Genomic DNA, 72,089 nt, shown 5'->3' on the forward strand with positions numbered 1-72,089 from the left:
GATTTGTGTCTCTTTGTTTTAACAAACAATATTAAATCCCGTGAGTTCCAACTTTAAAAAGAAATGGTGTTTTTTAAAAGAACGAATGGAAATAATAACCACTTAAAAAAGATTTCAAAACAATACCGGTTTAAAAAAGGAAAAAGAGAATCTTATCCACCTCAACGTCTGTAGAATGCAAGTGGTCTCATTTGAACCTCCAGCTCTATCTGCATAGAGAGGACGTCGTACAGGGACTCTGCTTAATCCATGCTGTATCTTCCTTTTTTTGTAGACATAGCAGGAAACCGAAGGAAACCACTACCCAAATTAACAGACATCAATTTATAGTTGGATAAAATTTTCAAATGGTTATGCAAATGTTCAAACTTATCTATCTCTAACGTGCCCTGCCGGCCGGCCGTAGCAGTATAAATAGTTTTTTTTTTGCGGGGTAGCAGTATAAATAGTTGGGCAAACACACGAATGCCATCCACCCATCCACGCATCATCCTCCCCAACCCGTCCCTTCCCATCACGTAGAAGATGGCGCTCTCCAAGTCCATCATGACCGTGCTCTTCGCCCTGCTGGCCATCGCGGCGACGCTGCAGCCGTCCATGGCGAGGGTCCAGCCCACCGTCTCGAACCAAGAAGAAGCCACAGCCACCACCACGGCCGATGGGGGCTCCCCATCTCTTCCCGGCCTGCCGTTGCCTCAGATCCCCGGTATGCCTAGCCTACCACCGATATTCCGCTCCCTTTTCCCGCCACTTCCTCAGATCCCCGGCTTGCCGCCGCTGTTCGGGCCGCTCCCTGGTGGTGCACCGGGCGCCCCTCCATCCCCTGCACTGCCTAGCCTCCCACACCTCCCACTTCCCACCGGCTCGCCAAGCCCGCCGCCGCCAAAGGAGTGCCTCACACCATTGACGAGCATGATACCGTGCATGGACTACCTCACCAACATCACGGTGTTCTCGCCACCGGACGCGTGCTGCGACGGCCTCAAGTCGGTCGTCAACACTGCGCCGATCTGCCTCTGCCACGGCATGAACAACAACGGCGGCATGAGCAAGCTCTTCCCCGAGCCCATAGATCCGATCCGCATGATCATCCTCCCGGTTAGGTGTGGCGCCATGATACCCATCCAGACGATTTTCTCCTGCGGCAGTAAGTTACTAACCTTGTTCTTTGTGCTTTCCTTTATATGTGCTGCTTGCTTTAAGTAGATTGATTAACTTGCATTGGTGATGATTTGACAGCCCAACCCTTGCCGCCATTGACGCCTCCTGCCATGACTCCGGCGCCTCCCGCTGCTTCTCCCGCGCCATCACCATAGGACCAAAATGATGCACAGATCGCCCATGCTTTCTGCAGGATTATATAGCGTTTAAGTTGGTTTTATTTAGGTAGTACTATATCAGAGAAAGATATCAGCTAGCGTTTAGGAGTTTAGGACGTCTCTCATATGTAGGAGTAGCTCCTAGTGTTACTTAGTTACCATATAAGTATACAGTCATGTAAGATCTCCGTCACGTGATGTAATCGTTGTCAATGAATAATAAGTATTATGCTAGATCAATGCATGCTTGGTGATTCATGTCGTTGTTTCTGTATTGTTTGCTTGTGTGATGGCCTAGAATTAACTCTGGGTCGATCTGATCTTATGCCTGCGTGCTTGCTGGCTCCGTTGGAAGTTGTTACATGAAAGCCTACATGTATGACTCAGTTTGCTACCTCTGTTATCCCGGCAGCTCGTAAATCTGTCGCCGTTAGGTTCTCTATAAATGCTACTCCCTCCATCCCAAAATAAGTGTCTCAACTTCAATTTTAGTACAACTTTGTACTAACACTTATTTTGAGACGGAGGGAGTACTATATGATAATCATGCATGCCACCAGCTAGACACAGAACCCATTTTTCGTAAGAGTTATTGGAGATCAGACGCACCATTCCTACCATGTGTTACAGATACGCAGAATTGATCAGCTACGCAGCCAAGAATTGCTACAGAACATAGCTGAACTCCTTTGCCAGACAGATTTGGCACGAAGTCCTCTCAGCATGGGGCAAGGAGGATTGGGCACCTACGGCTATGGATAGTGTGCAGGAATGGTCCACATCGCTATCACCAACGGCTCATTCCAGGAAGGACTTCAACTCCATGATCATCCTCGTGATGTGGGAATTTTGGATGCAAATGAATGCCGTCGTATTTGACAATGCGTCTTCATCTGTGCGGTTTGTTCTTAGGTGGATCCTTGAGAAAGGAAAGCTCTTCTGAGATGATGTGCTGCCGTTCTTCTCGGTGTGGTTTAGGCGCGTCTCTGGTGAGTAGTCTCCTTTTGTATCTTGGGTGGCTGGCGATTCTGCCAGAGTTGTAAACATGTGGATAGGTATCTCGCCTCTTCTATCAATACAAAATACGCATGCTTGCGTATTCTAGAAAAAAAAAACATAGCTGAACTCCATTGGTTCTACGTGCTTGATCATGAGAGCAGAGGGACCCAAAGCAGAGCAAGAGAGGGAAAGAGTAGAGGGACCAAAAGCAGAGTAGGACAGGGAAAGGAAAAACCTAGAGGGGTAAAGAGAGTAAGGCAGACAACCACCCTCCCTAACCTAGCAACGCCCTTCTTAGTCAACACCAAGTGCCTCTTTGTCATCGTCGATTGACCCCAAAGGATGAAGTTTACTTAATTTTCTTTGAGTCGGAAAATGTGAAAGAAGAGCACATCCAAATTGAGGATATGTATGTAATGATTTGTGCTACTACTGTGCTTCCTAGCAGTTGTTGCACAATCAGTGCCAGTTATGGACTCATGGTATGGGGATTCAGGTGCTAGGAACATGCATAAAAGAGCCCAATTCAAAACAATAACGACATGCTGAATATCATTGCATATAAGCAACAGTTGAATAACTTAACTGGTGATTTGATGAAAAAGAAACTTGGACTATTACAACATCCAAATAACTTTTTTCTAAATAACCACTCACTTCTTTAAGATAACAAACAGGACGAACCAAAAACGAGCAACAATCTGAACACAACATTACTACTTTCATGCTTTTGAATGTGCTAGCATTGGTAAGACGACTAAATTTCTTTAAAATGAACACTTTTCGTTGGACAAATGCCGAGAAAACTGCGAAACAAGTCTCGCTAACAAAGGAAAAAGACAGTTTCAAAGATTTAGCCACTAAAAAGTGGCATAAAAGTCCCTCCCATCACAACATCATCCCAAATTGCCGGGTTCCAGACTCATGACATCGTGGTTGAAGAAAACCAGTGACCAATTCCAAGAATAAAAGTAAATGTATGTCTCCAAGCCTCCCAATCCAAATGCATCCAAGTGAAAAACATCATAGACTTTCCATATACCGCAATCATTCATTCTTTTGATTCCTCGCCATTGCCACCACTGTAGCTCCGCCATCGTCCCCAACCCACAACGGCGCCAACCATGCCACCACTGGACGCCGCCTCGGTACATGCAACTCCTCCGAACATACACGTCACGTTTTATGTGTTCAATGAAATGCCCGAGTAATTTTTTTTATTCTTTAACTCCTTTGTAGGCAAACGATCGATTCGTTGTCGGATGATTAATATGAAAACAAGGACCTTAACAAATCCATATAGAGAGTTCATCAATTTGTCATATTCAGACGATAAGATGTTGAAATGATGATAATGATGAGCATCGAGGAAGAATTTAGAGAAGCAAGAGAAGCATGTGTTGAACTTCAATGGTAGGAGAGTTGTTCCTCGGGATAGGATCACGGTGCAAAGCTTCTCTACAAGGGTTACTTCAAACCGGACCCAACATACCATGAAAGGTTTTTTCGACGTTGCTTCCAAATGAGCAAAGATTTGCTGATGTGTATAGTGGATGTCGTGGAGGAGGCTGGTGACTATTTCAAGTTGAGGAAGGATTGTTGCGGGAAACTTTCCTTCTCTCCTTTGTAGAAATGCACGGCTGCCCTCAGGATGCTTGCTTATGATAGGCCGCAGATGCCATTGATGCTAAAATCCGGGTTAGAGAGACCACATGCCTAAATACCATGGTGCAATCCCTAAAAGAATACCATGGTGCAATTTGCATGCAACTTGGTGAAGGTGTTTGGAGCGGATTATCTGAGAGAACAAACTGTTGAGGACGCAAAAAGGTTGATAGCAAAAACTGGAGCGGCAAGATGTTTTCCAGGTATGCTTGATTCAGTTGATTGCATGCATTTTCAATGTAATAACTACCCCCAAAGGTTTGTGCGGCCAGTACCAAGGTCACACCAAAGATGCCACCATCATGCTTGAAGTGGAATCGAAGAACTTGTGGATTTGGCATGCTTTTTTGGCATGCCTGGTTCTAACAATGACATCAATCCGCTACAACGATCTCCTTTGTCAAGATACTTTATGATGGGGAGACTCCGTCGTGCAACAACACTATCAACAGGCACAACTACACCATGGGGGACTACCTTGCCGGTGGTATCTATCCTCAATGGCGGCGTTTGTGAAGACCATATCCGAATCTCAATGGTAGGAAACAATTTTTCTTTGCATAAATTCAAAAATGTGCTATGAAGGATGTGGAGAGGGAATTCAGAGTGCTCCAAGCCCGTTGGGGTACTCTTCGTGGACCTGCAATGATGTGGGAACCGAAGACACTTTGGCAGCTCATGACACGTTGTGTAATCTTGCACGACATGATTGTGGAGGATGAGGACGAAGGAGCAGCCCGCACACATGATTTTGAGAAGCCCGGAGCTCGGGTCCGCTTCTCGGAACAAGTGGCAGAGCATGTTTTCAACTTTCTTGAGATGCATCAACAACTTGGAGATCAACAGATGCACATGCAAGTTCACAATGATCTTGTGGAGCATACGTGGATCCACGTTCAAAACCAATGAACAATGTATTTTATGTTTCAATTATGGATGGTAAACAAATTTTATGTTTGAACTATGTATTTTTATGTATGAATAATTTTTATTTGCGTGAGCTATTCATTTTTTATGTGTAATGATCGACGTGCATGTGTTTGCATGGATTTGAGATTTCAAAAGTGTTGGTTGTGGTTACAAATGAGGACAAAGTGGGGGCGGATTGGTGCTATTCTCAGACACACTAATGATCGACATGCATGACTTTGCATGGTTTTGAGGTTTCAGAAGTGGTGGTTGTGGTTACAAAGGAGGACAAAGTGGGGGCGGGCCGGTGCTGTGCGGACGCGCCCAGACGTATAGGGGCCTGGATTTTCCCGGTCCGATTGTAGATGCTCTCTGTAGGAGATGGCGAATAGCGGCATCCAAATCTTCATTGTCTTTCTCCCCGTACAAGTCTGCTTGCTCGTGATGATGGCAACACCACCAGCACACGCAGCTGACATGCTTACTGGATACAATCAAGTTTGCTGCCCTAGAAACATCTATTGTTGTGAGTTTGGTGTTGCAGTGGTCGGTGGATCCGCAATCTCTGCTGAACTTTGATTTATAGTTTCATTCTCCTCCAAGTAATAAGCTAGGTCATATAAAACATGCTTCTGACATGGTTTTTGTCATGGAATTATCATGGCAGATGTCCTAGTGTGAGGATTTAGTCGTGGAGCCATCGCAACCAAGTTAGCTTAAAGGGGTTAAAACGGGACAAAGGACACGGGGAGTTTATACTGATTCGGCCCCTTGCGGTGAAGGTAAACGCCTAATCTAGTTTGAGGTGGTATTGCTTATGTCTCGATTACCAGGGAGCGAATGCACTTGACCTAGCTTTCGATCTCTTCTTTCTTGCCCTAAACCGCCGCCGGGTTGTCCCTTTATATATACAGGTTGACGCCCAGCGGCTCACGGAGTCCCGGCCAACTCATAGACAACATGTCCGGCTCGGTGACTAATTACACTTGCCTTACAGTACAATTCATACATATATGTCGGTTTACACCTATGGGCCTTAAGTCGCCTTTGGGCTTTGGGCCCTTAGCAAGTCTGCTCCATGAACCGCCAGCTTCAACATCTTCATGGGCCTTGTGTTAATGAATCGCCATTGGTATAACCCGGCCCCTTCTGGGCGGGTCATACCCAATAGTTATATCCCCAACATTAGGCCCCAGGTTGATTTGAACTTGTTCATGTCAATCTTCAACACTTAGAAAAATCCTTCTTCATTTATTCTTGTGAAATCGTGTAACCCGCCATGACGTCATCTGCTGGGATTGTGGTAATCCGCCATGACATCACCTGTCATTAATATTACATAAGGCCCAAATCTTAATATATCTTCTTCTTTAATGATCGTCCAAAAATCGAGGCGTCTGCGCTGTCACATATCCATTTTTTGGTCTCCTTGATTCCTGTGCATGTCACTTATCCTTCCAGCCTTATAAATAGGGCCAGGGGTTCCTTTTCACTCTTCCCCCTTTGCCTTCTTGTCTTCAACCTCTCTCCCTCTCGCAACGCATCTGCGCATCTGAACACCGCCGCCGACGACCTCGTCAACTTCCTCGACCGCGGTCGCTGCATCGACCTGAACGAGACCAGAGAACTGCGGTGCTTCTCCGTTGCTCAGCGGTCCTAGTAAGCACTTTATCTTCCCCACCATAGATCTCCATTAGGGTTTCTGAAGTTCTTAAGAGTTCGTCATTGTTCTTCATCACACCTTTATTTAATCCTTATTTTGATCCAAAGATGGCCTTTAAAATATGCGGAATCTGTTTCTATACCTTCCCTTAATCACTGAAGATGCTTCCCAGATGTAGAAATCTTGCCAATATATTAGCTCTTCCGCTGCTGCAATACTAGGTTTTGATTTTATTTTATTTTCCGAATAGTGCCAGATTCAAAATTGACTGCACCAATCTGTAAAACCTGTTTATCCAACACTTAACAGAATTTTTGCCCTTGATAGATCTTAAATATCAGTATTGTCATGGCGGCTTACATCACCCGTCGTAACTAGCCATATGTCATTAGGCCCCATTTAAGCCGCCAATGTGAATATTTACTGCAACGCTCATCTCTGGCTTAATAAATCAATTTAAACCAGCAATATTTGTTTCTGTTAGGCTTCTTCCCTTACGATGCCGAAGACAGTTACCTCATGTAATTGGGTTCCTTCGATTGTCACCGATAAAACGCTCGAGGACTTTGTAAAAGTCGGCTTTTTACCAGCAAAAAACATCATGCATTGGCGCGCTCCCAAACCAGACAAAGAAAGACCTCAGCCGCAGGATGGTGAGGTCATTGTTTTCACTAATCACATGAATCGGGGCTTCTCTCCACCCAGATCCAAGTTTTTCCGAGATGTTCTGCACTTATTTCAACTTCATCCTCAAGACATCGGACCCAACTCCGTGTCAAATATCTGTAATTTTCAAGTTTTCTGTGAAGTATACCTTCAAGAGGAACCCAGTGTTGAACTCTTTAGGGAATATTTTTATCTGAACCGGCAAAACGAGTTCACTAATGGACCCAGCTTAGAACTTGGCGGGGTCTCAATTCAACGAAGAAGAGATGCTATCTTCCCCTATGCTCGCGTGCCAAGTCACCCCAAAGATTGGAACTAGACATGGTTTTATTGTAAAGACGCTCCTCCGGCTGATGAGAATCATCTGCCAGGTTATCGTGTTCAGCGGCTCGATCCAAAACATCATCTTCCCGAACGGCTTACCACTGCTGAACGCGCAAAGCTTGCACCCACTATTTCAAAGGTCAAGGGCCTGCTGGGAAATGGTTTAACTCGTATTGACTTGGTTCGGTGTTGGGTTTCTTGGAGAATCATACCCTTGAGCCACCGAACCGGCTTAATGTGCACTTATACGTGTGATGCAAAAGATCCATTACGCCACAGCTCCACGCATTTAACTGATAACGCAATCAATGAGATGAAAAAACCCCTTCTTAATGAGAGCCTGGAAGACTGCAGTAAAGTGGGACTGAACCCTTTCTGCAAACTTAACCCGCCACCAGTTGTGAGTCTTCAAATCATTTATTTTTCCTTATCATTCACATGTTATATCGACTCAGTTTTAATAATCTTCACAGGCTGGATCCGCTTTTTGGAATAAGGAGGACGACCACAAAGCTGCTAAGAAAGCCAGGGCCAAAGCAAGAGCCACCAAAAAAGCCGCCAAGAAGAACAAAAAGAAATTAAGCGCTTCCGATATGGTTGAGTTGGACGACAGTATTGAGTCGGAGGTAGCCCTTGACTCCCTTGGCTCCTTTTTCAATTATCTTATTGACATTCATTATTATCAGGATGACACGGGGGCCAGTCAAGCGGGCGATGAAGAGGTAACTGTTATTTCCTCCAACTCGGAGCCTTTGCCAAGACAGAAAATTCGACGAGTAACCCGGAAAGTAAGCTTTTCTCACCCATTAGCTCATCAGGATCCTCACTTTCTTTTGAAGCAACAGCAGCATGAGAATCGGCGCCAGACCCGGACCAGTGGAGGTGGAGAATTGGTTTACCAGATACTCCAGCTCCGCGGAAACGTCGAAACGAGGTCCCTTCAAATTTAAACTCTTTTTATCCTCTGGCGGGTCTTATTCATCAGCCGCTTAATTCTTCTGATTCAAACTATCGGGGGACTTCTCACTCCTCGTCTGGCGACTCATCACAGACCCAACTGCCAGCTTTCAAAACTGCCCCTGGGTAACAATTTTTATTTCCTACCACTTTGTATCCTTATACTTGTACTAACCTCCCACAACTCTTTGTAGTGGAAAGGCAAAACCTAGCAAGAAGGCAAAGGTGATCAAACCGGCTGAAGACCCCAAAGTCCATGAGCCGGAGCAGCAAATTCCGGCGTCTGAAGCTTCCGTGCAACAACCAGAAGAAACTGTTAATGATCTGTCACCAGAAATTCCTGACCCCAGATATCACACAAATGTCAATCCTTTGAACACTGAATCATCAAGCCCAATTAAACCGTCAGAAACGCATGCTGAAGATGTTCTTATTACTGGATCCTCCTTCCAAGAACCGAGAAAACCTACTGTCTTGGCCAAACATTCTGCCAAAGAGGAACTTACTGAGAGGCGGAAAGTGAGATTTGACATCGCCAAGTACTCTCAATTAAGTATCAGTGAAGTACTCTTTGGTTATCTCAACCAAGTGCATACCAGCCGAGATCTTGAAATTGATATGGTGAAACAGATGCATCAAAAATATGAGGTATGAGCTCCTGCTTAATAAATTATGCATATCCTGTCAGCCCTCAAGTCTACTGTGTATCATAGAATTGAATATGTTGTAGACTTAGAACTGCCATGAATATAAAAAGCATCTTTGGTAGAATCCTTTCAAAGGCCGGGTTAAACCGGGTCTATAACTTACAAAGAATTAACATTGCATCCGTAGCCCCCAAGGGCCAGTTTAATCAGCATGAATGAACTGCGACTGTTCATCATTGTTTACAAATCAAAGCATACTTGTGTAGTCCTCATGAGCTGGCTGTGTTCGTTTACAGCACAACCGGGTCATCATAAGGTAGTGATAAATCGCGAGCAATATGCATTAGCCCCCAAGTGCCAAGTGCTCTTGCTTGCAAAGTGCTTAGGACTTATCCATATATGTCGTGGTATGAAGAATTTTTCTATAAGCATTAGCCCCCAAGTGCCAAGCGTTGTTGCTTGCAAAAGGCTTGGGACTTTTAATCATGTGACCCAACTGTGAACATGTACTCAAATCTGCTCATGTATAGGATGCCACTGCTCAACTTGAATCACAATTGGTTGGTGTAAAAATTCAACTAGAGAATCAAGAATCTGAGACTCGGAAGGCCGACTCAAAATTCAAATTTGCCCTGGATGAAACAGAAAAGCTGAAGACCAGTTTCAACACGGAAAAGAACGCCTGTGCTGAAGAAAGAACTGCTCTTATACAGCGGGCTGAAAAAGCTGAAGCTTCTCCCCAAGAGATGACCACTGAGCATACCGGCTTAAAGCACCATATATCCCAGATGGTTTCTGCTATCTTTGGTAAGCAATATTGCTAGAATCATAACCAAGTTTTATATTTCATGTTACAAACTATCTCTGATCAACTCTCCCATTGTTACACAGGGCCTAGGAGCAGCAACCTTGGTCAAGAGATGCTTGTGAAGCTGGAAGCCGTATACACGCTTGTTGAATAGCTATATACTGGGACACAGCACATGCTGGCCACTTTCTCCCCTACCAATCAAGCGCCCACTCTGCTAAGTGACGTCTTGAAAAAACTTTCTGTTCTGCCAGCTAGAATTGAAGAAATAAAGCGGTCGTCTGCAAGAGCTGGTGCTGTAACGGCTTTGAGCCGGGCCAAAGCATAGCAAGCAGAGTTAGACCCAGCCGAGCTTGCGACGGGATATCCAAGTCTCAAAGAAGATGGCACTCCTTTTGACAAGAAAGACTTCGCTGCCTGTGTGAAGGAGATACGTCCACTGGCCAACCTGATTGCCGATGAAACGGATCTTTCAAGATACCAGGCGGCTTATAATATGGAGAATCAGAAGATGCCTACTCCGGCTTACAAAGTGATGGATCTGATCCCTCCAATCCGTAAGCATACCTTCGCTCCTGAAGTTGGTCTGTCCGAGCTTATAGATGATGAAGCTGAATTCCAAGCCTTGTCTGGCATTGACTGGTCATCACCAAATTTCCAAACGACGGAGGATGATGAACAACCGGCGAGGGATGATCCAGAAGCTTCAGGCCGTCAAGGCCAAGAAAATTAACCCACCAGGCGGTTTATATTTGATCTTCTGGAAAATATTTGATCATTTGGACTCGCAGAGTCATGTAATAGTTCAGTGAAAAATATGATCTGCCGTGCCATCGTGCACGTTTTGTTTTGCATGATATTGTTTATCCGCCAAATTAATAGTTGCCACTTATGCTTATAATGCCATCAATTAGAGTCTGTTCCTGCATACAACAGATCACGAGTGTCCTGGCGGTTTACCGCAGAACGGGTCATAATACCCAATATAGAACCACTGTGATATTTGATCACACTGCCAGCTTATCATACTAGTGCAGTAAGGGTAACAACCCAAAAGATTTGAGCACATAATGCTCTGTTTAATTGTCATATACTGCTGGCTTACAACGCCATATGCAGCAAGGGGTAATGTCCCAAAACTTAGAGCAAAATGCTTCCAAGTATTTAACATTATCATATACTGGCGGCTTATACTCCAAAGCCAGGACGGGTTATAAAAACCATGGATGTACTCAAATATGAGCCATAGAAAGTAAGGCTACATGGCTTGAATCGTTTTAAACCATATATTACTATGGTACAAAGATGAACCCAAAAATGTTCAAATAGAAATAATAAAGCAGGAAAACAAGGCTTTCATAGGCCGCCAAGCCCAAATCTCAAGTGCTTTCAAAGGGCCACACAACCACTGAGTTAAACCTTCATGCAAACCTTATAAGTCGGGCCTCACATGACCAATCGTCGTTTTAACTTTGACAAGTTCAGGATCTTGTATAAGATTGACTGTCAAAAGTACGGCGGGTCATTCCAGTCAACTTGGGCGGAGTGGCAGACTTAAAAAGGCAGGATAACCCGGATTTTTAGGTGAATACACCTGGCTTCCAAGCCTGGCTTTTAAGCCTATTACAAGGGTCATAAAAACTCTTGTACATTGAACAAAGAGTCGCCAAGTAATATTTTATTAAAGGCATACAAGCCGGATCAAGAGGGTAATCAAGGCTCTGCTCATTAAGCAGGTCGCCCCCAAATGACATCAAAGCAGGGTAGCTATGTTTGAGTTGTGCTTTGCAATAGACTTTTTTTGGTCCCTTTAACCTGGGTAGCAAGCCCCCAAGTGTTTTGTAAGCATGGCGTATAAGCCAGATCAAAAGGTAATCATAGCTTCGCCCAATGAGCCGGAAGCCCCCATGTGACCATATGAAGTGTCAATAAAGACTCATTATTATCAGAAATGAAACAACAGAGGCCCTGCTTTATCATGGATGCCGGCTTTATTATATTCATTATAGTATATACATTGTCAAAATATGTACATCATAAGAGCCGGTGGCTCACGTGTAATAAGGCCGAAGATGAGAAATATTCCATGCCAGGCGGGTCTCCTCCTCCGACGTGTGTGAGTCCTTGTGGTCTCGAACATCGACAAGGTAGTATGATCCATTGTTCAGATTCTTGCTGACCACAAAGGGTCCTTCCCAAGGTGGGGATAGCTTGTGCATATCAGTTTGATCCTGGATAAGCCGGAGCACCAAGTCACCTTCTTGAAAGGTTCTGGTCTTAACCCGGCGGCTGTGATAACGGCGCAGATCTTGTTGGTAAATCGCCGAACGAGCCGCCGCAAGGTCACGCTTCTCATCTAACAGGTCAAGTGCATCCCGACGTGCTTTTTCATTGTCAGCTTCAACATAAGCCGCCACACGAGGCGGTCGTGACGGATGTCACTAGGGAGAACCGCCTCTGCTCCGTAAACCATGAAGAAAGGCATGTAACCCGTAGATCTGTTGGGGGTAGTATTGATACTCCATAACACTGAGGGTAACTCCTCCACCCAACAACCCGGCGTCCTCTGCAAAGGAACCATAAGCCGGGGCTTGATGCCTCTCAAAATTTCTTGATTGGCTCTCTCAGCTTGACCATTGGATTGGGGGTGAACCACTGATGATACATCAAGTCGAATATGCTCACGTTGACAAAACTCTTTCATAGCACCTTGGACATATTAGTGCCATTATCAGTTATAATGATGTGGGGAAAACCAAAGCAGAAAAACACCTTTTTGATGAACTGAACTGTTGTTGCCGCGTCACACTTACTGACCGGCTCTGCTTCGACCCACTTTGTGAATTTGTCAACTTCCACCAAAAGGTGGGTCTTTTTATCCTTGGACCTTTTGAAAGGCCCAACCATATCAAGCCCCCAGACTGCAAATGACCAAGTAATTGGAATCATCCTCAATTCTTGAGCCGGTGCGTGAGCTCATCGTGAAAAATTCTGACAACCATTATATTTACTGACCAAATCCTCTGCATCAGCATGAGCCGTCAGCCAATGAAATCCATGAAGAAAAGCTTTAGCCACGAGAGATTTAGAGCCGGCATGATGACCACAATCTCCTTCATGAATCTCGTGAAGAATTTCACGGCCCTCTTCAGGAGAAACACAACATTGAAACGCCCTAGTAACACTGCAATAGTGTAACTCTCCGTTGACAATTGTCATCGACTTAGACCGTCGGGTTATCTGTCTGGCCAAGGTTTCATCCTCAGGTAACTCGCTCTGGGTCATATAATGTTTTAATGTGTAATATGTGCTACTACATTCAAGACATATTGTTGGACGAGATATTTATCTAGAAAAAACATGGGAGGAGATTGTTATCTATAATGTTTAGAATATCTTGGAAAGAGATTTAAAATATAAACAAGATGTAGGGCCAATACCCTTCTAGGGGCCAGGAACTAAACCATCGTCTCACTAGTCAATCCTTCGGGCACTACCCCCTTTCTATTGCTCTTCAGAACTCCTGGTTAGATTGTAAGATCGGTTGTGAATCTATTGCGGCATATGGCTTTCCAAATCATCATGTGAATGCCTAAATCTTGTTATGTTGTTGGTTCTGTGTTAGATAGGATGGTGCAGACTCTTGATTGAGTTGTGCGAGTGCAACACTCTAGAACTTTATATTTACTTACACTATACTCTTGAGAAACCTCTATCAAGATATTTGTTTAGTCAATACACTTCCATTATTTAATTACCTAGATACTTGATACTAACATGGGCAGAGATGCATATGTATTCACTATAATTCATTAAAGTGGTAAGTTAATTTGCACAAGCTTGAGTTTTTTCTCGTTTTTTCCTCTGTCTTGCAGAGACTACACTTAAAGAATATTTTCTGAGAGATAATGTCTCAAAAGATAAGCAATATTTATACTACATGTACTACTTAAAATTACTTTAATGATAAATGTTGAAATTTGTATAACATCAACATAATATTTAGCAACAATGGTATTTGATTAATCTTTATAATTGTAATATATGTATGCCATGCCATATACATACGTTGGAACCCAGGATTTGTTAAGTCACAAAATGGACTAGCTATGTCGCCATCGGTCTATGGCCGAGGCTGTTATGGTATCAACTCTAATGCCTCTTTTATTCCAGAGACTGGAGAAAGCAACATTGGTGCCGTAGTCAGCGACCACAGAGGGAGGGCATGTGTTTGTCTTTGCATGCAAGCATATCAATACATGTTCGTCAGTGGAAGAAGCATAAGCCACAGCAGCGCTGATGAGACTTAAAGAACTAGTCGTTGTGTACATCGCCCCTGTGATTTATGAGCTAGACTGTTATGCTATCGGACCAAAGATCCAGACTGACGCAACGAACCAGTATGTGTGTTTTTTTTCCTTCTGGCAGACAACTCCGTCATTCTTCTTGTCTTTCCACATTAGCGTAACAAGGGGAAAAAAAGCAAATGGCCTACCCCATGAACTTGCCGCCAAGGACAGGATAACCAGTGACACTTCCCCGATATCTAATATCTCTATCAGTCTTAGGAATTTGATGATCTCGGAATGTAACCATGTCAGTGAGTAATATATTTGCTCGTTGACCTGAAAAATGGACCAGATCTTGAAGACTGGAGAAATGAATATTTGCCAAAATTCCAAGAAATCTTGAGTTGTTTATGATAATTTTTTGAATTATAGCAAGTGTATTTTTATCTAGTCCTCTGAATCTCACAATAGACACCACCTTCATCTTCTCATTGGTATTTGTTTACAAATTGACAAGTTCGTCCCGTGCCTATTTACATATTGGCAGGCTCCTTCTATGGGCCATCAATACCCACAAGGCCGGTTGTCTCCACATATATGAGCGACATCCAAGGATCAATAGCAATAATACTAGAACTAGATTGTATTCATCAATCTAAAAAGTTTATGTGCAAGGGATTTTTTTTACCGAACTCCGGTGGGAAATGACATCCTGAGCCATTTCATAATTCAAAATAGAACGAAAATGCCTTTTGGAGCTCGGCCTCCATGGAGGCCGGTTTTTGAAAAACACAAAATTCATAAAAATTCATATTTTTACAATTCAAAAAAATCTAAAAAAAATACAGATATACATGGAGGCATAACACACATGTGTGTAAATTTTTAGGACGAAATATGTTGAAATGAAGGCTGTGCAAAAAAGACAAATCTGAGGCTTTTTAACACATGATACTATTCATCCTCTAAGTCCAGAAATTTTTCTTTTTGTATAGGTTGCATTTCAAAGTATTTCATCTTGAATTTTTACACACATACATTTCATCCTTATATAGTTGCATATTTTTTTTAGATTTTTTTGAATTCAAAAAGTTTGAATTTTGAATTTTTAAAAAATAAAGGGCTCCATGGAGCTCGGTCACCAAAACGCCCTACTCAAAATAGAACTATTATATAGTGGGTGATGATTGCAACAAAAGGAAGGAAAATACTAACAAAATATAGACTATGCTCTAAGAGAATTGTGGCAACAATTGGATGGATGGTCGTTTAATTTCTGACTATAAATTGCAATGACTCAATAATGTACTATACAATGTGGTAGTCATGACCATGTTCACGGCTGTTGGAGTCATCGGCGCGGTCTCGTTCATGTGGAAGGTTGTGCTCAATGCTGGACAATTGAAGCAATTTCGGGACCATGCCGTTGACTGGATTTGAAAATCCATTGTTCTCATATATATACTTCCGCTTCTGATTCATATTTCCTACAACATTATCCTCTCATCTCTGTTTTATAAGAGGTGCACACACATTTGGAGGTTCAACTTTGATCGTCTAGTTATTTCTACTAATATAAAAAGCATCATTTTTGCTTGACTCAAAACATACTAACTGCTCAACCATCCATGTCTAATGGTCCAGATTGATTCCATGAAGACACACTTAATACCACTAGACTTGCTGCAAATCAACCACCATTGCCATTAGTTACGTGTATTGATATATAGCCTTGTTGACATGGATATAAGTGAAATTTCATCAGCATTTTCACCAAAATTTTTGGCATGACCTCTCTTTATTTCTGTACCACTTGACATGTCACAAAAATTAAAGCATAAGGTGACAATCCAGAATGAATACTACAGAATAAGGTGCAGATGTGCTCATAGACTTGACAATCCAGAATGAATATGCATGAGTTTCAGATTTAAAGCATAAGGTGAGTATTTGTCTCACAAGTTGCATCAAGAAGCATAAAGCGAGTCGTTAACTGACTACGCACACGACAAGATCCCAGAGACAATGAAAGGGTAAATTCAATCCAAAAGCATCGACTACGCGAAGTAGCATCAATTTCGTAAAGATGACTACTACACACTACATGATCACAAAATGGCATTCTACACTCTTTTTCTCCTCTTCGGCGTAAGCTTCTTTGCGAGCCTCACACCAACATTTGGTGGAGAAGTGGGAGTCTCTGTTTCCATAGAAAGTTGCCTGCATAATACAACAATTTCATTCATGAAGGAAGTAACCTACAAACAACAACAACTGAAGAAAAACATCAATTTTCGTCACCTTCTTGTGATTGGATTAGGGCTGCCTTGTATGACAGGCAATGAAGATGTCTCTCCAAAAGGGGTACCAAGAGATGATTGACTGCAAAAAAGACATTCTTCATAATATATATAAAAACACCCCACATTTGTAGAGATAAGACAAGCAACAAAAAATGTTACCTTCTCGTCATTGGGCGAGGGCTAGCGTGTGGGACAACCAACGGCGACATCCGTCCATTAGGGCTACCAAGAGAAGATTGACTGCACAAAAATGCACTATTTATTATATATAAAAACATGCCACATTTGTACAAATAAGAGAAGCAAAACAATGTTACTTCCTCGTCATTGGGCGAGGGCTAGCGTGTGGGACAACCAACGGCGACATCCCTCCATTAGGGCTACCAAGAGAAGATTGACTGCACAAAAATGCACTATTTATTATATATAAAAACATGCCACATTTGTAGAGATAAGAGAAGCAGAACAGTGTTACCTCCTCGTCATAGGGCGAGGGCTAGCGTGTGGAGACATCCCTCCAAGAGGGCTACGAAGAGATGATTGACTACACAATATGCATTGTTTGAGAAAAAAATATATCATGTCCACTAGAGAAGTTGAAGAAAAGCATTAATTTTTACCTCCTTGTGACAGGACGAGGGCTGCCTTGCAGGACATCTCCTGGGATTGTACATTCAACATCAATTTCGGTGTTTGGCTTTATCTTTCTAGATTTGGAGTTCCTGTCAACAAATTCAACCAATGTTACAAAGAAAACAGTAGAGCAAATATGAATCAATATAAATTACCTTTTCTTCACTCCATTAGTCGGACAACCAGCTTGCCTATGTCCCAATTGCTTACACTTCTTGCACCTGTTTTAGCTTCCTAATTGACCTTTCGGTGGTGGTTTCTTTTTATAATTCCCCCCTCCCTTTTCAAGGCAACTTCTCAGTCTCAGCTTCCTTTTTCTTCCAACTGAACTTTTGGGGAGTGGTGCATGTAATAGAAAGTCTAATTTAACATTAGGCCATTGTGACCGGTCTGTGAGAGGCTCAACAACCCCCCTATAAGCTGCCCTAAACCTTTCTAGAGAGTAGTATTCATGAAGATAATCTTCCATCTTCACGTTCCTTTTTCCAATCAAGAAAGCAAGTGCATGTTCACACGGTTTGCCTGTGTGCTGCCACTCGAGGCACGTGCACTCACTTTGTTCTATGTTAACCACATGCCTCAAATTGTCTTTGTTGATGTCCCTCACCTCACACTTCCAATTACTTGATCTGGTAACTTTCAAGTGCCCAAGTCCTCTAGTTCTATTATTCACTTGTTGTACAACTGCTGGCAGTATCCGTCCTTGTAGCTTCTCCCCAATCTTTCTCCTCTTCTCGAGCAATTTCATTATCTTTCCGTTAAGTGTGTCAGCCAACCCATCAACAGGAAGATCTTTGATTCCTTTAATCCAATTGTTGAAGCTCTCCGCGAGGTTGTTATGAATGTAATCACACTTGATCTCAGTGTCAAAACTAGACCTCATCCACTTCAGATTATGGTAATCTTGCAAATACTTGCCCACAGTTTGGCTAGATTCTAGAACCTTGGAGAAATGGTACTCAAATATTGAGGGTCTATGTGTCTTGGCCGCACCCCACATGCGTCCAACTATGTCACCACGATATCTTTTTGAAAAATTCTGCATCAAATGCCTGAAACACTCCCTTTGTTCTGCCTGAGGGAAAACTTTCTTAACTACATTTTCTAAGCCTTTGCATGCATCGGTACATATAGCAAGCTTTGAAATTGGCCCTAATGCTATATGCAAGTGTGTCATGAACCATGTCCAATTCTTCATCTTCAACCTCAATAAAACCAAATGCAAGAGGAAACATCCAATTATGACCATCTAAAGCGGTACATGCAGCTAAATGACCATTCCACTTTCCATTTAATGCAGTTGAGTCTATGCTAAGATAAGGCCTACATCCTGCATGGAATCCATCTACACAAGGCTTAAGTGCCATAAAGAATCTGTGGAAGTAAACCTTACCATCCGTTAGTTTAGTATCGACCTCAACAATGCTTTCGGGAGATCTCAGTTCCATCTCTGCTTTAAAATTGAATAGGTATCGGAAACTACTACCCCAAGACCGATAGATCTCATCCTTTGCTCTTTCTCTCCCCTTCCATACAGTGTCATAGCCAGTGGTTACATTCCAATCTCCCTCCAACTTCTCTTGTAAATCCTTGCAACCAATGTTTGGAGTTTTCCTCAAAATTTTCTTAGACCTTTCTCGAACCCAATCCTGTGAGGCCATTGCTGAATTTAGTCTGCTACTTGAAACACATGTGTGCGCCGGCCCTATCTTGTTAACCTGCATATAGAACAAAGTTGTTAGTGTCGCTACAATAAGATAATGCTACCATAGTACAAAATAAATAGAAAAACTGAATATAGTAAGTTATGTTGGTACCCTGGTCTTTGTCTTATCAGCCATCAAACGACATGTTATTTTCCATGGACAATCCTCAGCCATACAATGTGCCATCCACATACTCTTATTAGCTCTATGAGTTCCGAGGTTAAATTCTTCATTAATTGCCCATTGCCTCACAGCCCTCCTACAATCTATCATTGTTGGAAAGATTGACCCTTCCTCAACTTTAGGATAATCTTTGTCATATGACATCTCTATCTCCTCGGGAACGTGATCATCAACTGGTATAGCTCCTTCAGCCATTAACTCATCACTAACATGGCCGGCGACAACCGGAACTGGCTCATCTACTGGTTGAGCATCCTCGGTCTCATCCTCAATTCCGAGTACCTCACACATGTCTTCATGGGATATAGGATATATTACATCATCACCAATAGGAGTTATCGCAATAGTGGACCAATCAATGACTTCACCATCAGATTGCATATATCTCGAATTGCTAATAAGAAAATTACCAGTTGTAGAATTGTCGACACATGTTGCACTACTTGCATTCGACTGGTAAACGTCGGAACTTGAGCAGATAATATTGTCCACAATCTCACTAGATGGGATATTTTCAGAGCAATATGATGCTGTAACCCCATTTGCAATGTCCACAACTTGAGCTAGCACTAGCAATTTTTTTCTTCCCATCTCTCAAGAAAAGCTGTCAGTAGCTTCCAATAATTATCGATCCTCTCAACTGATTCAAAGTGCTTGTCTTGGCACAAAATATGTACCTCTTGCCTACTTCCCCAAACAATTTTGGACCGAATGAGTTCGACCATTTTTTCAACCGTAGAATGTTTCATGTTAACCTCAAACTCAATATCATGCTCGGCAACTTGACGCTTGGTGCCATCGTCAAGCTTTGCGACAAATCGGAGAAGTCTAACAGTTAATTCATAAATGACAACGCGCGCACCTTCTTCCCTACAAAATTACACGGATTTTCGAAACACAAACAATGGTTAGTTCTAACTATTCATAAAAAAACTGACGTTAACGATTCATAGAATTTGTGACTGACCCTGCTGGAACTGCGCCCTCCGGCTCCATCACAGCGAGCTAAACTTTTTGTTGTCGTGAAGCCAACAAACTAGCTCTCCTCCACCAAAATCTCCATGATATAAGGTTCCTGGATGACTTGCTTCCTAATTCCACATGTGAGATCAGATTAAAGGAAGAGAGAGATATAGAGGAGGAAACCTGTACTGGTAGGGAGAGAAAGAGAGATCAACAGACAAGATGGGAGAACACCTGTAACTCACGGCAAGATGAGCGGCGGCGGCGGCGGAACGGGTCGAGCGGCGACGGCGGAACGGGTCGAGCGACGGGTGATGAGGGCAGCACGCCAGGGCAGAGGCACGGCGAGTCAACAACGATGGAATTTGCGGCGCCTGTGTGAGGAAGCCGGCGAGGCGGCGGCCCTGCTTGCCTCGCGTTCCTCTGTTTCGATCGGAACTGATCGCTAGGTTCGATCAAAACTGTTGACCGGGCAGAAAAGACCAAGGGGCAAAATCGTCCAAAATATTATGATGTGTAGGCCCATATCAGAAAATTGAGAAAAAAATCAGTTTGTGCTATTTTATCCAGCCATGGAGGAAAAGTGTGTCATTTAATCAAACAAAAAGAAAAATGTGCTATTTTATTAAGGTGCAAGGAAAGACGTGCTATTTTATCAAATTGCCATGATCGGAGGCGATCGCGTTCTATGGGCGCCCATGCTGATCGTATCGAGGGCAAGGGTGTCCGCCTCCGGCTCCAACACAGCTAATTTTGTATTTGCTTCTCAAAAAAAACTAATTTTGTATTTGCTTCAGTCTATTATATGTCCAATATCTTTTTTCCAAAAAAAAAAGAATATGGCCAAACTCACATTTGTATGTAGGCACATATAACACCACGTACATGCTCGTCCGGCCCACAAAATTTAGTACGCGTAGTGGCTGCATTTGTACGTAGGCATCATGATAAAATAAAAGAACCGTTTCAAAAAGAGAGGATAAATAAGCATCATGTCAGAAGTTCAGGTGTATAACTGATATGCTGAACTTTAAACTATCCATTTTTAAATACTAGTATATATATACAACCTCACTCATATATACAGATATAGTGCGCACACAGAATCAATAATTCTAAGTTATCTTGCATATATATGCAGCATAATAATGACTTCTTAGGACAAAACTAAAATGGCATACTCCCTCCGATCCATACTAAATCAGCGACAATTAATATGGATCAGAAGGGTAGTATATTTTACAAGGGAGGGATGGCACCAATAAATTATAGAACAGGCCATCCGCATCTGTCCTACAGCATGAAGGTGCTCATCGGATTAGCAAAGTAGCGCCGCCTTGCAGACCTCGAGCGTTCTTCATAGTGACCTTGCTTCAAAAGACCCTGCAGCATGATGGGAGCACTAGGCACATCTTCATCAAACACCCCAACATGAACATATAGGTGTTTGTCAATTGTCAGCTTCCCCAGCAAGGTCCTGCATGTCTGCACATGGACAGGGTGAAATAGTTACTAACATTTGAATATCGAATGTATAGTACAAACATGATATAATGTAGCCAACATACATACCTGAGGATTCAGTACATCCATCCGACGGATTACGTCCTCCTGATACACGACACAGCAGAGCAGAGCAACTTTTAATTCAACAATATTGACAAATATAGGTAAAATCATAACTCCATATGGAAATGCAAACATCTTTCAGTAACTGATAATATTCAGAACAACTGTCTGATGGATTTAGAAAACCTTAAATATGAGTGCTTTAAGCGGTATCATGATATGAAGTTTAGAGTTGCAACACCCATAAATAAAATCTTACTACAAGGTTACCTATTTTGAAAGTCAATACAAGCGTGCTTTCTTCATAACATTAATACGACTGACCCAGCAACTCACAAATCCAATTGCATGTATAGAACTTCCCATCACAAAATAAGCAGGTCTAAATAATAAAAATTAACACACTCACCTCCGAAATTCCTGGATATTGCATGACATATCCAATAATACGACGGCTTAAACCTTCATAGACAGTGCTATTCATGCTGCCATCGCCATTTATCCACGGTAATATTGGATGATAAATACGACTTCTGCAAACATGACAGCAAGTAGATGGCCTTTCATCATCTCCAGGACTTTCACTCTGCAAATGAGAGCTTGACTTCCTTTCAACATCAACAACTGTGACAGTGTGCCCCTCGCCAAGCTTCCTTACAGTTCCATGCAAATTAAGAGGCATCGTCGAGTGCTTCTCTTTCAGTATATTTCTGGTGTCTCCAGTTGATGCCATTTCAGAACCTGGAGCTCGCGAACAGCTGCAATGGCTGTACTCGGCGAGTGTGGTTATATGATACTTTGGCTTATGTAATGAGTCAACAATCTGCACACCATCATATGCATTGACCTGCATTGACCAAATTCAGACTCCTATATGTTAATTGATGTGGAAATAAAAAATGCAATCTTCAGAATACTTGATTTTCTACAACTTCTACACAATTTTGGTCAATTTTTTACAATCTTATCCTTCCTTAATTGCATCACTAAGTTCCTCCACCATATGCATGCCTTAGAGAGGACAAATTGAGGGTCAGATGGCATTTTATTTACCTTCTTAGTTCTTGTGGCCAACTCTAAAACAAGTATTGTGAAGCAGAGGAGTACATATTTAACAATGTTGATGCCAATTTTAAGTGTACAATACTCAATATAGAAAGAAAGGAATATCACTATCTATCTGTTGAATTTATGCAGAACTAGAGAAAAGAAAAATAAAAGAAAGAAAGTAAAACAACAGAAGTAAATTTTAATCAATCCATCGATAGACAGTGATAAATAATAAAAACAGGCACACCAATCTACTATATACATATCCACAGATCTACCTTAATGGCCAGCTGAAATCTCTCAAGCATATCAACAACCAAACTGATAGATTGCATGCCTGCATGCAGGGGATAAAACCAAATAAGTGAATCCTAGCAAAAAAAGATGTAGCTTTATGTAAGTTCTACAAAAACTACACCAGTTTTTATTCACAAGAATAAAGAGTACCTAGTGGATGCAGTGCCTGTGACATTTCCCTCAGATTAACTCCTTGTTCACCAGTTTGATGAATAATACAAAATGCATTTCTGAACAGGTCAGATGAAAGAACGATCGGTTCATTTTTATTACAACATAATGATGGTAACTGTTCGGCATATAATTTCATAGCATCCCAAGGCCATCCTCTATAAGAATTCTCCAAATGAAATGCAGACAATAAACAGCGACATGAATTCAGATCGTTTAAGTCTGGCAACATGTCACGGCTTTCTACCTGGGAATCAACATCCTTGCTGCCCATTTCCCTAGCTAAAGTAAACATAAGGCATTCTTTATGATGTAACACCTGCATGGGATTGTTTGTTTGAATCCTCTCTTGATTCAAAGCCACTTGGATACCAGGGAAACCTTTATCTCTGCGGCTATCTATATGGGGAAAAGGTTTGTGTCTCTTAGTCCTACTGCTTTCCAACTCTGTACCCTTGCGTTTGTAAGTACAGTCATCCAAATCACTGGTATCCTCGATTGAAGGACTGAAGCTGTTAGGTTCATCAGCCTCACCAACTCCTTCACTTGGCAAGGAAGGTGAAATGAGTAGCTCTCCTGACAACACAAGAGAAAAGATGTGAACAATTTCCCCGCATTGTGGATCTGGATGCAAATAAACTGTACTGTCCACAATATTCTTTTGCTGCCCTACAAACCATTTCAAAAATTCAGAAGCCTTTTTCCCTGAACCATATGGGAAGGGTGAATAAGAAGCATCAAAGAAGAATTTTCCAGAAAGGGTTACAGGTTTCATTCCATTTCCAGTAACCTGCAAAACAGGGGGTAGTATGTAGAAGTCAGAGACAGTAGTGCAGGAATGTAACCACACACATTTATACTTTGGCTTAACATAGTTCTAGCCATCCACATCAGAACCCAACATCGACATCCACCATAGGCAAGCTTACATTAGTGTGTCTAAGTTGTACAAAGCTAATCTCCTAGTTTGTGATACGACCACGTTTCAGATATATATTATGTTTAATCCTATGAAAGTGCAACCTAAATGTAGAAATAGGCCTCTCACGCAAAAAGAACAATCTTCTTTTTCAACTAACAAAACTCAACATGGCATGTAAGATACTAAGATATTAAATTTTAATGATGTTATCAATATATTTGATTTTTCAGATGCAGGTCCCAGCAAGGGGAGCTACTACAGATCAAAACATACAGAGCATAGTGAAGAAATAAATAAAAGAGATTTGATAAACTGATGGATAAATTACACATACTAACCAAGAAGTTCTTCCCTCTCAGAAAGGAAAGGGCAGTAAAAATTTCACTCTCTGAATAAAGCTGAAAGGTGGCTTTTAATGCAGCTTGTGCTTCTGAACCCGATAATGAACTGAGAAGAAACACCTTCAGGAGCTCTAATGCATTGGCAATTGCCAAGGATCTTTTATTAATTTCAGCATTGTTGAGTCTAATGTTGTTTTCATGAACACTACAGGGAATTGCCACGTTTTTACTTGGATGCATTGAATTGGAACATGTACACAATTCCACATTCTCTGGAGCTATAGTGCTTCTGCTGGTTGGACATTGCATAACCTGATTATTTGAAGGTGAAAAGTCAATATTAAATAGTATATATTGGCTGAGGAGAAATATAAAATTACTGACCGGTCATACCTGCTCAGTTCGAATTTCCTCAGCGACATCATCATTCCTCCTTTCATTCTCTGGACTAATCCGATTGGTCTGGCCCATGTTTCCTAGTCGAATGAATTCAAGGATTTCATCAAGTGCATTTCTTATTTCCGGATCATCGAAATTATCCCAATTGAATTGCTCAGAATCTGAATCTGCAGAATTCTCATAACCGGAATTTGATAATTCTTTCGCTTTTGATCTCTTATACCGTATTGAAAGAATGTTGCAGATTCGATTCACAGCTGTTCTTATGTTTGTTTTAGCTCTCAAAGTTGACATCCTTTTACAACATGCAGCTGGTAGAGCTGGAAGATCAGAAATAGAGTTCCAAGCTACACGGGATATTTTTGCTCCACGTCTTGTGCGGTATCTAGTGTATGCCATGAGCAATTTTCTGAAAATAATAAAAACAGATCAGGCCCCAGGCATCATGGAAAAATTCAAATCATTATTAAGTGTAACTGAATTCTGTTAATATATAAGAATATGGATGGTCAATCAAGGAATACCTGTCAGATTCGGATGTCCAAAAGAAAATTTTCTTTCCCATGCGTCTGGTGACCCCCTTGTCTTTATTTGTATGCAAGAAAGTACCAACAATGTTGTGTGTGGGAGTGCTGCCAGCTCGATGACGTTGTTCTGGTAGGCCAGTGGGTGATGGGGAGATTTTCTCTGTTATTTCTTCATCCAGAATAGACTTGACTAACCTCTGTGAGGATGATCCACTAGCTAAAACTTTTTGCTTAATAAACTTCATGGCAATCTCGTTAGCCGATCTTTTCCTTTTCTGAGAGGTTGATCTAGAATTAGATTTTTGTTGATGTTGTGTATCAGAAATGCCTGCCTGTCCATGAAGCTGTCTATTCTTGGAGGAAGCATAAAGCACCTACATCAGCAAAACAAATCCGTCCAGTGAGTGATTATTGAACAGCAACCATACAGATAGTATACAAAACTAAAAATACTGCTCAAACAAAAAATATTAAAACAACTCAGCCAAAAAATAATGAAAATGGGATGTTGTTCTTAATTACAAAAGAATGATGTAAGCAGACGTTATAAATAGCTCTTGTATTCTGTTATGGAAGTAACTTATTGTATTGCAAGGCCCATGGGGTAAATATATAGTACAAGACTTGAGGTGAAAGAAAGGAAATATAGCCTAATAAGGACTCCTAGACTAATTCTCTTTAACCCCCCCCCCCCCCCCCCCCCCCCCCCCCCCCCCCCCCTCCCCTTTCAAGCCTCTGCAATAGTATAGCATTTGAAGTGTAACACTAACGGGAGAAATGATAATCCAAAATCCACGACCAAGTCCCTCAGATCATCCAAATGAGAACCTTCACGCTAGCCCTGGCCCAGATGGGCTGGGGCCAGGCTTCTATCGCAGATTCTGGCACTCGGTTAAACACTCCGTCCTTCCCTTTTGTAATGATTTCACCAACCTGCAGGTCGATGTCGAACGCTTCAGCCAGGCTCACATGATCCTTCTGCCTAAGAATGATTCCGCCAGAAGTCCCGACGCTTTCCGCCTTATCTCTCTGCAAAACTGCCCCCCCTAAAGCTATTGCTAAGGCCATCACCATTAGGCTCAAACCCTTAACCGGTTTCATCTCTAGCAGAAATATCCCAGAAAACTTTATCTACGCCGCAGACATCCTTAGTGCCTGCCACATCAGAAAGGCCCCCACGATGATTTTCAAGCTCGACTTCTGAAAAGCTTTTTGACTCCATCTGCTGGGACTTCCTGCTGCTCATCCTCATGGCACGGGGTTTCCCATCTACATGGGTATCCTGGATCAGGACTCTCCTCATCTCCAGCAAAACTGCTATTCCTCTCAATGGTATCCCCGCCAACTGGATCTCTTGCAAGAACGGCCTTCGCCAGGGGGCCGCCACCCCCTACCTCTTTATCATTGTGAACGACCTGCTGCAGCGTATGATCCTGCAGGCTTTCAAACCAAATGATTTCTGCCACCTGATCTACCCTGACCGCGCTCCAACTGTTCTGCAATATGCTGATGACACTCTTATCATTGCTCAGGCCTCGGCCTCGGCCACCATGAATCTAAAATCCATCTTGGATGACTTCGCCTTGGCTACGGGCCTATCCATCAACTCCACAAAACAAATTTCCTTCCCATCCATACCACGCCGACGCTTGCTCAAAATACCGCACAAACATTTGGCCACGACCTTTCCCGCTTTCTCCAGATTTACCTGGGACTCCCCCTTGTCTCACACTCGCCTCCCCTCATCTGCCTTCGAACAGCTAGTACAACGCTTTCTAAAGTACCTCGCCGGATGGGCCGCCTGCCTGCTCTCTCGGGGTGGCCGCCTAACCCTAATCTCCGCCACACTTGACGCTCTTGCCACTCACTTCATGTCTGTCTTCAAACTCCCTAAGAAAATTATCAAACGTTTAGACACGATTCGCTAGTCCTCCTTTTGGGCTGCCTCGAAAACCTGCTCGGGCACCAAGTGTCTTATCCCTTGGACAAATGTTGCCTTCTCCTAAAATTTGCCTTCAAACTTCTTAAAAAACTAGACTTACCTTGCGCTAGATGGTTCCTTCAGCACTACTCGCTTAATTTTTCTCTTACACCCTGAAACCCCTCCTTCCTTTGGAAGATTGTTAAAAACCAGATCCAAAACCTTTTCTCAATTTCCTTTGTTTTAATAAACACTGGAACCTCCACCTACTTTTTGTTTGACTCTTGGCTCACCAACCCTAACCTTTTCTCCCACTCCACATACTCCTCCGTTTTAGTCTATGAGGTCGTGCATGATGGCCTACTTGCTACCCTGCGGAACCGCCTAACCCATGTTCCTTCTGCAGAGCTTGTTGTTCTTCTATCTTTGTTGCAGGATGTTGCTACCAGGGACGCTCCCATGACAGGTTCCTCACCCATGGCGTCCTGTTTTCCGCGAGGTGCGCCTACTCGCTACTCTCCTCCGCCGACGAGGTCGACATCCATGACGACAGGATTTGGAGTTCCCAAAGCACCAATCAAGGTCAAGATTTTTGGCAGGCTTCTCTTTCGGGGTCGACTAAATACCAAGGCGAACCTGCAACACTAAACCATTGCTTCTGACTCTTCCTGCCCGAGGTGTGCCCACCATTTCAAGGATGCCTCTCACCTGGCCATCTCTAGAGGGGAGGCGGCGGCGGGTGTCGATCTGGAGGTGGCGACCTTGAGGAGGAAGACCTACAGGTGGCTGTCTATGTTGGCCGAACAAGGACGAATCGACCAAATCGATCCAATCGGGAATAGATGGATGCGGACCTTCGTGCTTTCCTGGGAGAAGGGAATGAGGCAACGACAGGGATATAATCTGGAGGTGACTACGAGCTATCGCTCGGATAGGGACCAAAAAAAGGTAGATCGAGATTGGATGAGCATGAGTTGCGCTTGTGAAAGAGAAACTTATGGCTCTAATACCAAGTTACAGAAGCAACTTAATGTATTGTAAGGCCTATGGGGCAAATACATAGTATGAAAGACTTGAGGTATAAGAAAGGAAAAGGACTACTAGAACAATACTAATACGCCTTAACATATTCATATGAGGGCTCTGAGGCCGTATTAGTGTGGCAGAACAATAAGGGTAAGCCTGGAAACGTAAAGTGACAATTCAATATCCCAACAGTAATCATAATGCAGTGATGTACATAGGTGGATCGCCAGATGGGATTCACACAAGGCGGTTTACCCAGGTTCGGACCCTCATGGTGGAGGTAACACCCTACTCCTGCTTTCGTGTATAGTATATGACCAGCCTCATATGAGAGCTTGGATTTGAGTATAATAGTGAGATCGCAAGGATCGTGTAGGTAAGATAGAGTCATTGAAAGAGGACCATAGCCATGCCTTACATATGGGGATAGGGCTAGGGTTCCTGGTTGGTTACGATCTAGCAGGATACTACTAGAACTCTGGGACGATAGTCTTTTCGTCAAGTTGGTGATACACCCCTAGTGTACGTCGTCCGCTGGGTGGGCCGAGTCCCGGCCTGCTCGTACACCCAAGGCCATGGCACCACCAGCAACCCCCGAATCCGAACTGAGCGCGCCTTCTTGGATTACATAGTGAGGTCTTGATGGACTCCTGGAACTGCTGGAAAAAAATTAGACCTAGTAGCATTCACCTGAAGGGAAGGAACAATGGGATCAGTTGGGTGTGGGCACCCAAAGGTGGGGCCAGCAACGTGCACGTAGGACATGCTCGGCAGCCAAATCCTTTGCCTTGTCGTAGTTGTACCAAGGGCCGGCCCATAATGAGCCGACCGCTCTATGCAACAAAGAGCGCCCGGCCTGGTCAAGCTTGGCCAAGGCCACACAGGAAGAGTGAAGCGCCGCAAATCCTTAATGAGGCCATCACTGATGTCATGATTGGCCGGGGTCAGGTCCAGTTCAACTGTCGCCGAGGAAAAGATGGCTGAATCCATAGGCTCGGGTCATCATAGCTCAAAAGGGGACGCAAAGTGGCACGAGCCCCGGGTAGCCCATGTTCCATCACCTGGCACATTAAATGTGCGTAGACGACACAATGGGTGTATGGAGAAGAAGCGGGAAACAAAGAAGAAAAGGAGGCTTGCACTGTTGTTGTTGGCTATTGCTTTGGTGTCAGCTGTTGCATTCGTTGTTGTTGCTACTGATTGGAGAGGGGAAATTGGAGCAGGTGGTGCAGCTAGGAGCAAAAGAGGTCTAGGCTATCATGGGAAGCGAGGGCGCAGCTGCTGCGTCAAGGCGCGTGAAGGCAACTGCGGGTTGTGGTCGCATCGAGGGGGAGTCAGTGCAGCTGGGAGAAGACCATGATCTGAAGAGGACGCATGTGCCGGGCGATTATGAGATGCGCGAGGTAGAGGACACGACGACGAATGGCATTGGTTTGCTATGCACATGTGCAGCAAGTATGTCGCACCAAGCGTGTGCTTTGTTGCTTTCCCTTGGCGAAGTGATCCAAGTAGAGGATACCAGTGAGAACGAATAGCATGATAGCGAGGAGGGTACTAGTCTTTGAAAGTTGGCTCATTTTATCTATACAAATGAGGACAACACTGAAAAGGCCAAAAGGAATCACAGCGAAAAACTTCAGATAAGTTGTTTTACCAGCAACTTGGCTCTCCTCTCACGACTGCGTCGCCCCCCCCCCCCCGGGCGACCGGCCACGCGACCTCTCTCATCCTTCCAGGCCCTCCCTCCCTCCCTCCTTCCTTCCCGCCGCCGGCGCCGGCGCCCACGGCCGGCTTGGCCCCGAGGCTGCTGGTGGCGGCGGCCTCCCTGCCCTTCCCCTCCCGGTCGCTCTTCGTAGCGGGCGGAGCTGCACCGGGGGGTGCACTTAGGCGACGGCGGTCTGGCGTGGTGGCGGGGTTCTGTGGCGCGACACAAGCGAGCAGCTGGGTGGCGGCGGCGCCGTTGGTGGCGAGGCGGCGCGGTGGCGTGATCTGGCGTCGCCCGCTCAGCCCAGATCTGGGCCCTTCGGGCCCCATCTGGGCCTGGGCGGGCCGGCAGGGATGGTCTCCGGCATGGCTTCCGGGAGGCTGGGGAGACACGACGAGCGGCTGGGTGCTAGCGACACCGACGCCGGCCTGTTGCATCATGGCCGGCAGGGCTTAACGGGTCCGCTTCGGGCTTGGCTGGGCCAGGGGTGGCCCGGCATCCCCCGCTGCCGCGTCCGGACGGCGACCGCAACGGTGCTGGAGGCACGGGCCTCCCGCACGACGGCGGTGGAGGTGGTTCCCTCCCGCTCGGCTTCGTGGTTGCTGCTCCCGTCGTGGTGCACGTCTCTCCGGTCCTCTTTGCCTCGTGGTGGTGTTCGTAGTGAGGCGGCGTGGGTGGCGGCGCAACTGCGTTGGTGCATGGTGGTGGGCGGCGGTTTGGCGGGTAGGCTCCGTCCGGCTGGGCGGTTGGGTTTGGAGTGTGGGAGAAATCCCTGCCGGCTTCGGCCTCGATGTGGTGACACCTGCGGGTGCCACCATTCCTTCCTGGAGGGTGTTAGTGGTATCCATCCCACACCTCCCTCTGCATGCCGGGGGAAACCCTAGGACTCGTCCGAGCAGCAGCGTCGTCGGCGTCGCACCCCTTCTTGGAGGTGCTGCTTGGTGCGCGGCGGTTCGGAGCCTCGGCCTGTGGTGGTTTGTATCTGGTGGGCGCCGCGGTGGCGGGTCATCCGTGCTTTGCCGAGCTGCCTGGTTGGCATTTGTTTCTTCTTTTGCTTTTGGCTTGTTGTGCTGCTTGCCACAGCGATCTTTGTACTCGGTGTTGGTTGCTTTGGAATACAAAGCGGGGGGGGGGGGGGCCTTTTTCGGTAAAGGCCAAAATTGCTGCTCACAAAACTGATTCGGAGTGGGTTCTAGACTCTAGTGCTTCTAAACATGTTGCAAGTGACTTCAGGGAATCTGAGTCATATGATCAGCTCACTCCCTCTCAAAGTAACACTATGTACTGCTGACGGGACATGGTAGCCTATCAAGGGTATTTTGGGGCAATTCAATGTACACTTACTATTAAGTTATCTACAATCCTACATGTGCCAGCTTTCCCGGTCAATCTGTTGTTTATGAGTGCTTTGATTGACCAGGTGTGTTGCAGGGCAGTTGACAAAGGAATGTGCTTGATTGGGACTGGAATAAGGCGTAGGGGACTCTGGTGCATGGAACGTGATGGGCTTGGTCAGATGGGCAGCCCAATGTTTGCGGCAATTGTGTAAGAGAGTGGCGATGAAACATCACTTCGGGATGGGTGTATAAGTTGTTTCCTGATGTAATGCATGGAGTAGATAAGAACAAGCTGAAATGTGATGGGTGTGAGTTTGTGAAACACACGAGGACATCTTATGTGAGTAAGGGACTTAGAAGTATATCCCCATTCATGCTTGTTCACTCGGATGTGTGGACAAGTCCTGTGGTGTCGGTTAGTGGTGGAAAGTATTTTGTAACCTTTATTACTGCCAAGCACGTATGACATGGATCTATTTGATGTGTCACAAGGATGAAACTTTCCAATGTTTCAAGACTTTCCATGGTTATGTCAAAAATCACTTGAATGTTCAGGTACAAGTGATAAGAAGTGACAATGGTACTGAGTATGTGAACAAAGTGTTTGGGCTTTCTTATCAAAGCAAGGGATTTTGCACCAAACCTCATGTTCGAACACTCCTCAAAATGGAGTGGTAGAAAGGAAGAATCGATATATTCTGGAGGTTGCTGGATCATTGATGTTTACTATGAATGTGCTGGAATTCTTGTGGAGTGAAGTTGTGATGACTGACATACCTGATCAGTCGCAGAATACTGGGTATGAAGTCACCTTTTGAGTTACTTTTGGGAAAGAATGATTTTGTCAGGGATCACAAGCCAACTGCTAAAGGTGTATTCGCAGAGGCGAGGTGATTCACAAGCCAACTGCTAAAGGTGTATTGAGGCGAGGTGATAGTGTTGCATGTCAGGGGGAGCAACTAGATCAGCCACAGAAAGAACAACAATAGGGCAGTGCTCATGTGATTTCAATTCCCTCTGATGGGATCAGGCTGAACTCGCTACAGAACGGTTAATAGATGAGAAAATTGCTTTGAGGAGAATTACTCGAACAACAGCAGGGATACCAAAGAAACGGTATGGGTTCGATGCAAATGATATTGGAAATTATGTCTCCTATGAAGCATTATCTCCTACCTACAAAGCATTTGTTGATTCGCTTCAACTGGTGTCTCCTCCAACTGATCGGAAGGCAGCAAAAGCGGATCCAAAGTGGCGAGCATCTATGATAGAGGAGCTGGAAGCATTGAGTAAGAACAAGATATGGGTACTAACATCTCTTCCAACGGGAAAGAAGACAGTCAGTTGCAAGTGGGTATACACTATGAAGCGGAATGCAGAAGGAAAGATTGGAAGGTACAAAGCAAGGCTCGTGGCGAGGGGGTAGAGCATGACCTACGGCATTGACTATGATAAGACTTGCTCCAGTAACTATGATCTCCTGGGCAGCAAATTTCGGGTGGTCTTTACATCAACTTGATGTGAAGAATGCTTTCTTGCATGGGGCCTGCAGGAGGAGGTCAACATGAAGATCCCACCTAGCTTCTCTACTTCACAGAGTGCTGACAAGGTATGCAGGTTAAAGAAAGCTCTTTATATAGGTTAAAAAAAGCTTTTATAGTCTGAAACAGTCTCCAAGAGCATGCTTCGACGAGTTCAAACATGTTGTATGTAATATGGGTATGGGCACTGTAATGGTGATCATACACTGTTCTACAGACATGAAAAGGGGAAAAACACTATACTTCATGTATATGTGAATGATTTTATTATCATAGGGCAAAGAGGTGGCGGCTGGAAGAGTCTTTGGGTAAGGCCTTTAAAGTGAAAGATCTTGGCCGACTCAAATACTTCTTGGGGAAAGAGGTGGCCAGGTCTGAGGGATTGCGCTATCTCAGATGAAATATACTTTAGATCTCCTAAGCGATGTAGGAATGATAGGATGTCGGGCAGCATCAACTCCAATTGATCAAAACCACAAAGTGACAACTCACTCAGGAGAGCCAGTGAATAAGGAGAGATATCACAGATTAGTTGGGAGATTGTTGTACTTACATCATCCACACCCTAACATTGCCTTTGCAGTAAGTGTGCTAAGCAGATATATGTAAGGGGGTATATGCATGAACCTAAGAGTGGTCATACAGAATTCGGAGGTGCTTGAACGGAACTCTGAGAAGGGACTATTATTTTTTGAGTAACACATGCATCTCGTGGTTGATGGATATTGTGATGCGGATCAACTTCGGGATTTTGTGTCTTTGTTGGTGGGAACTTAGTATCATGCAGACGTAAGAATCCGATTGTTGTGTCTAGGTCGACTGCCGAGGCCAAATATAGAGCTATGGCTCAATGGCTAAGTGAGATGTTGTGGACCACAAATTTATTAAAAGAATTGAAGATATTGAAGACTAATTGTATGAATGTGCGGTATGATAACCAATCAGCAATCAACATATCACACAATCCAATGCAGCATGATAGAATCAAACTTGACGCTGGGATCATCCAGATTGAGCATGTGAATTCCCGGTAGCAGATTGCAGACTGCTTGACTAAAGGATTGGGAACTAAAAAATGCAATCTGGCGTGTGACAAGATGGGAATGATAGATATCTATCACCCCTCTAAAGGGAAGTGTTAGATGAGGGCCCAATGTATTGCTAAAGTGGCCCGAGCCCATTGTGACTGACCTAATAGAAGAGGACGGGGCAGTGGCAAGGAGCTCGACCAGAAGGGAGAGAGAGCCTCTCCCGCACTGAACAGCCACCTGACCTGTCGACAAGGTACGCCCCTCCTGTGCTCAACACATAACGATGACACTGGGAACATACTTGAGGTTCACTGCTGAAACATTAAGCATTCCCATATTTTGGGTTGAGGTTTTATTGATTCTTTAGCAGATTTCTGTTTACCCTTTTCTTAATATACTTTGCATGTGTCTTTGTTAATTTTTTATTTGATAGGTCAAGAAAAAACATTAGTACAGAAGTTGAATAGACATGGTAAAAAAAAGAGTAATCCATACGAATCTCCAAATGGAATACGAATCTCCAAATGGAAATGGGCGACCTTCAAACACATACCTGCTGCACAGAGAGATTCAAATCCTTTGCAATTATACAGCAAACTTTGTGAGGAAGTATCCCCTTCTCGTTTTCATTCATGAGACGAGTTTGTAATTCCAGACGTTGTTTGGTAGTCATTACTCTTACTGAACTCCATGACCGTACATGAGAAACCTACAAGGACAGTATCATATAAGAACTTCCACAGATGAAAATCGCAAGTTCACAGCTCAGGCCTGACAGATCTCAATAATCTTGCAAAATAGCCAATGCCAACCAATATTGCTCACAGTGGGTATAATTGTTGAGCGCATAAAAAATAGTAGGATTAACTACTGGAAAAAAGTTCAACAAACAATAACATGCTTGCAGCTGAAAATATATGTACTTAAAAGATACTACAAACAATAAATAGTGAATACCAGCAGTAGTCACGAATGGTATTCAAGATACATGCAACTAGCCAACTAAGATTGCAATGGCTATATTGAGCAGCAGCACTGCAGCAGACAATCATGAGTAAAACTGAAATAGTGAATACCAGCAGTAGTCACATATGGTATTGAAGTCATAGAGAGATGGCAATAGTCGAATACCACAATTATGAAATGATAAGGATGCAAGCCAGCTCGGCCCATCCAAATACAGCATGCACATTTTACCAGAGAGGATCTTATGTGATGGAATAGTTTACGACAAGAGAATGAAATGAAGGTTAGCGTAAAAAAAACACTGACCAGTTTAGCCAATAAAAAAACAGAGAATAATCATATACTCCCTCTGTTCCTAAATATAAGACCTTTTAGAGATTTCACTATGGACTACATACGGATGTATATAGACAAACTTTAGAGTGTAGATTCACTCATTTTGCTCCGTATGTAGTCTATAGTGGAATCTCTAAAAGGTCATATATTTAAGAACGGAGGGAGTAGTACACAATTATGAAAATGCAAAACTACATGTCTATAAATGCATAGCCGCAAAAGATCTTCAGGAGTAAGGGGTGAGCGTAGAACACACTACCTCAGGTACACAATTACCAGGGAAGGAACTTGGCTCAGCTGAACCAGCTGTTAGATAACAGTACTTTAATGTTTCCCAGTAAGCATCGACAGATTCCTGCTTTGAGAGCACAAAATCATGCCGAAATTTTGGACGATGGTTCATACTGACGTGTGATGACTGAACAATGCTTGGTGTTGGTTCTTCAATGTAAGGCCTGAGCTCCAGCGAATATGTAGGGATATCCCCTGATCGCACATCAGAATCCTCTACATGATTGCTTACAAGTTCAATCAACTAGCAAACACAAATAAACAAATGGTCACTATTGCGCTCGCCAGTCCAGATATCATGCAAGCTGACTTGCATTAAACATGAAGAGGAATTGCTATAACAAAAGAAACATCAGCCAAATGTCAACCCAATAAACCCAGCTTTGTGATGTTAGTTTTAAGAACACACTTAAAATTTGAGATTCTCGCAATACTAATTGAAAATAGAAAAGGCAAATATTACCTTGAGCCTATTTAAAATAGTTATTAAGCGTGAGAGGCGGCCCTTGGCATGAGTGCCCATGAGCTGACTGTATACGCCGATAGGAATCTCTGAAAGTGTTTTTCCACAACACTTAGTTACAGTGCTGCTGTCAATCTTTGCTGATCCCACAACTTGTAGAAAGAGTTCAAGAGGCATTTCTTTTATAGCTGCTGTGATTGAAAACTGACATGATTGATTAAGGTTCTTGTCATGCCCTTCTTTGGCACAATCAAGATTTGGCAAACCACTAACATATTCCCATAGAAATTTATGTAATAGCTTTGCCCGAATCATCTTTGCACCTATGAATCCATTGGCATGAATAGCTTCTGATATTGGTATTTTTTTAACTTTGGCTCTGCGTTGAACCTTCAATCCATGTATGGCAAGCGTATGCTTTTGCTTCAATTTAGCAGCTGCACCTGAACGCCTTTGAGAATCAAAATTCCTTAGTCTGTTCCTAATTTGATCCATGAGTTCCGGTGACATGACCTTGACAGAAGGATTCAGTATCACATCAATGGAACGACTGCCAGTGTAGTCTGTAACAAGAGGGGCATTAACTTTGATACGCTTTAGCTGAAGCTTATTCAAAGTGCGAATCAATGTCTTCCTGTCCATTATTTTTCCATTTTCCTTTTTCTCTAACCATTTACGTAACTCCACCATCAGTACAAAATTCTTTTTCTGCACAGGGAAACAGGAAGGTGCTACATAAGATGCGGACAGATATGCGAAGGGTGTACATACACAGGGAATGAATATGATACGCGCACACGCACAGATTGCTTCTCGCAATTCTGATTATAATAAAACTACAGATTATTCTCTTGCATCTGCACCAGTATGATAGGCTGTGCGTACCTCTATGTATCCTTCATTGGAGCAATAAAATTAAACAAAACTGTTAATCCAGTTTCACTCAAATGAAGAACATGAAACAGAGAACTAAACATCACTGCAACAAAGCTGTCACACTCAAGAAAATTGGAGTGTACTGTAAGGAAACATGCCTGGGGAATATAGAACCTACAATCTGGTCCTGCAGACCATTTTTAACCTAAAAAAAGATGAAAAAATAATAGTGTGTAACTGACCCTTAAATAAGTTATTTTGGATTATTAAAATCCCCAGAAATCATGTTATCATGTATAAATATCACATATAACTCTATTTTCATCATTGTATTGCAGATTCCTTGTGTCTGTCATCAAATCTTGACATATTAGCAGCCATAAAACTGGCCCAACCATGACACATGGACATACTAGGGGCATTGCCAACACCAACAGTAAAACAGTGAAGAGGGAGGCTATAGATGACGAAAGCAGAGATGACAGAACAAGACACCTGGCGCATCCCATGTGTTCATGGCTGCAGACGTGCCACAGTTTCATGAGACTCACAACCCATAGCAAGATGAGAAAAACTAACAGTATTTGTATAGGAAATAACTTATAGGGATGTCAAATGACCCATAAAAAGCTTGTCTAACAGATTTATGTTTCAAATGATTGGTGCTGAAAGTGAATAAGCGACCGGAGTCCTGTATAGAGAGTACAAATTGCACAAAGTAACACTTACAAAGTATGTAAAGTGCTCCTATAAAGTGGAGGAATTTCTAGACAGCCTTACCCTTGCATAACAATTCTGCAAGGAGGCTGGTTCGAACCAAGGACCTCCAGGCCACAAGTGGAGAGACTCTACCACTGCGCCAGGCCCGCCCTTCAGGAAAGCGCAAATATCACCGACATTTATATAAGTGCATCAAACGCATGCATGGACAATGCAATTAGAAGTATCCGTAACAGGCACAGGCAAATCCATGATCCTATAAAGTTTATCAACCAATAGCAAACTTTCGAGTAAATATCATAAGACAAATCAAGCTCATAGAAAGTCAAGGACATATAGAAAAAGAACGATTTCCAACAGATCAGTAACGATGGCAGATGGTTCATACAAAAAGATTAATTAACAAATACTCAGCAGCCAACCTTTAATATGTGAAGAATCCTTTTCTGTCTCCCATCATCAGAAGTTGACAAGGGCCAGCGACGCCTCTTGCTCTGAAAGGCAACTTCATGTAGAAGAAAAATAAAAATAGGATCACTTCAACTAAGCATAGCAGTACTCTTTTTCTTTGTAAGCAAATACAGTACTGGATAGCCCTACTCTGCTACGTATACATTTATTATATAAAGAAAGGAATAAACAGCCTGTGCAAGGGGAAAAAGGATAAAAAACAAAAGAAACAAAAGTTTATAAGTCGCTGCAACTAAACCTATATTTTCATTCCCAATAACTGTGTTGGTGAAAAAACTAAAGAGTCTAAATACGTAAAAGAAGTCACGTAAATTCACAATTGAAATTACTTTTGTTCATAACAACAACAACTAAGCCTTTAGTCCCAAACAAATTGGGGTAGGCTAGAGCTGAAACACATAAGATCTCGAAACGAACTCATGGTTCTAGCACATGGATAGCTAACTTGCACGCACCCCTGTTCATGGCTAGCTTTGGCCTCTCTTTACGGACTCCTCTCGTGTCCAGTTTGGTCTACCCTGACCTCTCTTGATATTATCAGCATGCTTTAGCCGACCGTTCATACGATCATTGCATCAAATTATTGAAGAAATTATAAGAGTTAACTGCTAAAGTTACAGTTTCATAGACTCTGCAAGTCAAACCACGCATTGCCGGAACCAATAAAGGAACCACATACAGATAAATAAAACTTCAGAGATAAATCAAAACAAGTAAACAAAATCAAGCAGAGCAGTATGTTGGACAATAATAATTGGAAGAAATATTACATCTGACATGCCTATAAAAGACTTGTTTTTAGCTATCATCTGCCGTGCGCCCCCTCAACAGAATGTGCAGGGTTTCAAAATAGATCATACTACCTGATTGCATAGTTGAATTATGAAGCCATTTGGTTCTATGGGTGCTCAAAAGTCAAGGCCAAATTAAGTCAAGTTTCAGGCAGCACAAATACCACAAGCTCTTACAGCAGCATGGCAATTCCCAAAGAGGTATTGAGCACAGCTTTTACAGAAAAGTATAGGAATTCACAGGAATTAAGATTGCCGTACCTTGTTCAACTTGAGAAACTCCAACAGAAGCTTCATGGTTATTCGGGAGATGATGTACAAGTACGACTGCTTTTTCACAACAATCTTCTTCAAACAAGAGTTTGTCATCAACAAATGAATCACCCTGTGGGCTAAGAGAATCTGATTCTTTAGATGGAATAGAAAGCCACAAATCGGGGCGATGATCATGATCATCTAGCGCATCACAATTCTGCAAAGCAGCATTTGCTTTGTGCAGTGAGAAGTTTTCTGAAGTCCAAAATCAGTATTGTGTTGTTTTATCTATGACTTCACCCTGCGAAGCCAAATTGAATTTTTTAACCATTGAAGACACTCGTCTACCAAGCTCTTTTGGATTGCTGTGCTTGCCCCCAAGACGTCTGCCAAGCTGGTTGGAAGTGTAATGAGAACATGAGTTACTAATTTCAACAAATAAAGAAAACTAACAACATGAGATAAACAATATTCCTTATTACACTAGCAACTTGTGCATGGTTTGCGAGTTGCAATGGATCTTAAATAAATACACTGTAAGTCACAGAAGCTCAAATAAAAAATAATTCTCCTCAGGTTGAAAAAAAGGATGCATAGTACAGAAAACATAAATCAAATTTATATAATAACTATCTTCATGCCAGAGAATTTTGTTCCATTTTTTTTACAGATTAGAGTCAAGAATGGTAATGCAATCGCAAGAATTTCATGTCTTTATCTTATTTAAGTTGACCAGTCAATAAATTCAAACGTATTAATGCCATTGAAGCTAAAAAAAAGTAATTGTGATGCTAGAAATGAGCCAGGTACAGCCCAGAAGGAAGGATGGGATGCAAATATGCCAGTGAGACACCTGCTTACATGAAACGATATCAAAAATTCTGCCAGAAACGATTCAGACTAGAAAATTAGTTTTTCTTTCTTTTGAGTCTTTACCTCTGTGTTTCAGACACAAAACACACTTGCACACTATACAACCCACGTGTCTCAAAAGGCCGATGGCCACAGCAGTGTCATTGTGGCTCATACATAGTAAGGCTTGAGAACTATTTCTGGAATTTAAACCCTGGTGAGATGCCCAAGTCATCCCTGGCGATGGTGTTGGTGTTTGTGTTGGTGCTGGTGTGCTGTATGCTGAGCTTTTGTGGATGGAAACATGTACACAAGTGTGTCACTTCTAGAATCTTTAAAAACAATTACATCATAAACAACTGCACATGTGTATATGTAAAAACTACGCGGCTGTGTTGCATGAAGATAGTTATTGTATAAAGCAGGTGCAGAGAGCCAGAGACAAGGACACTAATGGTGCGTCGACAAGGGAGTTGTGTTAGATAGGACAAGGAAGACGAGGGAGCCCTGGTGTGCTGTGGCCATCGTTAAGCCCCCAACCCTTGAAGAACAACCGCTGTGACACTATGGAGAGGAACTTGCGCTTGGATTGCTGCATGCCATGGTGAGGTCCTACTCCGACTCCAGGTACCAGTTCACGGAGTTGCCTTGGCAGCCCCTGCTCTGGCACAAGATCTGCCTGCTCCGCTCTGCTCCAGGCTAAGTAGAGCAAGCAGATGAGTTCGATGGGGTTGACTACTTCTTCATGACTATTGATGGCAATTCGTTAGCAACGATAGGCCAATAAGGAAATACTGTGGAACCTGCCTAACTTAATTACCTTACAGGCAGGTTGGTTTTTTTTATAAAAACCAGTAGAAACCATGGACAAACAGGGCTAACCTACACTACAAAGATACACAACCGTGGCAGTCCACATGACGCCTTAACCACTATGCACAATTGATGTTGCACCCTCAACCTACCGCCACACCCAGTCGTCGCTGCTGCTATAGTGTGAGACTGATCACAGCCACTGAACCTGTAGAAAAGGACCTCACATGGCAACAAGGACGACCTATGATCCGGTGGTGGCAGCTAGGACTGACAAACCACTATTTGTGCAAGGGAGATAGAAGTTGGTAAGTGTTTATTTATTTCTTCGGAAGGTATTATTTTCAGTTTTGTCGGATAGTTTTATGGAGATAAAATGGAGAGGATTAAGATTACTGCTGTCCTGCAGGTTGCTAAATTAAATAACCAGCTGTGGAAAAACCTATATCTTTTAAAACAAGTATAATATTTTCTAGCTGGTTGCAAACAGCTACGATAAGGTGAAGAATATGCATAACTGAAGTGAAGCTCTGAAAACAAGAAACATGAAGGCGCTCTTGATATTATGACTTAAGTTAGCATGCCATTTCAAAAAGAACATTACACACCACAATTCCCTGCTGAAAGTTTCAGAGAGGTACCTCAACAAGAGTTGCACCTTTTGGCCCTTGGGCATGGATCATATCGTATATGCAGTTGTCTAATGGAAGCTCCATAAGTTGATCCGTTGCAAGGCATTTCATGCCAAGTTTGTAGTTTAAGGCTGTACTTTTTGGCTTAAACTCATCTGGACTAAATTTCTTCAGAAGGCGCAAGCAGCCAACAACCTGGAAAAAGGAATGATTTACACAGCTTGTAGGTTGCACAAAGAATGCAACTGCGTAAATGATTGAAGCTCAAACGGTGCACTGCAGACTGAATTAATGGTGTCACTACATGCCCGACAGATTTTGTTAGCCCTTTCATAGCAGTTTCAAAAGAAGCTATTGCATACGTAGTTGCAGTCCCCAAATAGGTCAGATTATTGAATGGAACTGCTACAATCCTTGAGATAACGTGTGGGCATACTACCCATGGTTTCTCTTTTTTACTTCAATGCGAGTAATTTGTCAATTTATGCTTTTCTATCGCATGGAAATCTCTAGTCTGGCCTTTCCCGTCTTTACATTAGACTGTTTTATCTGGACTCTCGGGTCTCAGTTCTGTCAACTTACACTCTGCTTCAGATTAGTATAGTGGAAAACAGAACTGTGGCCATATCATCTTTGTGAAAAAGAAAATCACCAGCGTACTGAATCATCATTATGGTACAGTAAATCAGTAACTGGCGTTTATAAAAAAAACTAGACCAACAGGGGAGGAGCCCTGCAGATTTTTAATTACAAAAGAAAAGTGTGACACCCGCGTTCGAACCCACGAATTAAATCTCGCTCACAGGGTTCAAACCTGTGCCAGCTGGGATGCACAGTTGCGCTCCAACCACTGGGCTCTTAGCCCATCCACAGTAACTAGCATTTATGAAGGATAAAAAAATTAAATTCCTGAATTATTTTTATTAATAAAGGTTATTATGTCAATTTCTTGAATTTCCATCCTCAACAAGAAGCACCATGAACCAGAAGAATTAAGCCGAAAACCGTTAGGAAATGGTATGAGATAATAACACCAAATGATCAGAGAACAAAGGGGCAAGGTCAAACATCACCTTATCGTCAACTTTGGCACTGATTTTTTCAACAAGCTGTGCATCTAAAAGCCTACACAGTACCTAAGAAAAGGTTGTCTCAGTAGAATCCAGGAGTACAGAGAACATATGCAACAAGTGATTCCACGAATACCTACATTTCTCCATGCCCTGTGCCCACGTGGCTTGCTGTAACCAAGATCCTTTTTTATATCTGAAATAGCAAGAACCTATACATGTATGGAAAATAGTTGCACAAAGTTAGACAACTGAAAGAAAGTAACACACAAGCAAAAGGAAGAGAACAGCCGACCTTTCCACTGGCTTCTTCAAGTTTGTCACATATGGCTTTCATGGCTGGAAGATGATCGTGAATAGAAACATGGCTCTTGTGGTCTACACCGAGGGTCTCATCTTCTTGTAAAGCGTCTACGTTTGTAATCTCTGTTCTTTGATGCGAGTTCATATTCAATCCTTTGGCATATCTTGAGAGATACAGTAAGTTGGTACTGCCGACAAGACTTTTCCCTGAATCATCTTCGCTCTCACCCCCAATGCCATTAGACTTTACGATCGCTTGTTTTCCAGCAATTAACCCCTGCGACTGAAGGGTCTTGACAACGAAGTAGAACTTGTTTGGTTCTATGTGGAACCTCTTCGACAGAGTCCTTTGAGCGACACCGGAAGTCCTGTGACAAATACAAGTTATTAACTAACCAGTAGACTATATAGTACTAGTGTGCACAAAAATAGAATGAGCATAGGCAGGGTGTGAGTAAACACACGTTGGCATGCCATATTGATTCCCACATGGCCTGCACATGGTGTGAGTAAAGCTTAAGCTTCCTAAACCAGTAGGAATGAGTCAATGTGGGCCTGAAACATCAAGCTCAACTTCTCCTTTGAGTAAATTACAAGAGAACCATGTGGCATGTATAATTACTTAATTAACTAACTGAGTCAATCAATATAGTATAGTAGTACTAGATTTCCAAATTCCCACCTGCTTGCTGCGACATGCTCCAGCGTCTTCCTCTGGTTGTCGCTGAGCTTGGAACTGGAGCACCGGTGGTCGTAGATCCCGAGGAAGTTGTCCCCCAAAGCCGGGCTGGCGACCAGCCGGGCGCCGCGCCGCTCGGCCGCCTCCACGTCCTTCTCCGGGGAGGGGACGAGCGCCCCCTCCTCGCCCTCCATGAGGCTGATGACGGGGAGCGCGACGAGGCGGGCGAAGAGGACGCGCCTGACGGGCAGGCCGGGCGGGAGGCCGGCCGCCCGGAACGCGCCGGAGAGCGCGGCCCAGAGGTCGGCCACCGGGAGGCCCAGGGAGAGGCGGGCGCAGACCTCCTCCACCGCCGCCGAGACGAGCGCATCCATTGCCCGCGAATCGAACGCAGAGCGGAACGGGGCCCTTAGTCGTCGGCGACGGGCGGACTAGCAGCCGGAGAGGGGGAAGGGTAGAGACTGCATTGCCTGGCGGGAGAAGGAACCGGAGTGCGCGGCCGGCGGTGGACGTGGCGACTGGCGGCGGCGGTGGCTTGCCCTTGTGAGGTTTTTTTTTTCTCCTTATTTTTGGATGAGACGGGGGTGTTGTGTTTGGTTGCTTCTTTTTTTTAGGGTATTATTCCCGGCCAGACTAGGATTTGGCCCGGCCCGGCGTAGCTGAAGACATTGTTGGTTTGTTGCATCCGGAGACATTTTGGTTTGTTGCAGACGTCACTCCTACCTTTGCAGGTTGCGACAATTGGTGCACTGCATGTACAGTGCGTCATTTATCGCAATATGAGTTTTTTTTAGATTTTTTATTTAGAAGTTTTATCTCTTTAAACCATGCGTTCAAACCAGGAATCATTTTCCGCATTGGATTCTTGTGTCGAGATCTTCGAAACTAGATCTCATGTTAATAGGTTTTAATAAAAATAAAAAAACAGAGAGATAATAAAATGAGTCGGAAGCATGGTTTTATTTCCTTAACACATGTCTACTCTTTTAGTATATAATATACATTTGTAGTTTACATGTGAAACATTTTATTTGATACACATTGAATTTCTTTAAACACATGATGTATATATTTATTTTAATACATGGTCTGAACACTTTTTCGAATTTATAGTCAAAAAAATTAAATGCGCATTGAAGATTTTTTTAATGCCAATAATGTTCTCTCTAAAATTTTGTGACATTTTTTTAACATTGTATAAATGCACTTTTAAAAATTCCATGTACTCCCTCAATCCCATAATATAAGAGCGTTTCTGACGCTACACTAGTGTCAAAAACGTTCTTATATTATGGGACAGAGGGAGTACATTTTTTGGAAACATGTGAATATTTCTTTAAATGTGACATGCATTTTTTATTGGCAATAAAAAAATTAACCTACACGTATATTTTTATAACATTGTATAAAATAAAATTGTGTACACTTTGAACATTTTTTTCAAATGCATGACTAACAAGTTCTTTTAAACATATGTTTTGATGTCAGCTTTTTTCCATACACATTCTGCATTTGCGCATATACACAAGGAACATTTTTTTATATACAAGTTTACAATATTTCAAATTTATGATTAATATTTTTGAAAGCTTATACTTTTTCGTACACATTTTCTAATTTTTATACATTGTGTGCAATTTTATACACACAGTTAACCTTTTCAAATACATGATTACTTAAAACATATAGTTTTTGATATCTACTTTTTCCATACACATTGTACTTTCTATATACATCAAAAACTTTTTTCACATACACGTTTAACATTTTCCAAATACATGATTAATATTCTTTTCATATAGTTTTGATGTCTACTTTTTTTACGTACACATTGTACAATTTTCATATACATTAGAAACATTTAACATTTTTCAAGTACACGATTGACATTTCTCAAATTTGTATGCACAGTGATATTTGTAATAGAGATCTTTGGGATATTTCAAAAGACAAGCAAAAGTTAAAAAAAAGAACAAAAAATGAAAGCAAAATGTAACAAGAAGGATGAAAAAAAGAGGGTTGAAGGCAAGTGTCTCCAAGACGGTGCCCTTCTCGGGTCGGATCGAGTCCCGCCATATACTTGCCACCTCCTTTAGGCATTATAAGGGTGGATGGTGCGTCGACAAAAGAAGCTCGATGGAAGTTGCAGTTCTTCGAAGGTGACCGGCGTCGGTTGAGACGCGGCGAGGTTTTTCTATTTTCAACAGTCTCTTTTGTGTAGTACTCCCTCCGTTCCTTTATCTAAGGTGTATTATTTTCGGCACAGGGACCAAGGCACGAAATTATAGACGTGTTAGGAGAAAATTACCCTTGGCAAATTTATTGGTTAGTGGCAAGTGGATCATTTAGTCCAGGAAAGTAAAAAAAAGATACATGCAATCGACATAGAGATAATTTCCTTCTTTTGCTACAAGGAGAGATATAGTCAATCAGGAGAGAGATACTTTTCATTTTCTAGAGGGCTAACAAGGGAATTATGAGGAATGAGGAGAAATGCACCTTGCATTTTGAAATTTTATGAAAAAACAAATACACCTTATATAAAGGAACGGAGAGAGTAGTTGTTTTGTCATGGATGGTTGTGTTTAGACTAGCCGGGTGTGAAGTTCCTGTTACGCTCATTGTTCGCAGCGAGTTGTAGCCGTCTTTGTACTTGTAATTCTCTCTTCTATAAAGGCTATGGTATACAATTTGCGTACTCTAAAAAATATTGTAGCAAGGAATGAGCACGCACATCATACGTTGGAGACAACGCTCGTCTCGTCTTGTGCTAGATTAAACATATTGCACAGCGGTGTGCGTGCTCTAGTTTTGGACTACCTGCGTTGCCTAGCCTGCAGTGCGAGCCGGGCGTTGAGATTTGGTCCCCTTGTGCATGCATGCATGGTTGCTCCTCAGCGCTGCACGTTGGGTGTGGCAATGTATGGTGTGATGACCGGCCGTCTGGACGACCCCATACCGTACGGACACATCCGTCAAGATCGTAGACCTTGCACTCCATAATCTCGCGGGCACGCACGTCAACATCCAAGAGGTGCTCCCAATCCCGCCTCCATGAGCTTAACGGGTTCCGCCGGCAGCCATAACACTCAGCTCCGGTCGCCGCCGTGACCCGTGATCATGGTCCACCCAGCTGTTTAAGTGGACGTGCACCGGTCCACGTACGCCATTTTAGTGGGCGGCATGCGTGGGATAAGTGGTGTCCTGCCACCGCCACTCACACCCTGAGCGGCATGGTGTGCACAGTGGATTAATGGCTCGTCCAAATTAAGCTTGAGCGTCTGTCTAGCTTAAGCTGTAATCTCTCAGCTAGCGCACGCACCACAATCGAATCAGAGAAAGGAGCTGAGGAGATCGTTGAGATTAGAGAAAGAGTATTTACCTCCTTGCCTTGATCGATTGTCTGCCACCGTGCTGTTGCTTGATTTGATTTGATTGATGGCCACCATCCACATCACATTGCGTCTGTCTGAATCGCGTTCCCGGGCCTCCCACTCGATCGGCATCCTCTTTTATCTCTCTCGTCCCACGCCTTCCTCCCCGCTACGGAAATCACCCTCCCATCTAATCAGATTCTGCCAGGTAATCACGGCATCTCCAAAATCGGTCCCTAGAAACGCAGCCGTGCCCAAAAGACTGCCAGTCATTTGGGGGCAAGACAACATCTCCAACAACAATGGTGCCAAAAATTTATAGGATCTTGCCTGAATTTTTTTTATCTATCTATTTACCTTTTTTCAATACAGTACGTACGTAGACGCTTATGCATACGCATCATCACTACGAACGCACGCACGCACATTGGCCTATCCCTATGAGCACCTCCCAAAGACCAAGTTGACACGTCATCTTAAGATTGATGAAGCCGTCACAAATGTCTTCGTAGTCGACGGAAACATTTCTTTTGACTGAACGCGCATCGTTGAAAGGCCTGCAATAAATTCATACAAATGCAAGCATCAGTGTTAAGTTTAAAACTTGAATCCTAGTGGGCGACGATACCATATACTCCTTCGTCTCCTCTGACTCGTACTCGGACGTCTCCGATGGCTCTGACTCTGACGGCTCCGCCCCTCCTGCCATCGACGGCTACACAAAGAGATACAGTCGCACCAGCGACCGCAAGGGGAAGGGGACGGCGAAGAAATGGTGATTTCCTCTGCCTTTATTAGCCTCCATTTTATCTATGTTTTAGTACGAATTAGTACAGTTTGGCGATGAACTGTGAGATCATTTGGTTGTGTATGACTATGTTTGTTTGCTACTATGATCTACGTCTGTTTATTGTTTTGTGTTGATCTATGTATGGGTGGCGGATTAGCTATGTACGGCTGTAATGCTCTTATAAGGCTGACGTGGGTGGTTCAGTCGTCTCAAAAAAGACATGGGCATTTTTCTTTTTCGAGGCACACAACATTATTTATGTTAAATTGCACACTCGGTGGTGGGAGGGAAAGGCTTGCTTGCTACTGCATTGTGTTTGTTTTGATTTACACTTGGCCATTATTCGATGGACAAGTTTACATATGTGCATTGCATTTGTTTTGATTTTGTTTAGTTTTTATTTTATTTTCCCTCTTCTTTAAGGGCAATATCAGTGTCACTAATTCATTCTTCTTTTATAAAACTTAGTTATGGTTTTTTATGTTCAATTTCATTTTCTTTCTTCTTTAAGGGCATAGCAGTGCCACTAATTTATTCCTTCTTTGCAAGAAATTCACCATTATATGTTTATACTTGCATATTATACAAATGCGCATTTTTGGGTAAATTTGTGCAACTTTCTTAATTATTTGGTTTAGTTAATTTATATTTTCTAGCTTTTTGGAGGGTAATATTAATGTCACTAATTCATTCTTTTGAGAAATTTATATGCTTAAGTTACAATATGTGTGTAAATTATATTAGAGCGAGGAAACAGCACTATTATATGCTTATTCTTTTCGTATTGCAAAATGTGCAATTTTAGTGCAAGGTTATGTGCAAAATAATTCAAGTTTTTCCTTTACCTTTTTTCTTAAAGGGTACTATCAATGCCACTAATTCATTCCTCCTTATAAAACTTCGTTATTTTGATTTTGTTTTAATTTATTTTTCATTTACTTTCTTCTTTAATGGTAACACCAGTGCCTCTAATTCATTCTTCCTTATAAAACTTCATTATTTTGACTTTGATTTTATCTTAATTTCTATTTCATTTTCTTTCTTCTTTTAAGGGTAATAGCAGTGCCACTAATCCATTCTTCTTTATAAAACTTGATTATTTTGATTTTATTTTAGTTTCTATCTTCTTTAAGGGTAATACGAGCACCCCTAATTCATTCTTTCTTAGAAATCTCTTTTTTTGTGGAACTTTCACTATTATATGTTTATTCTTGCATATTTAGAAAGGCACAATTTTTGTGTAAATTGTGTGCAATTTTTTTTCATTAACTGACTTAATTTCTTATGTTTTCTTCCTTTTTAAGGGTAGTACCAATGCCACTAATTCATTCCTTCTTATGAAATTTCATTTTGTAAAAAATTCACTATAAGCTTATTTTTTGCATACTATAGAAATGCAATTCTCTATGTAAATGGTGCGCAAGTTTTTTAATTATCTGTTTTCGGAGAGAGAGAGAGAGAGAGAGAGAGAGAGAGAGAGAGAGAGAGAGAGAGTTTCATTTCCAATGTAACGTTTGGGTGAGACTTTTTTTTGCCAGTAGCGGCTTAAAAGCGAAGAATGTTCATGTGATGCCTATACCAGAACGATTGTTCTCCAATTCAGGTACAAAGTTGCGTGCGTTCTGTAAGAATATTTTGATATTCAGAATGGCATGTATAATTTATCGGAATGATTGGAATATTAAGTTGTCTTATGTGATGGTTTCTAGACATAAATGAGTTAGAATTACAATGGGTTGAAATACCCTTTTCTCTCCCTTCAAAAAAAAATGATGGTACCAGCATATGTGTATGTGTATATATGTATTGCATGCATGTATGTAAAAATAACTACTCCCTCTGTCCGGAAATACCTGATGTAAAAATGGATATAAATGGATGTATCTAGAACTAAAATACATCTAGATACATCCATTCCTTGGACAAGTATTTTCGAACGGAGGGAGTATATGTGTGTGACAGTGCACATAGAGTACAACAAATCACTTTGCGGTTCCGGGTGGTTTTGCATGTGATGATTAATTGAATGCTAATGGCCGGTGCATAATATTGCACATGAGATTGGCTGGTTCGTTGTTGCATGCACATGTCCCACCCAAGGGATAGAGATACTCCTACAAGATAGGGTGTGGGGGCGAGCGAGGGTACATTTCCAAGGAGATTGTGCAGCTGTGTGCATGCATGTATCGCAGGCAAGTGGACAAGGACGGCTTTCAGCTCCGTGCCAGCCACACCCGAGCAGCACTATCTGGTCGGATCATGCATGGATGGATTCTATCGAGATCGATCCATCCAGCGCGCTCTGTCCCTCCATTCCAGCTGCGAGCAAATCGACCCAAACAAATATGTGGTCAGTCGACCGACCCAAATTTTATTTTCAGTCGCCGCTCAGCTCCAACCTCACCGTTGTCCTAGGCCATTTGGGACAACGGCCTCCCATAACTACGCATACATTTGATTGTGTTGTTGGTCAGCAGACATGGACACATATTGTTAGCTGCCACCGGGATCTCTGTTGCACAGTACTAGACTAGCCAACTAGCAAGAATCATGCTGCACTTAACTCTATTTCCACTTGTACGGTGCACTTGGAAAACAAGAAATGTACATGTGTGTTCAATAATGCCACGTGATCTGATCTTAAGCAGATCTGGAGGATGATCGTGGTAACTCTAAAGAAGTTGCAAATAATGTTCAAGGACCAGATTCGGGGGGGAGGCGGAGGCGTTTGATCAAATGCTGCCCTGCCTCATCAGTTCTAGGGTTCATTGAGCCCATCACGGTTTAAGCAGGAGGAGAGCACGCGTTTCACGGGCTGGGCCCCCAATCCACACGCAGGTGGCCACGCGGGAGCTAGTTGGGAGAGGTTGGGGTCGACGCTGGTGTTGAGGTACTAGTAGTAGTTGCTGTAGTGCACGTCACACGGCCGTGGGCGTGACACCACATGTGGTTTTCAAATCCGTTGCCTTCCTTCCGCAGTGGAGGGCCCTGCCACCAGACAAGTGTACTGTAGAAAGGAGACGTTCGTGGAGGTGGCTGGCAGCCTAAACTTGGGGGTGGTGTTTTTTTCAAACACAATACACACGCAAGCGGTACATGTTCATACACTCATCTTTATAAACGTACACACACATTCTATTTTTATGAGCATCTTCGAAAAACTGAGCCAACATATCATGTTAAAATTTACGAAGTCACCGTAAAGTTAAACCTGATGGGCAGGGGATACCACAGTTTCTCCAACCCACCATAGATTGGTTCGCAATTTGGGGATGGTGTTGACGTGTATGTTGATGGCTACAACCTACAAGTAATTTCTTTCCTTTTTGCGTTCCCGCTGTTTCATTTTGCTTGCAAGTTGCTGTAGTGCACGTCATGGTCGGGAACGGTGCTAGCTACGGTAGTGCACGTCATGGCTGTGGCCGTTACACATGTTGCCTTGATGTCGCAGTGAAGAAGGGCCCTGCTGCCTGCCGGAGAAGCAAGCGTGCGTAAACAGGAGATGGACTTGAGGGTGGAGAAGATCTTCAAGGTGGCTCGCAGGTCACAACTTAGAGCATAGCAAATCTAATCCTCAAACGTTCACGGACATGTTCACGGACACTGATCGATCAAGTCTTAAATTTCTGCATCTACATCCGGATACTTCATAGTAGTAGAAATCTTAAATCCATATACAAAAGCATGCAAAGAAAAAAAAATCCTACATACTACATAGATCAACTAGTCTCTTCCTCGTCGGAGATGTCACTATCTTTGTGCCCGGCGCCGGGTACATGGGCAGCAGCCGCAGTTCCGGCTCCTGCGCTCCTCCGCGGTGGCCTGCGCATCCATCTCCGCTTCAACCTCATCGAATAAGGCGTTGGTCACCGCCCGTTCCTGCTGGATGAACCGCCAGTTGGCCTCCACATAGGCCTCATCTTGGATGGACTACAAGATGGCTTGCTGCTCCGCCATCTTGTCCGCTTGGGCAACGGCAAACTTCGCCTCCGCCTGCCCCACTTTGAAGCCCGGAGCCGACACCAGCTCCTGCTCCGCCTCCTCGTCGTCCTCCATCGGAGTCGGCTGCTGCTCTCTCCCTCCTCCTCCTCCTCCTCCTCCTCCTCCTCCTTCTCCTCCTCCTCCGCCTGCTCCTCCTCCTCCTCCAGTTTCGGCGAGTCGGGAGGCAGCCCGACAACGATGCGGGTAGCGCGCCTTGCCCGGATTCCCTGTTGGATCTCGTACCGGCGCTCCGATGTGAGCATGGCCTAGGTGGTTATCTTCTTTCGGACCATGGCGAAGCCGATGAGTGTGGGAAGAGAGCCGGAGCGGGAGAAAGGAGGTGGATGGGCTTGGGCTAGCGGCGCGGAGAGGGAGGAGATGGATGGGTTAGGATCTGGGGACACCAGCCACCTTAAATATAGCCGGATTTGACTTCGGGCGGCGAGCCAGACCGGCGCCACGCGACGTTCATACCCCATCGGAGCAGATGTCCGTCGAACCATCGGGTATCCTGGTGATTCCGCGTGGAACCCCAACGTCAGTCGGACGTGGCAGACATGCCCGAGCACACCCAGGCGCCCCATATCTGATTTATATTTGGGCTGGATATGAACCTCGTTTGAGGCGTCTGTCTGGATCAAATTTTTATGACCGGACGGACCGCCCGGACATTTAAGGCCGGTTTGTGGCGCCCGGCTGTAGATGCCGTTAGACTTCTTTCCTTTTCCGGCGTAAGCATGTTTCCTTTTGTGCTTGTGTGTGTTAGGTGGTCCCTGTGCTCGTTTGGTGCTGGTTCTTGCTGTAGACGTTCGGTGCTAGTGGGCCGGAGTCAGTGTTGCCACCCCACTGCTGAGTGTGGGTGGTTGTAGTCTAGTGTACGTACGTACTTGTCTCCGTTGTTTTCAGCCTCTGTTGTTTCTCATGCACAGTGGTGTTCCCATTATGCTTGACTGTTGCCTTTCTGTAAAGCTGGGCAGAGATGCCGTTCCTGCTTCCTCCAAAATGGAGCGTCGAAGCTGAGACGAGATAAATAAAGGCCCTGTTTGGTTCAGCTTTTATCGTCGGATTCCGCTGCCGCGCAGCAGAATCTGAACCAAAGGACGAATCCAGCAGAATCCGATTCCAGAAATTCGCTGCCAAAATCTGAATCAAAAACGGAAGCAACTCAGGACGTGTTTTCCAAAATCTGATTCCGCTGCGGATCAAAATCTAAAAAAATTGTATCAGCTGGTTTGCCAAATGACCTACATCTTTTTTAAATCAGATTTTTCACAACTGTTTTTTCATAACAGATTTTTCACAGCTGCTTTTAGAAATCCACAGCCGAACCAAATAGGGCCAAAGAGTACCCATTCCCCGCCTTGACCGATAATTTGTACGCTTTCTGTAAGAAGCCCGGCCGTTTCCATAAGCGTGAGAGCATCTATTCCACTCTTAGGTGGTGATGGTACGGCGGCGTCGAGGTGGCCGGTTAAGCGAGCATCTGTCTAGCTCAAGCCTCGTTCAAACTATTCCCCTGCTGCCTTGATTGGTTGATTGGCTGTCAGAATGGGATCGGACAAAGGACTGAAGATCATGGGTCCATATCATCCATCTCAAAGGATATATTCCCACTCTCTCCGTCGGCATCCTCTTATTTTTAGTTATCATCTATCACATCCGCCTTCTTCTTCCCCTACACGCCTTACGTGCACCGCGTATATAATGGAAGCAAGTTAACGGAGGGAGCACCACCGGGCAACACACCACGTACGGCGCTTCACCGAGGACAAGCTTGGAAGAGGGATCGATCGACAATGGCGTCTGCTGCGCTCCCGGCGGCGGCGGCGGCGGCGGTCGAGCCCAAGAAGAAGAGCAACTTCAAGTACGCCTGCACCTGCGCCCTCTCCGCTTCCATGGCCACCGTCGTCCTCGGCTATGGTACGTGCCTCCCTACATTTCCGATATACGTATCAAAGGCAATCGCATCTTCTTCCTTTCGCCATGCATAAGCTCCGTACGTCTGTCCACTCCAGACGTCGGGGTGATGAGCGGGGCGTCGCTCTACATCAAGGAGGACCTGCGGCTGACGGACGTGCAGGTGGAGATCATGATGGGCATCCTCAGCGTCTACGCGCTCCTCGGCTCGTTCGCCGGGGCCAGGACGTCCGACTGGATCGGCCGCCGCTACACCGTCATCATCGCCGCCGCCATCTTCTTCGCCGGCTCCTTGGTCATGGGCTTCGCCGTCAACTACGTCATGTTCATGTTCGGCCGCTTCGTCTGCGGCATGGGCGTCGGCTTCGCCATCATGGTCGCGCCCGTCTACACCGCCGAGGTCGCCCCGGCCTCCACCCGCGGCCTCCTCACCTCCTTCACCGAGGTCTTCATCAACGTCGGCATCCTCCTCGGCTACGTCTCCAACTTCGCCTTCGCGCGCCTCCCGCACCACATCAACTGGCGCATCATGCTCGGCATCGGCGCCGTCCCCTCGGCCTTGCTCGCGCTCATGGTGCTCGGCATGCCGGAGTCGCCCCGGTGGCTCGTCATGAAGGGCCGCCTCGCCGACGCCAGGGTCGTGCTCGAGAAGACCTCCGACACGCCAGAGGAGGCCGTGGAGCGCCTTGACCAAATCAAGGCTGCCGCCGGCATCCCCCGCGACCTTGACGGCGACGTGGTCGCCGTGCCCAAGAGAAAAGGCGGTGACGAGAAGCAGGTGTGGAAGGAGCTCATCTTTTCGCCCACCCCGGTCATGCGCCGCATACTGCTCGCGGCGCTCGGCGTCCATTTCTTCCAGCAGGCGACTGGCTCCGACTCGGTCGTGCTCTACAGCCCACGCGTGTTCAAGAGCGCCGGCATCACCGGCGACAACCACCTGCTCGGCGTCACATGCGCCATGGGGGTCACCAAGACTCTCTTCATCCTTTTGGCCACCTTCCAAATCGACCGTGTCGGCCGGCGGCCGCTGCTGCTCACCAGCACCGCCGGCATGCTCGTCTGTCTCATCGGCCTCGGCACGGGCCTCACCGTCGTGGGCCAGCACCCGGACGAGAAGATCACGTGGGCAGTCGGCCTGTGCATCGCCTCCACCTTGGCCTACGTGTCCTTCTTCTCCATGGGCCTCGGCCCCATCACCAGCGTCTACGTCTCCGAGGTCTTCCCGCTGCGGGTGCGTGCGCTCGGCTTCGCGCTCGGCGTCGCCTGCAACCGCGTCACCAGCGCCGCCATCTCCATGACCTTCCTCTCCTTGTCCAAGGCCATCACCATCGGCGGCAGCTTCTTCCTCTACGCCGGCCTCGCCGCGCTCGGCTGGCTTTACTTCTACGCCTTCGTTCCCGAGACGCGCGGGCAGCCGCTTGAGGACATAGGGAAGCTTTTCGGCATGAAGGACGCCGCCGTCGAAGACGACGACACCGCCACCAAAGACAAGCAGGTGAAAGCAGCTGTGGAGATGAACTAGCTAACGTACGGCCGGAGAGTGGGTTTCCTCGTAACATGCATGCATGCATGCAAGGGATGGATCACCATCCATTGGGGGTTCTTTTGAGTTTCCTGCTACTTCTTTCTTGGGTTTTTGATCAAATTCGTCCTGTTTTCGGGATGTTTCATTGTGTTTTTTATTTTTCCACCAAAGTGTATCAGAATGTTTCGTCGCCTACTGACAAATAAGAGTGTGTCTTGTCTTACATTGAATTTACCGATACACAATGCTGCACGATGAAACATTTTGATACGTGTTGAAACAAAAGGAAAAGGCTAATGTAACACTCTTGAACAACACTACAACAAAATTTGCAAAACCCATAAAATATAGCAGTGAATCCCTCCGCGGGATATCCCGTGAATGGTAAGATTGATTTTCTCATGTTGTGCCATCGATATATATAACTGAAGAACATGGCAATATTGGTGTCACGTAATAAATGTCAAGAGAATTGTTTCAGGATTGGATCAATTGAATATACATATCATTAATATCTCATTAGCACTTGCATGATGGATGACCTTACTATTGACATATGGCCTAGAGGAAATAATAAAGTATTTATGTATTTTTCATGTTTATGATTAATGTTTATATTTTCATGCTATAATTGCAATAGTTCTTGAATGTTAGATTCAGAGAAAATGTCAGTTGTATGTGTGGAAACATAAACACTAAGTAGCTCCCTAGTTTCGTCTCTAAGACTAGCTCATGTGTCGCATGGTAATCATGTTTTCTAGATCACAAGCTAAAAGTAACAAAGATGCCATAATGAAAGTACATTGTTAGTAGGACAATGTTGTTGGAAACAACCAACTAATGATACACTACGAGATCACATCGTCACTCTGTTACTAGTATAATCATATCAAGTGTTAGGATATACTCACGTCTTTAGACCATGAGAATGTCGTGTACCTTCATGTCGGCCACTTACTTTGGGGTTGTAAAACATTACCCGTAACTGGGTAATTATAATGCAACTTTCAGGTATACGGAAAAGCATGTCTAGGGACTCGATAGTTCAAGACTGAGATTTGCTCCTCCGACGATGGAGAGATATGCTCTGGTCCATCTCTATATTACGGTAACCATCATCATCTAGCCAGACAAAGCGTGATATAATCACGGGGATACCGGAATACGAAAACGAGAAAAGAGAACAAAACCGTAACGAGGATAACTTGGTATTCTCATTGAGTTATTGCTTCACAAGGATACCAAAAAAGTCTTGCCTCGGGTTTTGTTATGTATCACGAAGCAAAAGTAATTGTGTACACAAACAAAAATTACCCTCAATAAATATATTCGTGTGTATGTCGGAATCAATATGGGTGTCCAGATCTTGCTATTGATTATTGACCAAAAGGTGTTCCGGGTCATGTCTGCATATTACCGAACCTGCAGGGTCACACGCTTAACGGTCATCAGTTTGTTGAGTACTAGGTGTTAAGAGTACGAGAGAAATGTAGCGGAAATGCTCCAGAAATATCAGATGTGTTTCAGAAGTGTTTTGGAGGAAACTGAAAGTGCTACAACAATACCACGAAAGTCACAAAGTACCTTCGAAGGCACTGGAAGGTCCAAAAAGGTCCCGATCCCCTCTTAGGTGGTGCAAGGGGTGGCATCCATTTGGGTTGAAAGGGCCACATAGGTCTGCGACACACACGCACCCTCCCTCGGAGGGCAAGCTAGGGTGTGGTGGCCAGGGTTTGAGGGGAGGGCTCCCCTTTGATGTGCGGCCCTAGGGGGAACGAGAAGAAATCCTTGTGTCACAGACGGCACTGGCGATTGAGAAGCGCATAGAGAAGCAATCCATAACCCTGCAACAATCGCCGCCGTACTCACCACCCACGCATACCGGGGACACAACTGCACATGAGAACAACAAAGACAAGTAATCCCGCCATCGCACAATATAAGGCATTTTTGCAAACTAAAAGAGTTTGCAAAAAAATCTTATAATATGGACGAAAGGAGTACGTACACTCCAGCCACCCATGCTCGGCAGTGGCAACACTCTAGCCCACCAAAACGAGTACGCGGACCACCTAACAAACTGAAGGAAACAACATTCTTCAAGCAGGAGCAGTAACACAAATGGAAAAGAAGATTTTAGCTGTGATCTATTGCAAAATCTTATCCACCTTTGATCAAGCCTATCTCCTCTTTACGCTTCTCTGGTTAAAGGGCCCTCCACTGCAAAAGAACAACAACAGATTCAAAAACAATATGTGTCACGCCTACGCCCGTGACGTGCACTGCACCAGCTACCACCTCAAAAACTCGCATCGACCCCAACCTGTGAGAAGGTTGCGAACCAAACTATGGTTGGATTTTTAAGAGGACAGTGACATCCCCAGCCCACCAGAGTTCAAGTCCTAGACTTGACATTGGTTCTCGCGTTTTCCTGAATTTTTTCCAAGCTTTCCGGCTATGTGTGTTTCAGCTGGAGGAGACGTTCCCATCGTACGTTCATAGAGATGAGTGTATATGAGCGGTTTCGATTGTACTGTGTTAAAAAAACATGTCACAAGGTCCATTTTTTAGGGGTAAACCATACTTTATTCAATGTTTGGAGTAAGGTTTACAAGAATTACAAACGGGTTGTGGGGAGATCCCATCCACAAGTGGCAACCCACATCTAAAGAAGAAGAAAACTTACTCCCTCCTTCCATCTATATAGGGCCTAATGCGTTTTTCAAGACCGTCTTTGATTATTGATAAAATTTATACTACATGCCATGCATAATGTGAAAATTATATCATTGAAAGCTCCTTTCACATACGAATTTGATGATGTGCTTTGTGTAAGTTGCATGTCATATATTATTGCTTTAACATTTGGTCAAAGTTTGCCTCGAAAAACGCATTAGGCCCTATATAGATGGAAGGAGGGAGTAGCTAGATTATGAGAATCAAAGTTCATACTATGTCCTTCAAAAATAAAAGCGCAGCTAGTAAAGTCTCTCACTCGAGCACAAATTTCCTTGATAATAGCATTGTGCCTTCCTTCCCATCAATTCTTTATATCTCCTACAACTCCCGTGCAATCACATGCAATAACGATGCGGTCTAGCGATAGATCAAGGGCTAATGCCAATGCTTCGCGGCATGCCAGTGCTTCCAACGTCGCTGGTTTTGCTATGTCCCTGAAGACCATAGCTGAAGAACTAAAAAAATTCTGAATGATCGCAACACACCAGTTGCCCCGCTCCTTCCATTTCTAGCCAGCCCACCATCAACTTGGATCTTGACCACTCCCACACCCGATGCTCTCCAATGACTCGCGCTTTGCTTCGCACCCAGTGGTGCAACTTGCGCACCAGGACTACCAGGTTCCACAATTGTATTTAGCTATGCTATATAGTTCATCACAAAAGCATGTGTCACAACGGACTTTGCAAAACTCCCTCATGTATAACTTTACGGTGAGCTGCCCAGATCGCCCAAAGGGTGACGACCAGCTTTATGAGACTAGCATGCGGTAGACCATCTATAAGTGAAAATAACCACAACTTAGCATGTGGTTCCTCTGAACCTTAGACATACTCGGCCACATCCTTATCTACTAGTGCCCACATGCGCCATGCTGTTGAGCAACCCAACAGTGAATGATGTCAAGAGTCTGGCATCCCACATAACTGACACTTATTCTCCTCAGCCATGTTCCTATTGTGTCTAAGATCCTCAGTAGTGATTGAGTGTTTGGCAAGCCTCCAAAGAAAATTACGGATCTTCCACGGCACCTTAACCGACCACAAAGAGGTCTAACTATTCTCATGTGCTTCATAATCCAAACTTCCCATATAGCCAATCTTCTCTCATTCTCTTTATCTCAACTAACATGCGATAAGCCGATCTCACTGTGAACATACCATTATTCTCAAAATTCCATGCCCAGAAATCGTCCATCCGCCGAGTGCAAATAGGGATACTTAGGACCGTACACTTGTCCGCCACCAGAAAGGTTTGATCGACGATATCCCTCCTCCAAGTAGCACTTGTATTATTTATATCTATGAGTTCATTTACAATCGCGCGGGGGGGGGGGGGGGGGTGCCACCTCTTCCTGTGGGGGGGGGGGGGGGGGGGGGGGGGGTCATCACCTATTCTCCTTATGAAAGTTTGGCACATGGCATCCCTCCCTTCCATGATAGCAACGCCACACCTGCGAGGGTCGGCTGCCTAGCTCAGTGAAAGTATCTTTCCACTCAAGTAGTATATCGCCTTAAGCATACGTGCATACAAAGAGCTCGGATGCCGTAGTAACCTCCACGACTGCCGCCCAAAAAGGGCAAGGTTAAACAGTTCAAAATCTCGGAATCCTAGCCCTCTCATAAATTTTGGTTGAGTCATGGTCTTCTATGTTTTTTTTTCGTTTTCCTTCTTTACTCCCAACCAAAACTGCCTCATTAGTTTATTTAGGTGCTTACACATACTCATTGGCAATATGTCACAAGGTTCATGGGTTGCTGCTGTTGCGAAGGAGCTCCCCTCTCCCTAATTAAGCCCATGAAGAGGAACTGACCACCTGTGTTTGGATTAGGGGCCCAGCCCATGTAACCGCCCATGGACACGGTTTCTATACAGCGGGTTTCATATGCAGCCTATATCGTGTCGGGGAATATACTTTGGTTCCTGGTTGTATATACATTCTAGATAGAGATTTTTTTAATAATTAAACAAAAAGTCAAAATAGTTTAGAAGTATTTTTAGAATAAACGTGACTTACTTTTGCATTAGTATATAAATTTTCATGAACAAAAAAACCAAAGTTGACTTCAGAGCAAAAAAGATAAATTTTATTTGCTATTATAGGTCACTATTTTGTCTTTTTTTAGATTAAAAAATTGTCTTTTCTAAAAAGAAGTCAAAGGGGGAGTTTTTTTTTTGGAATTTTTCTTACAAGTACAATGAAAAGTCAAGTTTATTTGGAAAATAATTTCATATTTTTTTGACTTTTTGTTGATTACTAAATATTTTTCATATAGGGTGAGATACGCCCATAAACCAAAAATTCCCCTCCATATCGCGTCCGTTGTTCCACCCACCACATTGCTTTTTTTTTGCAGGGAACCCACCAGATTGCTTTTTTTTTTGCATGGTAATATGTATCTCGTTCATATCACAAAGATTAAAATATAAGTCATATAAAGACCGACATGACAAAACTGAAAAGACAACATAACGTCTCTGCGGTTGACACCAACGCCTGTCACTTGCTCCGGCACCACCATAGCAGCCACCGAAAGAAAAAATGACGGATCACCTTCTCACTCGTGCTCGACGTGGCTCCATCACTGATATGCAGCTTTGCGGACCTCCAAGGTGACTCACCAAAGACGAAACCATATCGTTGAACGAATCAGATCGGGGCAACACCCTGGACACGCCATCGAATTCCAGATCTGGTACCCCACGTGACTAAGACGTTGGAGGACGAAGCCATACCTGCCATCCACGTACCACGAGCCCAGCACACGCTCTGTCTTCCAGATGCCGTCGATGTAGACCACAATCTGCATCTGCTCCACAACTACCTCCCAAGCTTCGCACCGACGTTGGAGCAGACACCGTCGCAACGGCGGAGCCCGAGGACACATGTCCACCACAAGGATACTGTCGCTGCCACGACATTCCTACTTGAACAAACTGGTTTCAGATCCTTCACCGACAATAGAGATGACCGCCTCGCCGGAGAAGAATCCGGAGCTTCTTTATTTAGCATGGCCGTCGCCGTCGCCGAAGCCAAGATGTCGATGGATCCAAAACCCTAAGTTTCTTGGGCCCTAAAACCTAAAGCTAAAACAATCCACACGCATGGGATCCTGCGACCCACTCACCACCGACAATCAAAAGGTCACCGGCAGAGGAGAGCTGCCTGAAGACGGCGTGGGAAGGAGCGGCTCTTCTGGTGGTGGCGGCGGCTAGGTTTCGCTACAGGAGAAAAAACGACTCGAGGCTAGACTTGCTTGTATTGCCCCGTATAACAACTACTCACCGTATTTCAGCTGGTGGGCCACCTTTACTGGCACGCGTGACATATGACACCCACCTCTCCCATCTCTCTCACGCCTACACTCCGGACAGGGGCGCATGCGCGTGGTACTACTACTCTCCAGAGCCTGCATGCGTCCTTGTATTTTATTCATATAGTACGCGATGCTGCTTTCGAGCTGGGTGCCAAACCGGGTTGGCAGTACTATCACATCAACTTCTTATTAGCACGGTAGTTAGGCGAGCGAGACGAGTACCAAGTGCTCTCGTCATATGGCCTAAGTGCTACGCCCATCTGCCATTACCATAAGCTTGACGCAGCTAAGTGCAAGGTATATATGGCCTAAGTGCTACTGCCACTCAAAATGATGTACTCCGCTAGTTAGATACAGCCTCCCTTGGGACACGGATATTGATGTACTCCGCTAGTTAGATACAGCCTCCCTTGGGACACGGATATTTTGCTCCTGGGCTCAAATGCACCTGCATGAACAGTGAATTCTAAAAAAAAGAATCAAATAAATCTGATTTTTTGTGTGGGCGAACATCAACAAATGTTCTAACATCTGCAAGTTTTCACCTTGAAAAGACATCCGTGGAGGTCTTTACAACAAAATATCAGGAGTGCATTTTGAACATTCATTTCCAGTTCTTTGTCACACACACACCTCCCCACTACGGATGTCTTTTTTTGGCGAAATTTTGTCGTGTTATAATACTTGGTTGATGATTTGATGTTTGTTGAAATATAATGTATTGTCTAGTCTCTTTCATCATATCGGTCTTTTGATTGCATTGGCTAGAGCATGCACTTCTACATGGTATCTATTGAAGTAAATATGCCCTAGAGGCAATAATAAAGTTATTATTTATTTCCTTATATCATGATAAATGTTTATTATTCATGCTAGAATTGTATTAACCGGAAACATAATACATGTGTGAATACATAGACAAACGGAGTGTCACTAGTATGCCTCTACTTGACTAGCTTGTTAATCAAAGATGGTTATGTTTCCTAACCATGAACAAAGAGTTGTTATTTGATTAACGAGATCACATCATTAGTTGAATGATCTGATTGACATGACCCATTCCATTAGCTTAGCACCCGATCGTTTAGTATGTTGCTATTGCTTTCTTCATGACTTATACATGTTCCTATGACTATGAGATTATGCAACTCCCGTTTGCCGGAGGAACACTTTGTGTGCTACCAAACGTCACAACGTAACTGGGTGATTATAAAGGAGCTCTACAGGTGTCTCCAAAGGTACATGTTGGGTTGGCATATTTCGAGATTAGGATTTGTCACTCCGATTGTCGGAGAGGTATCTCTGGGCCCTCTCGGTAATGCACATCACATAAGCCTTGCAAGAATTACAACTAATATGTTAGTTGTGAGATGATGTATTACGGAACGAGTAAAGAGACTTGCCGGTAACGAGATTGAACTAGGTATTGGATACCGACGATCGAATCTCGGGCAAGTAACATACCGATGACAAAGGGAACAACGTATGTTGTTATGCGGTCTGACCGATAAAGATCTTTGTAGAATATGTAGGAGCCAATATGGGCATCCAGGTCCCGCTATTGGTTATTGACCGGAGACGTGTCTCGGTCATGTCTACATTGTTCTCGAACCGTAGGGTCCGCATGCTTAAAGTTACGATGACAGTTATTATGAGTTTATGCATTTTTGATGTACCGAAGTTTGTTCGGAGTCCCGGATGTGATCACGGACATGACGAGGAGTCTCGAAATGGTCGAGACATAAAGATTGATATATTGGACGGCTATATTCGGACACCGGAATTGTTCCGGGTGATTTCGGAGAAAACCGGAGTGCCGGAGGGGTTACCGGAACCCCCCGGGGAAGTATTGGGCCTTAGTGGGCCTGAGGGGAGAGAGAGGGCTGCAGCCTAGGAGGTGGCGCGCCCCCCCATGGGGAGTCCGAATTGGACTAGGAGGGGGGGTGCAGCCCCCCTTTCCCTCTCCCTCTCCCTCTCTTTCCTTCCCCCTCTCTTTTCCTAGTTGGACTAGGAAAGGGGAGTTCTACTCCCACTTGGAGAAGGACTCCCCCCTCCCTTGGCGCACCCTATAGGGCCGGCCGGCCTCCCCCTTGCTCCTTTATATACGGGGGTAGGGGGGCACCCCTAGACACACAAGTTGATCTTCGTGATCGTTCCTTAGCCGTGTGTGGTGCCCCCCTCCACCATATTCCACCTCGGTCATATCGTTGCAGTGCTTAGGCGAAGCCCTGCGCCGGTAGAACATCATTATCGTCACCACGCCGTCGTGCTGACGGAACTCTTCCCCGACGCTTTGCTGGATTGGAGCCCGGGGATCGTCATCGAGCTGTACGTGTGCTAAGAACTCGGAGGTGCCGGAGTAACGGTGCTTGGATCGGTCGGATCGGGAAGACGTACGACTACTTCCTCTACGTTGTGTCAATGCTTCCGTTGTCGATCTACAAGGGTACGTAGATCATACTCTCCCCTCTCGTTGCTATGCATCACCATGATCTTGCGTGTGCGTAGGAAATTTTTTGAAATTACTACGTTACCCATCATCTATCGCAAGTCGATCCTCTCCCGCTTCTGCCTAACCTAGCCGCCGCCACCACCATCTCAGCCGCCACCGCCGCCCCACGCTGCCGCCGCTTCCTCTCGCCCCGCGCTTCCCCTCGCCGTGACACGCCCCACCTCCCTGCTGCGCCGCCTCCTCCCCAAACCCTAGCCGCCGCCCTTTCTCTCCCACCACGCCACCGCTATGTCATCCACCGCCTCGACCTACTCCAACCCCTTCGTCGGGCCGGACCCCCTGACATCCGCGGCATCAACATCCAAGAACGCGTCCCCGTCGTCCTTGATGCCACCGACTCCATGTACTTTGCGTGGAAGAAGTACTTCTTGCTGCTCTTCCGCGAGAACAATCTCATGGATGACGTTGACGGCACCGTCGACTCGCGTGCTATGGTGGGCGACTCCGAGTGGACCGCGATCGACGCCACACTCATCCGGTGGTTCTTCACCATCATCTCGAAGGACCTATTTCACACGGTTGTAAGCGATGGTGATGACGCCCGCTGAGGGAGTCCTGGACTAAGGGGTCCTCGGGCGTCCGAACTGTTATCCATGGGCCAGACTGATGGGCTGTGAAGACATGAAGGCCGAAGACTGTACCCGTGTCCGGATTGGACTCTCCTTGGCGTGGAAGGCAAGCTTGGCGACCGACTATGAAGATTCCTTCTTATGTAACCGACTCTATGTAAACCCTAGATCCCCCCGGTGTCTATATAAACCAGAGGGGTTAGTCCGGAAAGCATATACTCATTACCATAGTTATACAGGCTAGGCTTCTAGGGTTTAGCTATTACGATCTCGTGGTAGATCAACTCTTGTAACACTCATATTCATCAAGATCAATCAAGCAGGACGTAGGGTATTACCTCCATAGAGAGGGCCCGAACCTGGGTAAACATCGTGTCCCCCATCTCCTGTTACCATCGATCCTAGACACACAGTTCGGGACCCCCTACCCGAGATCCGCCGGTTTTGACACCGGCATTGGTGCTTTCATTGAGAGTTCCACTGTGTCGTCAACGAAAGGTTCGATGGCCCCTTCAATCGTCTATAGTGATGCTGTCCAAGGAGAAACCTTCCTCCCCGGACAGATTCTCGTGTTCAGCGGCTTCGTACTGCGGGCCAACTCGCTTGGCCATCTGGAGCAGATCGATAGCTACACCCCTGGCCACCAGGTCAGATTTGGAAGCTTGAACTACGTCACGGATATCCGTGGAGACTTGATCTTCAATGGATTTGAGACCGCAGGGATCGCTCCCCCTCACCCCGATGAACATGACTTAAATCTGTCATCGGATCACATCCAGGAGATGGTCCCTGTTGCTGCAACAGCCTTAGAACCAGAGCAGATCATGCCATCCGAGGCCACAGAGTCCGCGGCGTTGGAGCCGCACACGGACTCGGCACCCCACAATATTTGCGCTAATGGAACTCCGGACTCGTCTCCGGCTATAAGTCCCGGACCGGGTAAGCCTGCAGACACCGAGCTGGATCGGTTATCGATTCTCGAATTCAGCGCCGCAGGCATCTTCCAGCACTCACCTTTGGGTGATGTGCTAAACTCTTTAAAGAACTTATCCTTGGAGAAGGACTCACAGCCGAACTATGTTCGGTTCGAGCCAGAGGATGATGATGGGAAATTTTGCTTCCCACACGCCACCCACTTCATAGCCACTATCGATGACTTAACCGACTTGCTTGATTACGGTTCTGAAGACATCGACGGTATGGACGATGATGCCGACATGGAGCAAGGTCAAGACACGCCGTTCACTGGACGTTGGACGGCCACCTCTTCGTAGGATGTGTACATGGTCGACACACCTAAAAAAGCTAGCGACGATGACAAAGGAGATCCAGTTGCGAATAAACCTTCTGAGACACAGTCCAAGCGCCAGCGCCCTAAACGCCGTCTAAGCTTCGTCGCTCAAATGATGGCAACACTGGCACCAGAGAAAATAGTACTTCGGGCGACGCCGAAAACAATGAAGACCCTGTCGGGGATGCATCCTAACAGGAGGAACAAGACAACGAGCAAGATAACCCTGATAAACAGGCCATGCCCAATGACCCAGACGATGATAGTTATCGTCCAGTCTCCGAGGATGATGAGAGCCTCGGCAATGAGGTCTTCATCGTGCTTGAGGCCCCCCTCGAGCAGGAGCGCTTCAAGCGCCAGTTGATATGTCTCCATCGTATCTACTTTTCCAAACACTTTTGCCCTTGTTTTGGACTCTAACTTGCATGATTTGAATGGAACTAACCCAGACTAATGCTGTTTTCAGCAGAATTGCCATGGTGTTATTTTTGTGCAGAAATAAAAGTTCTCAGAATGACCTGAAAATCAACGGAGTATTGTTCTGGAACATATAATGAATATTGGAAGGAAGATCCACGTCAGGGGATGTCCCACCTGTCCACAACGGTGGGGGTGCGCCTGCCCCCTGGGCGCGCCCCCTGTCTTGTGGGCCCCCTGACGCTCCATCGACCTCAACCTGGACTCCATATATTCACTTTCAGGGACAAAAAACTAGAGGAGAAGGATTCATCGTGTTTTACAATACGGAGCCGCCGCCAAGCCCTAAACTCTCTTGAGAGGGCTGATTTGGAGTCCGTTCGGGGCTATGGAGAGGGGAATCCGTCGCCATCGTCATCATCAACCATCCTCCATCACCAATTTCATGATGCTCACCACCGTGCGTGAGTAATTCCATCGTAGGCTTGCTGGACGATGATGGGTTGGATGAGATTTATCATGTAATCGAGTTAGTTTTGTTAGGGTTTGATCCCTAGCATCCACTATGTTCTGAGATTGATGTTGCTATGACTTTGCTATGCTTAATGCTTGCCACTAGGGCCCGAGTGCCATGATTTCAGATCTGAACCTATTATGTTTTCATCAATATATGAGAGTTCTTGATCCTATCTTGCAAGTCTATACTCACCTATTATGTGTTATGATCCGTTAACCCCGAAGTGACAATAATCAGGATACTTACCGGTGATGACCATAGTTTGAGGAGTTCATGTATTCACCATGTGTTAATGCTTTGTTCCGGTACTCTATTAAAAGGAGGCCTTAATATCCCTTAGTTTCCGCCAGGACCCCGCTTCCACGGGAGGGTAGGACAAAAGACATCATGCAAGTTCTTTTCCATAAGCACGTATGACTATATTCGGAATACATGCCTACATTACATTGATGAACTCGAGCTAGTTCTGTGTCACCCTAGGTTATGATTGTTGCATGATGAACCGCATCCGGCATAATTCTCCATCACCGATCCATTGCCTACGAGCTTTCCATATGTTGTTGAGAAAATTCCTTATTTGACACTGTCTTAAAATCTGGTTCCTTATTTGACACTGGAAAAGTTTTTCTTCCCTATTTGACACTAGTCCTAAATTTTATTCCCTATACGACACTTCCGTCCATTTTGAGCCTAAATGACATCTGAAAAGATGATTTTACCCCTCATGCGGTATGTGTGTACGCGCGTGTGTGTTGTTGCATGTGTGGGTGCACGCGCACATGTGTGCTGCTGCTGCATGTGTGCTGTTGCGTGTGTGTTTGCTACAGCGTGTGTACGTGCGCGTGTGTGTGTGCGCGCGTGCTGTTGCGTGCCTATGTGCTGCCTGCGTCTGTGCTGCTGCTACGTGTGTGTGTATGTGTGTGTGCGCTGCGTGCGTGTGTGTTGCTGCGTGTGTGTGTGCGTGCATGTGTGTTGCTGCGTGTGTGTGTGCATGCGCGCGTGCGTGTTGTTGTGTGTGTGCGTGTGTGTGTTGGGCATGTGTATGTGTTGCTGTGTGTGTGCTCCTGCCCTCGCACTGATGTTGCGTGTGTGCGCTATTGCCCCCCCCACACACATACCACATGAGGGGCAAAAAAGTCTTTTCAGGTGTCATTTAGGCTCAAAAAGGACGGAAATGTCATATAGGGAATAAAATTTAGAACTTGTGTCAAATAGGGAAGAAAAACTTTTCCAGTGTCAAATAAGGAAGCAGATTTTAAGATAGTGTCAAATAAGGAATTTTCTCTATATTGTTCTTCGCTTATTTACTTTTCCGTTGCTATTATTATCATCACTACAAAACACCAAAATATTACTTTTGCTACCGTTACCTTTGCTATCGTTACCAGTACTATCATATTACTTTGCTACTAAACACTTTGCTGCAGATATTAAGTTTTCAGGTGTGGTTGAATTGACAACTCAGCTGCTAATACTTGAGAATATTCTTTGGCTCCCCTTGTGTCAAATCAATAAATTTGGGTTGAATACTCTACCCTCAAAAACTGTTGCGATCCCCTATACTTGTGGGTTATCAAGACTATTTTCTGGCGCCGTTGCCGGGGAGCATAGCTCTATTCTTTGAGTAACTTGGGATATATATCTGCTTATCATTATGAAGAACTTGAAAGATGCTAAAAATTTTTATCCCTCAACTACAAGGGGAGGTAAGGAACTGTCATCTAGCTCTGCACTTGATTCACCTTCTGTTTTGAGTAAGCTTGCGACACCTATACCTTCTTCTGCTATTAATTCTGATATGTCGCATGTTATTGATGATGCCACTTCTGCTATGCATGATACTTATGATGAAACTACTTCTATGCTTGATACTACTGTGCCACTTGGTGAATTTCTTGATGAACAACTTGCTAGGGCTAGAGAGAATGAAATTATTGAAACTGATAATATTGATGAAAGTGATGATGAAGACTCTCCCCCTAGATATGAATTACCTGTTGTGCCTGAGGGCTATGTTATGGATGAAGAAACTCCTAGAGATTTTCTTGCTTGCAATGATAGGAGTGATCTTAAGAAATTATTAGCTAAGCTGAAACAAAAAACTCTGAATGCTAGAATGAAATATGATCCTGCTTATGCTACTTCACCTATCTTTGTTACTGATAAGGATTATGATTTCTCTGTTGATCCTGAAATAATTACTTTAGTTGAATCTGATCCTTTCTATGGTTATGAATCTGAAACTGTTGTGGCACATCTTACTAAATTAAATGATATAGCCACCCTGTTCACTAAAGATGAGAAAACCCACTGCTATTATATTCTTAAGATATTTCCGTTCTCATTAAAGGGTGATGCTAAGATATGGTTTAATTATCTTGATCCTGGTTGTGTGCGTAGTCCCCGGAATATGATTTATTACTTCTATGCTAAATATTTCCCCGCTCATAAGAAACAAGCTGCTTTAAGGGAAATATATAATTTTGTGCAAATTGAAGAAGAGAGTCTCCCACAAGCTTGGGGGAGGCTTCTCCAATTACTTAATGCTTTGACTGATCATCCTCTTAAGAAAAATGAAATACTTGATATCTTTTATAATGGACTAACTGATTCTTCCAGAGACCACCTGGATAGTTGTGCTGGTTGTGTTTTCAGGGAAAGAACACCAGACGAAGATGAAATTATATTGAATAATATGTTGACTAATGAAAATAATTGGACACTTCCTGATCCAATTCCTGGTCCAATTCCTGAACCAACTTCTAAGCCAACTCCGAACAAGAGGGGTATTCTATTTCTCAGTCTTGAAGATATGCAAGAGGCAAAGAAATCTATGAAAGGAAAGGGTATTAAAGCTGAAGATGTTAAGAATTTACCTCCTATTGAAGAAAGACATGGTCTTAATTTACCGCCTGTTGAAGAAATACATGGTCTTGATAACTCGACACATGTAGTAAAGGTAAATTCTCTCTATAGATATGATAAAGCTGAAATCCCATTTACTAAGTTTGCTAGCCCATGCTTGGATGAGTTTGATGACTTTATGGTTAAGCAAGAAAACTTCAATGCTTATTTTGGTAGAGAATTAAAACGCAATGCTGATATGCTTGAACACTTGGGTGATTATATGGCTAATGTTAAAGGTGAACTTAAACTTATTAGTAAACATGCTTCTATGGTTACCACTCAAGTAGAACAAGTACTCAAAGCTCAGAATGATTTGTTCAATGAATTAAATAGTAAGAAAAATGATAATGCTGTTAGAGTTATGACTAGAGGTGGTAAAATGACTCAGGAACCTTTGTATCCTGAAGGCCATCCTAAGAGAATTGAGCAAGATTCTCAGGGAAATATTATTGATGCACCTAGTCCTTCTAACAGGAAGAAAAATAAAAATGATAGGATTTGCATGCTTCTAGTGAACCTGTTATTGACACACCTGAGAATCCTAATGATATTTCTATTTTTGATGCTGAAACACAATCTGGTAATGAACATGAACCTATTAATAATGTTAATGATGATGTTCATGTTGATGCTCAACCTAGCAATGAGAATGATGTAGAAATTGAACCTGCTGTTGATCTTGATAACCCACAATCAAAGAATCAACGTTATGATAAGAGAGACTTTGTTGCTAGGGAGCACGGTAAGGAAAGAGAACCATGGGTTCGGAAACCCATGCCTTTTCCTCCTAAACCATCCAAGAAAAAGGATGATGAGGATTTTGAGCGCTTTGCTGGAATGATTAGACATATCTTCTTACGTATGTGTTTGACTGATATGCTCAAAATGAATCCTTATGCTAAGTATATGAAAGAAATTGTTACAAATAAAAGAAAGATACCGGAAGCTGAAATTTGCACCATGCTTGCTAATTATACTTTTAAAGGTGGAATACCTAAGAAACTAGGAGATCCTGGAGTACCAACTATACCGTGCTCCATTAAAAGAAACTATGTTAAAACCGCTTTATGTGATCTTGGAGCCGGTGTTAGTGTTATGCCTCTCTCTTTATATCGTAGCCTTGATTTGAATAAGTTGACACCTACTGAAATATCTTTGCAAATGGCTGATAAATCAACTGCTATACCTGTCGATATTTGTGAGGATGTGCCTGTTGTGGTTGCAAACGTTACTATTTTAACGGACTTTGTTATTCTTGATATTCTCGAGGACGATAGTATGTCTATTATTCTTGGAAGACCCTTTTCGAATATTGCAGGGGCTGTTATTGATTGCACCAAAGGCAATGTCACTTTTCATGTCAATGGCAATGAGCATACGGTACACTTTCCGAGGAAACAACCTCAAGTTCATAGTATAAACTCTATTGGAAAAATTCCATCGATTATTTTTGGAGGTTTTGAATTTCCTCTTCCTACTGTCAAGAAGAAATATGATATTCTTATTGTTGGGGATGTGCATATCCCCGTTGAGGTAACCTAGTGCTATTCAAAAATTCTCCGGTTCCATGTTGCTCGGAATGAGTTTGTTAACAAGGCCTGATCAACCTTGTTAGTGGATCCTTTTGATGAGCATGAGATGGATGAATTTAGAAAACACAACTCTCTGTACCCTCTTTTTATTTTCTGTTATTTATATTAAATAAAGCAAAAATAGCAATTTCTGTCTGTTTTCTGAATCAATGCAATAAAAATACCCCGAAAATAAAAGTTCTCCAAATGCCCTGAAAATTAAATATGATTTTTTCTAGAATATTTGAGAATATCTGGTACTGAGAACACAACAGGGGGAGCAAGCACCTGGCCACGAGGGTGGAGGACGCATCCTACCCCCCTGGGCGCGCCCCCCTGCCTCATGGGCCCATGGTGGCTCCCCTCCACTTATTCCAACTACCACACATTCCTTCTTCCTCCCACAAACACCACTAACCAGCTCAAACCCGAGTCCAAGCTCATTTTGCTATCATTTTCGATCTCCTTGCTCAAAGCACCTCTCACAAAACTGCTTTGGGGGATTGTTCCTTGGTATGTGTGACTCCTCCAATGGTCCAATTAGTTTTTGTTCTAGTGCTTTATTCATTGCATATTTTTGCTGCTTAGGTGACCCTGTTCTTGAGCTTGCATGTCAAATTTATATGGTAAAAAGTAGTTTTGATGCATGATATTTCCTCTAGGCACTTGTAGGAGTAGTTGCTATCAATATTGTTGAGTTTGGTTCACTTTTATTTTAAAGTTACTAAAATTTGAGAAATTTTTTCAGAGGAAGAAATATGTTTAGGAAAATGTACCAATGTGGTCCTTCAAGGAAGCAAGGACCCAGGCTTGCAATGCGTGATGCCGACGAAGAATCACCGAGGGAAGTTGAAGTGCGAGCTTGTGAATGGCCTTCAGAGGAGTTTATGGATCGAGCAGGAATCAAGGAAGAATTTAACGCATATGTGCGTAATGCTAATCTTGAGAGCTTCGAGGCAGACAAATGCCGCCAGTACTACCAGGTCACTGATTCCTTTGTGAGGAGGCAAAAGGGAGATATGTTATAACCAGGGAGGAAGCGGACGAGTATAAGAGGAGGACGGAGATGGCCCATCTCCAAGCGGTAGCTCATGAGGCAATAGCTGCTGCATCACAGTACGACCCCAACTATCACTTTGGATATCCGCCAGGTCAGCCGTGGCCATAGACCAACTTAGGCCAAAAGCCTAAGCTTGGGGGAGTATGTATTTCTCACCGACATTACATTTATGTTCACACACCCATGCTAGTTGTCGGTGCTCATACTTTTTCA

General features: G+C 44.1%; 3 protein-coding genes across 8 annotated transcripts; 1 reads left to right on the plus strand and 2 right to left on the minus strand.

Moving 5' to 3' along the window:
• Positions 1-16,251: 16,251 nt before the first annotated feature.
• LOC125531470 lies at positions 16,252-19,935 on the minus strand. Its single transcript, XM_048695865.1, has 8 exons — positions 19,000-19,935; positions 17,338-18,900; positions 17,170-17,271; positions 17,025-17,093; positions 16,867-16,947; positions 16,709-16,789; positions 16,548-16,628; positions 16,252-16,466 (listed from the first exon to the last, which is right to left on the minus strand). The coding sequence occupies exons 1-2, from the start codon at positions 19,660-19,662 to the stop codon at positions 18,274-18,276; spliced, it is 1,290 nt and encodes a 429-aa protein (XP_048551822.1). The 5' UTR covers positions 19,663-19,935; the 3' UTR covers positions 16,252-16,466; positions 16,548-16,628; positions 16,709-16,789; positions 16,867-16,947; positions 17,025-17,093; positions 17,170-17,271; positions 17,338-18,273.
• Positions 19,936-21,036: 1,101 nt separating this feature from the next.
• LOC125531479 lies at positions 21,037-44,029 on the minus strand. Of its 6 annotated transcripts, XM_048695888.1 has the most exons (14): positions 39,047-39,316; positions 37,946-38,028; positions 37,584-37,779; positions 35,928-36,635; positions 35,433-35,708; positions 34,425-34,580; positions 25,308-25,684; positions 24,778-25,192; positions 24,382-24,696; positions 23,101-23,911; positions 22,932-22,990; positions 22,013-22,450; positions 21,607-21,645; positions 21,037-21,519 (listed from the first exon to the last, which is right to left on the minus strand). In XM_048695888.1, the coding sequence occupies exons 4-14, from the start codon at positions 36,615-36,617 to the stop codon at positions 21,328-21,330; spliced, it is 3,768 nt and encodes a 1,255-aa protein (XP_048551845.1). In that variant the 5' UTR covers positions 36,618-36,635; positions 37,584-37,779; positions 37,946-38,028; positions 39,047-39,316; the 3' UTR covers positions 21,037-21,327. The 6 variants fall into 6 exon arrangements, 5 of the variants coding, with proteins under 5 accessions (XP_048551845.1, XP_048551837.1, XP_048551832.1 ...); XM_048695880.1 differs by lacking the exon at positions 37,584-37,779; XM_048695875.1 differs by lacking the exon at positions 37,584-37,779 and having other exon boundaries at positions 37,946-38,017; positions 39,047-39,300.
• Positions 44,030-53,209: 9,180 nt separating this feature from the next.
• LOC125531513 (putative polyol transporter 1) lies at positions 53,210-55,206 on the plus strand. The gene is made up of 2 exons (XM_048695895.1): positions 53,210-53,454; positions 53,550-55,206. The coding sequence occupies exons 1-2, from the start codon at positions 53,331-53,333 to the stop codon at positions 54,971-54,973; spliced, it is 1,548 nt and encodes a 515-aa protein (XP_048551852.1). The 5' UTR covers positions 53,210-53,330; the 3' UTR covers positions 54,974-55,206.
• Positions 55,207-72,089: the final 16,883 nt, after the last annotated feature.

The sequence above is a fragment of the Triticum urartu genome, chromosome 1 (assembly GCF_003073215.2).
Source record: "Triticum urartu cultivar G1812 chromosome 1, Tu2.1, whole genome shotgun sequence".
Lineage (NCBI taxonomy): Eukaryota > Viridiplantae > Streptophyta > Magnoliopsida > Poales > Poaceae > Triticum > Triticum urartu.

Bases quoted from the DNA above. Each gene is read 5' to 3' on its own strand.
- LOC125531470 (XM_048695865.1), bottom strand. From the start codon at position 19,662: ATGGGAAGAAAAAAATTGCTAGTGCTAGCTCAAGTTGTGGACATTGCA. The intron at 18,901-18,999 runs GTACCAACATAA...TTCTATATGCAG, and splicing joins CTGATAAGACAAAGACCAGG to GTTAACAAGATAGGGCCGGC.
- LOC125531479 (XM_048695875.1), bottom strand. From the start codon at position 39,241: ATGATCATGATCATCGCCCCGATTTGTGGCTTTCTATTCCATCTAAAG. The intron at 36,636-37,945 runs GTTGGCTGCTGA...TTCCCTGTGCAG, and splicing joins GGATTCTTCACATATTAAAG to AAAAAGAATTTTGTACTGAT. The intron at 24,697-24,777 runs GTATGACCGGTC...TCAAATAATCAG, and splicing joins AGGAAATTCGAACTGAGCAG to GTTATGCAATGTCCAACCAG.
- LOC125531513 (XM_048695895.1), top strand. From the start codon at position 53,331: ATGGCGTCTGCTGCGCTCCCGGCGGCGGCGGCGGCGGCGGTCGAGCCC. The intron at 53,455-53,549 runs GTACGTGCCTCC...TGTCCACTCCAG, and splicing joins CACCGTCGTCCTCGGCTATG to ACGTCGGGGTGATGAGCGGG.